This window comes from Astatotilapia calliptera, chromosome 8, assembly GCF_900246225.1.
Source record: "Astatotilapia calliptera chromosome 8, fAstCal1.2, whole genome shotgun sequence".
Classification (NCBI taxonomy): Eukaryota; Metazoa; Chordata; class Actinopteri; order Cichliformes; family Cichlidae; genus Astatotilapia; species Astatotilapia calliptera.
The window spans coordinates 52,705-124,793 of record NC_039309.1 but is presented as its reverse complement, the minus strand read 5'-3'; the positions used below and the strand labels follow the sequence as shown (position 1 = coordinate 124,793).

At 39.7% G+C, this 72,089-nt stretch overlaps 1 protein-coding gene and 1 long non-coding RNA gene across 3 annotated transcripts; one reads left to right on the top strand and one right to left on the bottom strand.

The window, feature by feature from the left end:
* Window positions 1-24,398: 24,398 nt before the first annotated feature.
* Window positions 24,399-30,479, bottom strand: LOC113027905 (uncharacterized). Of its 2 annotated transcripts, none has more exons than XR_003273167.1 (4): window positions 30,390-30,479; window positions 27,905-27,978; window positions 27,599-27,661; window positions 24,399-25,522 (listed from the first exon to the last, which is right to left on the bottom strand). It is a non-coding gene; the product is annotated as an uncharacterized LOC113027905 (long non-coding RNA). The 2 variants fall into 2 exon arrangements; XR_003273168.1 differs by having other exon boundaries at window positions 27,599-27,658.
* Window positions 30,480-32,385: 1,906 nt separating this feature from the next.
* LOC113027904 (NACHT, LRR and PYD domains-containing protein 3-like) lies at window positions 32,386-64,984 on the top strand. The gene is made up of 11 exons (XM_026177728.1): window positions 32,386-32,474; window positions 32,559-32,588; window positions 40,478-40,603; window positions 44,149-44,224; window positions 45,546-45,774; window positions 45,939-47,733; window positions 49,865-50,038; window positions 50,283-50,456; window positions 54,592-54,765; window positions 63,244-63,290; window positions 63,466-64,984. Exons 1-11 carry the CDS (start codon window positions 32,386-32,388, stop codon window positions 63,990-63,992), a joined length of 3,441 nt encoding a protein of 1,146 aa, XP_026033513.1. The 3' UTR covers window positions 63,993-64,984.
* Window positions 64,985-72,089: the final 7,105 nt, after the last annotated feature.

The following is a 72,089-nucleotide window of genomic DNA, read 5'->3' as shown; positions in this document are numbered from 1 at the left end:
ACGGAGGCCTATCTCCCCTCACCACACTCCCTGCCGGTGGTTGATGCCCTCAGACGTTGGTGTGTTGGTGGTCCTTGTCGTCTGGGGCTGGGCGCTCATGTATGTACCGGCTCACCCCTGGTGGCCGATTGGCGGGGCCAGGCGCCTGTAGCCCGGCTGGGCTCCTTCCAGGGGGTGGGATGCCCTCAGGCCTCTGGCCTCTGGGCCTGAAGCTCGGTCCTCTCTGGCACAACTGGCTGCCGGCAGAGCCCGCGGGCACGCCACTGCAACCCCCTCTGGTCTCTGCTCCGTAGCTGCAGGGTGACCTCTCCTTTGGGGCTCTACTCAGCTCTTCCCAGGAGGGTGGCACGGTTCCCCCCCCTTTGGTGGTCTTCCTCGGGTCCATGTACTCTGGGGCCTCTGGATATCTGGGGCCTGGATCTCCTCCATACCTGCTTCATGCCCTGGGGGACGAGGCTATGGCTCCCCACACTCCCTAGCAGATCGTTACATGGAGAAACCTTTGGAATACAAGCATGCTGATCCACACAGGTATGCACAAAGGCGTACACAGAGGTGTTCACAGACGCGGACTACACCTTTCTTGGCTGCTGGCTCAAAGCACATTGTGCGCTGTCTATCTTGCGTGCTGCACAATAGCATTTAATATTTAGTATCTACTGTTATCTACTGCTAGCTAGTTTATTGTGATGGTGCTGTTTTTTTTATTATGTTGCTCATACCTTTCTCTTCTGTTTTTTTTCTCCAAACAGGTGGTCCAAGTGTTTTGTTTGTTTGTTTGTTTGTTTTTCTTCCCCCCTTTCTCACCGTCTCTTCTCCCCTTTGGTTTTCTTTCTCTCCCTCTCTTTCTTTCATTCTTTCTCCCTGTCCTATCCCCCAGTCATGTCTGTCCCGTTTGTAGCAACCGAAAATAAAATAAATTCATAATTATAATAAAGGTCAATCAAATGGACCAATATGGCAAGGCCATGATGATCCACTTGGTAAAATAAATCCGCTTGGCATCTTTCTTGGCCTTAAGACAACAATTCTGATGGCTAAAGATCCAAACGGGACACAAAATAAATAAATAAATAAATTTTAAAAAAAGGCCAATTATACCCTGGACCCCAGAGGGTTACACATTTTTTTAAAGTAACGCAATAGTTACTTTTCAAGTAATTAGTTACTTTTAGAATATTGTAATTCAGTTACTAACTCATTTACTTTTTTGAAGAAGTAACTAGTAACTCTAATTAATTACTTTTTCAAAGTAACTTGCCCAACACTGGTGGCCTAGGATTAAATAAGCTTATGCTTCTTCCTTCCTTTTTTCAACTGAATAACTTGCTGCTCAAACAAATCCTTTTCAGCTCTTGGTGCATCTTCTCCCTCCTTGTGACCTGCTGCCATTATATAACATGAAATTCTCAAATATTATCAGAGACGCACCTGAAGACAGGATAAACAATAATATTGTGTTACTAGTTGATAACAGGAGTTTTAATACTATTCTAATGATTGTATTAAGACATCACAATGTATGTGATTTATCTAATAAATACAAGAGGCTGCATTAAAAAAATTAACTAGTCTTGTGTTTTTCACAGAGAGATATGGTATGGTCGTTGTGTCCTTGGGCAAGACACTTCACCTACCGCCTACTGGTGATGGCCAGAGGGGCCGATGGTGATATGGCAGCCTCGCTTCTGTCAGTCTGCCCCAGGGCAGCTGTGGCTACAACTGTAGCTGCCTTCACCAGTGTGTGAATGTGAGAGTGAATGAATAGTGGAATTTTAAAGCACTTTGAGGGTCTCGAAAAGCGCTATATAAATGCAATCCATTATTATAACAGTTTGGTTATAATGTTCTCATAAATGCCTGTACATGGTAGTGTTTTAGTTTTTAGTTTAAATCATCACAAAGGGCCCTGGTGAAGAATTTTGTGGAATTTGACATTAGAACATGTTTAATTGTTTGATTTCAGGACCAAATCCTGTTTTGATGGAAAATTTTAGATTTACAGATGTGAGTAAAACTTCCTGTTCAATAATTTCTAAGGTGAGCTACAGTACAGTTTCATAGTGTACATGATGTGATCAACTGACCTGTTACTTGTGCTCTGAGGTTTACTGCTCTTTGTGTGGAATTACACAACTGATTTCAACAAGATGTAAACAGATTTTTCAAGAGCTGCCTTGGCTGATTTCCAACCCTTATACTGACAGTATACTATTATCTTTATACTAGACCCGTGGCTTTCAAACTGTGGTACATGCTCCTTGGTGGTTTGTGGCCTACCTCTAGTGGTACACGGGAAGTCTCAAAAAAACTTTTAAGATTAAATAGTATACCATGTTCTGATTGAGATATTTCTGAAAAATTAAAATGCACAGCTCTGCTATCACTTCCAACATAAATGAAGACAGAAAACTAGACAGCAGTGACGTTTGTAGGGTTACTGAAGTTGGGCTGGCTGGTATATAATAGGGGTGGGGGAAAAAATCGATACTGTGTAGTATTGTGATATTTTGTTTGCTAATAATGTATCGATACAGGGACAGCAGAAATCGATATTTTGTTACAAAAAAAGTTTTTGTGCTCTGACTTCAGAGCATGTTGATCAGCTCCTTTTTCTGAGCAAGAATCCTGACATTGCTTCACTGTCCAAATGTGTTTAACTTTTTTTTTGGCCAGCAATAAACATGACAGTTTAATTATTTTAATTTAAGACATGTTTTATTTTAATTAAGTTTAAAACTTTTTTATTTAATGTAAAATTATATTTTGTTTTAATTTACTTTCAAGCTCTTCTGTTGCTGAAGGGGCTGCATAGTTTTTACAAATTGCATAGTTCAGAATAGCTATAATTGTACCAGATGGTTGCATTCAGTTAAGTTGGACTAGACTGTAATACAAACCGTTCAGTTTGTCAACAATAAAACTGACTGAAATGAGAGAAAGACTGAGTGCGAGACTTTGATATTAGATAAAATGAATATTGATAAAGTTTACCTTTATGTACAGAATCTGAATATCGCAAAATATTTTTAAAAATTGCAATAATATCGTATCGTGTGTTAAGTATTGTGATAATATCGTATCGTGGAATGTATGGTGATTCCCACCTCTAGTATATAATGATGTCAAAAAAATCAAATTTATTTATAAGCCCATTTAAAAACAACAAAGGTTGAACCAATGTGCTGTACATAATAAAAATAGTAAACATCCATAGGAAAAAAAACCCTACGTGGTGGCTAACTACACAGCTATGTTAGCATAATATCAACGCAGTGAAGCTGGAGGATGAACGCTAACTTTTTTCCACTTGTCAAGAAATTAATATATTGTTAGTGCTTATTTAGTGCTTATTGTTTCTACGCCAGAAGTACTAACAGGAAACTGCATGCTTTTGCAGAGAACGGGAAGTGTGCAGACAGAAAGTGAAACTAAGCAGAGTGTTTTGATTGAAACTGTGTGTGTGACATATATCAGAGATATATACGCATGTAGCTTGTAACACTCTCAGACCAGACCTGAGAGAGGCCGACAGTGATCACTGACTTTTTTAGGGGCTTGTTCAGATTAATTAGCACAAGATACAAAGCATTAAACCATGTTAAAAACACAACAGCCTTAATAAAAGCAGTTTTGACCCTGAAGCAGGGTCCGGGTCATCACTTAAAGGTCGGATATCCGGCCTAGTGAATGTTTTAATGCAGCACAGTTGTTATTATTATCACTTGGGGCGATCGTGGCTCAAGAGTTGGGCGTTCATCTTGCAATCGGAAGGTTGCCGGTTCGAGTCCCGGCTCCGACAGTCTCGGTCGTTGTGTCCTTGGGCACCTGTTGTTTACTGGTGGTGGTCACAGGCCTCTGTCAGTGCACTGTAGCTTGCCATCACCAGTGTGTGACTGTGTGTGTGAATGGGTAAATGATTGTGTATAGTGTAAAGCGCTTTGGGGTCCTTAGGACCAAGTAAAGCGCTATACAAATACAGACTATTTACCACTATTATGACAGTTAAAATAAATAACATTCATATAAGAAATGAAATGGTCTTGTGTAAACTGAATATGGTGTTAAATAGGCGTATACTACTGTACTTAATAGTCGGTCATAAGGGTGATACTTCAAAAGCCACACATTTTATGAGGTGGTACTCACTGAAAAGTTTGAGAGCCACTGTGCGAGGCAGTATAGAGTTGGTATAGGTTGAATCCGATGACTTAATCTAAATGCAAGACTCACAACACACGGGAATGAACTCAAAATGCAGCTTTATTTGCTGACTCAAGGAAATGATACATTACTAAACTAGACTGGGCAAATACAACATAGCGTTTTCAGTGGGAGAAACATTTTGTCACTCATCCAAGTGAGTTCTTCAGTCTCGGCTGACTGCAGGTTTCCCCAATCTTATAAACAGTATATTTTAATAATGACTGAAACTCGCACCAATGAAGGAACAATGGGCTGGGAGGTCAGTTCCTTGATCATTAATATACAAATTCTCATGACCATTGATCAACAACCACTAAACTTACACCTACAGGCCAGTGGACACTCTTTCAGTGATGAGTATATCATTGAGTACACATCCTGGGAGAAATGCTGGTTTGAGCGGGGAGTCAAAACAAAAGGAAGGGTAAGACCATCTCTGAATCGGGGAGGGGGCCTATGGGTACATGTTTCACCATCTTACAATGCTGTGATTGCAGCCATTCCCCAACTATCTGTCAATGGTACTCATAGCCATTGATTAGTGGTCTTTGATCAATGAGCTCTGATCAGTGGTTGACCAGGGAGGGAGGATAGGCAAGAATAGGAAGTAAAAAAGGAGAAAGGGGGGGGGGGGGGGGGGGGAGACAAAGGAGACAACAAAGGAGTAAAGGAAAGAGAAAAGTAAAGGTGTAAGGAGGTAGGAAGAAGATGCCTCTCTTGGAAAGAATATCGAGGGCATTTAGACTTTATTGTCCTGCATCTCACAGAAGATGAGAGACAATTGTTTCTGTCATCTATTTCTCTTTCCACAGAGAAATAGACTGATGCTGTGGCAGACTAATTACTGACTAGATTAATGTCATATTAGGGTGCAACAGCTGATTTTTGACCCGCTAATTTCGGAGAGATGATTGACCCAGAGCAACACATAGATGTGTGCCTGTAGTAAAATAGGATTATTTTATTATCTGCATATTTATTACTGGTGCACATTTTTACCTATAGCACACTTGTTGCCAAATGGAGTGATCTGGTTGGTCAAATGCCTTTTCACACATACATGATGATTAAAAATAATAAATGACTCTGTGGTGGGGCATGGCCTGCGGCGCCATGCAGGGAAGGCGGACACATCTACACGGCATCCGCAGACATGCCCCACCGACTTAAGTTTTACACTGGGTCCTGTGATTGTTGTTGTTGGTTTTGTTGAGTTTGAGATCCGCAGCTCTCTGTGTGTATGCACATCAACCCTGAGTATTAATAAAGAATGCTGAAAAGCATAAATGTGTCACCGGGTCTGCCGTGGTCATTCACAGTGGTGCCGAAACCCAGGACAGGAGGCACAGCAGACCCCGGACTGGGCCACAAGAGAGAGGAGCTGGGGCAAATGATAGCTGAGGTGGCAACCATGCAGCGGGAGCAGGTGGCAGTGTGGCACCGCCAACAGAAAGAGCTGCAGGACCAGACAGAGCACCACCTGCAGAGAATGAAAGATCTGGCAGCGCTGATCCGGACCTGCCCGACACCGCCGCCACCAATTCATTGAATTCAGTGAATAACAGTATGTTGTGTTTCTCTGAAGCTCAGTTCACAACCAGCTCCTCTGCATTTTAAGCAAGTCTGAGCTCATTAAAATGAATCTAAATGTTTGATTTCTCTTTCTTAATGTGATTTTATCACGTTCTTACTGTTTCACTCATTTTTGGAAGCTAATCATTTGAAAATGTTTCAAATGATTTTCTCCAGCTGAAAATATTGGATCATATTGGCTTTGATTTGTTTGATGTACAGGAAGTGCAGAATTATTAGGCAAGTTGTATTTTTGAAGAATAATTTTATTATTGAACAACAACCATGTTCTCAATGAACCCAAAAAACTCATTAATATCAAAGCTGAATGTTTTTGGAAGTAGTTTTCAGTTTGTTTTTAGTTTTAGCTATTTTAGGGGGATATCTGTGTTTGCAGGTGACTATTACTGTGCTGGCAAATTAACAAAAAACAAATATATACCCATTTCAATTATTTATTTTTACCAGTGAAACCAATATAACATCTCCACATTCACAAATATGCATTTCTGACATTCAAAAACAAATCAGCGACCAATATAGCCACCTTTCTTTGCAAGGACACTCAAAAGCCTGCCATCCATGGATTCTATCAGTGTTTTGATCTGTTCACCATCAACATTGCGTGCAGCAGCAACCACAGCCTCCCAGACACTGTTCAGAGAGGTGTACTGTTTTCCCTCCTTGTAAATCTCACATTTGATGATGCACCACAGGTTCTCAATGGGGTTCAGATCAGGTGAACAAGGTGGCCATGTTATTAGTTTTTCTTCTTTTATACCCTTTCTTGCCAGCCAGGCTGTGGAGTACTTGGACGCGTGTGATGGAGCATTGTCTTGCATGAAAATCATGTTTTTCTTGAAGGATGCAGACTTCTTCCTGTACCACTGCTTGAAGAAGGTGTCTTCCAGAAACTGGCAGTAGGACTGGGAGTTGAGCTTGACTCCATCCTCAACTCGAAAAGGCCCCACAAGCTCATCTTTGATGATCCCAGCCCAAACCAGTACTCCACCTCCACCTTGCTGGCGTCTGAGTCGGACTGGAGCTCTCTGCCCTTTACCAATCCAGCCACGGGCCCATCCATCTGGCCCATCAAGACTCACTCTCATTTCATCAGTCCATAAAACCTTAGAAAAATCAGTCTTGAGATATTTCTTGGCCCAGTCTTGACGTTTCAGCTTGTGTGTCTTGTTCAGTGGTGGTCGTCTTTCAGCCTTTCTTACCTTGGCCATGTCTCTGAGTATTGCACACCTTGTGCTTTTGGGCACTCCAGTGATGTTGCAGCTCTGAAACATGGCCAAACTGGTGGCAAGTGGCATCTTGGCAGCTGCACGCTTGACTTTTCTCAGTTCATGGGCAGTTATTTTGCGCCTCGGTTTTTCCACACGCTTCTTGAGACCCTGTTGACTATTTTGAATGAAACGCTTGATTGTTCGATGATCACGCTTCAGAAGCTTTGCAATTTTGAGACTGCTGCATCCCTCTGCAAGATATCTCACTATTTTTGACTTTTCTGAGCCTGTCAAGTCCTTCTTTTGACCCATTTTGCCAAAGGAAAGGACGTTGCCTAATAATTATGCACACCTGATATAGGGTGTTGATGTCATTAGACCACACCCCTTCTCATTACAGAGATGCACATCACCTAATATGCTTAATCGGTAGTAGGCTTTCGAGCCTATACAGCTTTGAGTAAGACAACATGCATGAAGAGGATGTGGACAAAATACTAATTTGCCTAATAATTCTGCACTCCCTTTAGAATTATAGAAGCTTTTTGACTGTTATGATTTCAGTTCTGAATTGTATAAAATACTGCATTAAATACAAAGAGAAAGTGATGACAGATTAGTTTATGTCCACAAAGGAAACTTAGCCCCCAAAAAAGCATTTTTACCAACCTTTTGTCTTTTGACATATAGATCGCTGAGTTTACAAGGCACAACTGAAGTCAACACGAATTGCCCCACATATTGAACCATACATAACAAGATGTGCAAATTATTTTCAAGAGTAGACAGATGGCATAATGCGTCGACTCCCTGCTTTCATTTGAGTGTATCCATATTAATGAATCATTTCAATGACGAAAAGAAACCGCTTCACAACAGCCAATGAATTGAACGTCACTCTTTAGGAGGTAGGCGTATTGATATCCAAGTCTACTGTAAAGAGAAGACTGCATGAAAGTAAATACAGAGGGTTCACTGAAACTCAAGCCTCAAGAATAAAAAGGCTAGATTGGAAAAAACAAAAACACAAAAAACAAAACAAAAAACAAAAACAAAAACATGTAAAACAGCCAGCACAGTTCTGGAAAAATATTCTTTGGACAGATGAAACCAGGGGTTCCATTACCTGGTTGGTATTGTTAATAATAAATTGTTGGATTGGGAATTTAAAATAGGGTAATAAAGAAAACACATTAGTTCTTATGGAGTCTTTTATTAGGTTATTTGACATACGATTAAATTGACAGCTTGTAACAGAAAACAGACAGTGGGACTGGCCATCCTACCTGTGTCGGAGAAGAGCCAAAGTTAGAGCTGCTTGCAGTTAATCATTTATCAATAACCTAAACATATGTGAAATGAGAACTTGTAAAGGTACTCACCTGTCCTGGTTGCTTCTTGCAGGATGTGGAGCAAAAGAGTGAAAGCGGCTCAATCACCTGTTTAAGAGCTCTTGGAGCAGACCAGTGTGCCGGGTTAGGGAATATGGTTAAAGAAGGTTTTAATTTAGATAGAAATGGGTGAAGCTTATGTTATTGGTTTGTTTATAGTATGTGTTGGAAATATGTATATGTTTGCGATGTGCTTTAATGTTATTGTATGTTTGTTTGTGTGGAGGGTTATGTGTTCATTTTGATTAGTTAACCCCCATACTTGGGCTATTCCAGATGCTCACCTGAAAAGGTAGAGTATAAAAGGAAGCCATTTTGTTTAGTTGTAGTTAGTATTTGTGCTGTTATCATGCTCCTTCTTTAATAAAGTGCCAATCCATGGATGTCTTTTACTCCAGTCTCGCGTCATATTATTGGACAGAACCTATGACTGCCGGCCAAAACTGACAATCAACCTCTACAAGAATGATGGCAAGGAAAACGTGTGGAGAAAGTGTGGAACAGCTTATGATCTGAAGCATAATCTGTCATCTGTAAAACACGGCGGAGGCAGTGTAATGGCTTGGCCGTGCATGGCTGCCAGTGGCCCTGGGAAACTAGTGTTTATTGACGATGTGACACAGAATAGAAGCAGCCGAGTCATAGACCTTGTTGTAGTTAATCCAGGAAGTGCACAGGTTGGCCAGCCTAGTCTTGCAGTCTTAGGTGACTGCTTGGTCTACCAGTAGGTGGTGTTTTGGGCCTCTGGTATTCTTGCCAGTTCCTTTATGTGCCATGCTCATGTACTGAGCCATGTGCCTGTTCATTTTGCCCACTATGATGCTGGACAGGATCTTCCATGTGGTACTGAGGCAGGTTATTGGCCAGTAGTTGGATGGGGGGGGATCAGGACCGCCTGGCCCTCAGTTAGCCATTCTGGTGGTATCTTGTTGACTAGCAGCTGGTTCGTTTGTACTGCTAGACACTTGTGGAGTGCAGTCAGCTGAACAGACCGTGTGAACCATGTCAGGGCCTGGTTCAATTCAATTCAATTTTATTTATATAGCGCCAAATCACAACAAAAGTCGCCTCAAGGCGCTTCATAGATACAGAGGAAAAACCCAACAGTCATATGACCCCCTATGAGCAAGCACTTTGGCAACAGTGGGAAGGAAAAACTCCCTTTTAACAGGAAGAAACCTCCGGCAGAACTAGGCTCAGGGAGGGGCGGCCATCTGCTGCGACCGGTTGGAGTGAGAGAAGGAAGACAGGATAAAAGACATGCTGTGGAAGAGAGACAGAGGTTAATAACAGATATGATTCAATGCAGAGAGGTCTGTTAATACATAGTGAGTGAGAAAGGTGACTGGAAAGGAAAAACTCAATGCATCATGGGAATCCCCCGGCAGCCTACGTCTATTGCAGCATAACTAAGGGAGGATTCAGGATCACCTGGTGCAGCCCTAACTATATGCTTTAGCAAAAAGGAAAGTTTTAAGCCTAATCTTGAAAGTAGAGATAGTGTCTGTCTCCCGAATCCAAACTGGAAGCTGGTTCCACAGAAGAGGGGCCTGAAAACTGAAGGCTCTGCCTCCCATTCTACTTTTAAATACTCTAGGAACAACAAGTAGGCCTGCAGAGCGAGAGCGAAGTGCTCTAATAGGGTGATATGGTACTACAAGGTCATTAAGATAAGATGGGGCCTGATTATTTAAGACCTTGTATGTGAGGAGCAGGATTTTGAATTCAATTCTGGATTTAACAGGAAGCCAATGAAGGGAAGCCAAAACAGGAGAAATATGCTCTCTCTTTCTAGTCCCTGTAAGTACTCTTGCTGCAGCATTTTGGATTAGCTGAAGGCTTTTCAGTGAGTTTTTTGGACATCCTGATAATAATGAATTACAGTAGTCCAGCCTGGAAGTAATAAATGCATGAACTAGTTTTTCAGCGTCACTCTGAGACAGGATATTTCTAATTTTAGAGATGTTGCGCAAATGGAAGAAAGCAGTCTTACATATTTGTTTGATATGTGCTTTGAAGGACATGTCCTGGTCAAAAATGACTCCAAGGTTCCTCACAGTGTTACTGGAGGCCAAGGTAATGCCATCCAGAGTAAGAATCTGGTTAGATACCATATTTCTAAGATTTTCAGGGCTGAGTACAATAACCTCAGTTTTACCTGGTGCTGTCCAACTCTTCATACTGGAGAACTTTTCTTCGATATCTGCCACTGCGATGGTTACTGGACCCTGTTCAGGGAGGTTTCTGTTTTTAGAGTAGACCACTGAGCATTAAAGTTATGGGTTGCATCCTTCTCCCATATGCTCTTCCAGTAGTGCTCAGTCTCCAGTCTTTGTCATGGTCCGGGTGGGTACAGGGTTTTTCCACTCCGCTGGGCTCCACCTTCAGGCAGAGACTCCAATCAGCTTCCACACCTGGTTCCAATCAAGTCACCAGCATATAGGGCTTTGGAGTTGACGTCACGCCGCAGTGCATTGTGGGATCGCGGCGCCATGTCAGTAGGCTAGAAAGCAAAACAAGTGCACAGTGTTGGAATCGGGACTGCCAGAACCATGCTCAAAATCAGCGCAAAAGCCAAAGGGCTGTATCGCGACCGATTGCGCCCAGACGCCAAGAGACGGTACTTTGAAAAAGTTCCGTGCATCGGCTGCGAGTATGTTGTTGATAAGACATAGGTAAGTCGGTTTGAACTTGATAACTTTATAAACAACTTCCTTGTTACAGTTTTTGATTTGCACGTACAGCCAACCCATCTATATTAGCCTTGGTTCATTACAGACCTTTTATCAAAAGTGTTTATGTGTTTCAGGTACTGCACTCACAACGACTGAATGAAACTGCATTACAGCCATGGGTCGTGAGCACCAATGGGAGGGTTGAGGCTGCTCACTGCACATGTATGGCTGCAGAGACCTGCACCTATGTCGCTGCTCTTTTGTTTAAAGTCGAGGCTACAGTGCGTTTCAGAGGCACCAGAACTGTAACAGATGAGCCAGCATATTGGGTATTGCCCGGAAATATGACAAAGATACAGCCCAAGGTTGCACATAACATTGACTTCTCCTCAGCAGCTGCCCAAAAACGTGGTCTTGATTAAAATATAAACACACCCTCCTTTTGCCTTTGAGAGGCAAAAGGAAGCGATCGCAAAAAAGGCAGATTCCTATTGCAAAGCTGGAGGATTTGTCACCATTACTGGATACACTACTGTCAGGTACAAATACAAATCTTTGTTACCGGCGCCAACCACTGTGACCTTGTTGTGCGGACAGAGAGACCTTGCTGTGATACGCATCTTCCCTGATGTGGATTTCTGGGAACCACGTTTAAAGCCAGCACAAGATTTCTTTCTTTAAGTGTGTCTTCCTGAACTTGTTGGGAAATACTTCTCCAAACAACGTGCTGCTCTAAATAGCCTGTAATGTTTAATTTTGTGGTTCAAGATTGATGCCAGCTGTGTGTTGCCATGTAAATAGTTTGCATTTCATTTTTATGTACTTGCTAAGTACATGTGAACAGATCAAGAATAAAAAACAAACAAATATACTTTTCTTTTCTGTTTTATTGAAACTACTTCACATAAAGTACAATTATTTACAATGAACTACACATGCAACACAACAGCTTTATGAATACTCAACAAGAGAAAGTTTCATTTGGCGCTGGTTTGACAACCACACTTAACAATCTTATCAAGCAGTGTTGTTTATTTCTGCTCTGCCCTGTTCATTGCACACAATACTTCGTCTGCCCTTTAGCTTCCGTGATGCTGTCTGTCCGATCGCCACTGTCCACATTTGCAGCTGGTACCTCATATCTTCCACTTGTCCAACACAACTGCTGTCCACTGCCTCCATGACATGGTGATTTTGTTGTTGGTCTTCTGTCAGATCTTCATCGATCACTTCTGCACGGGGCACACCTTCAGACTCTGCAGCTGCATAACAAAAGCCTGTAAGATAAAATTAGTGACAGGTGTGCAATTCAACTGGAAGTTATGTGCGGATTAGTGTACAATGAGAGCAATTTGGTATGTTTTTAGAGGCCCATGTGCAGTGTTGGTGCTGTTGTAATTAGAGATGGCACGATACCACTTTTTTATGTCCGATACCGATACCGATATCATAAATTTGGATATCTGCCGATACCGATATGAATCCGATATAGTGTTTTTTAATCAACAAAACTGTTTTTTAAAATATCTTGCTGCATTTTGCAAGTCTGCAAGTTCATACTCAAGTTTAAAACAACAACTACACTAAAGCTATTCTGTTATACCTGTATACAAAAAAAATATTTCATAGTTCAGCAATACTGATCAATCTAATAAACTTAAACCTACACCATCCTCCCTATTCTGGTATTTTAAAGAGTACTTAGCGTAAATATTAAGCAACCTAACTAATAGGGTTCCAACTCCCAGCAACAACAAAAATAAATAAATAAAAAATAGGGAACCACCCCTCACGCGCCACCTCATGATGCTTAATCGACGTAATCAACCTTAATTTGATGCAGTGTGAAAAAAAATGCACAGAAATCAATTATTTTTCAAGAAATATTAAATAGATTCAACATCTTTCTTCAACAAAATTGCAGACTGCACAGATGGTACCTTCCCAAAGGAAAAAGTACTATAGCTTACTAGGGTATATATATTAGACTTAATAGTCACTATATACAGTAATTGACTTCTATTCATTTTACATCAAATTAAAACTTTGTGTGTCAGATAATTATTTATTAAAAGCTAGACATTTTAAATGAGAATAAGAAAGAAAAGTATGTCTTTGTGCCCCCTTTTCCCAGTTAATGCCCTATCGGCCCCCCTGGCTAAACTTTGCTAGATCCGCCCCTGCACAGTTACCAGCCGTCAGCTACTAGAAAAAGATCCTGGTGTAGAAAGTAATATTAAATAAATTCTAACAACAGCTTATCAAGCTTAAACGTGCTGCTGTTGTTCAGCCGCTGGTTTCCTCTTTCTGGTGCAAAGTGGACCAAAAACAAACAAGAGAGACGGACTCGCGACAGAAAAGCCGATCAGCTGATCATTTAAGCAGTTTCACGATTGAAGTAGCAGCCGAGAGGCAGTCGCTCGTTAAGCTTAACGCAGGAATGCTTTACAAACATTCAGAGATGGACTTACACACTTGCTTTACTTCTCTCGGGGATAACTCTGTCGGAGATGAAATGCCAGGTTGCTAGCGAAGCTCCAAATGCTATCCAGACCACAGGTCCCGCATGCCACAGCTGCTCTATCACGTGATGCATACTGCTCCGACATGCTAACGTTCTGAGGTGAGTTACGGCGTGTTGCAAGTTTTGTGAGGTGCTTTCGTGATATTTAATGGATCGGATTACATTTTTTATTTTTCTCCGATATCCGATCCAGTCATTTAGGTCAGTATCGGACCGATACCGATACGTAATATCGGATCGGTCCATCTCTAGTTGTAATCTCCCAATTCTTTGAATCTTTGGGCTGAAGGAAGGACAATACTCGGTGTATAAATGCTCAATCAACAATCATTTATTTCCATACAATTCAACACAAAGAGCATTTAGAATCATCATGATGGGGAGACATGCCTGAAGAGGCTCGCAGCAGTCTCGAAATGGTGATGTGTTACTCAGCTTCTTATAGCCGCTAGTGGCCCCCACCTAGTCGTAAAAGCCTAAACATTCACATTCTTTCTCTGTTACGGCGCCCAAGTTACGACCTCGGCTCCCTGTCTTTCTCTGCTCTCTGTAAAGGTGGGGGTATGGAATGTGGTCTATCTCCCCTGTCTTAGACACAGAGTCTCCTGCTTACAACCTTCTTTTTATGATTCAACAATAGAGCATGTCAAGAAAACAGTGTAACACATTCCCAGCAGATCAAGGATACAGAGTGATGCACATTTATCTAATGAACTAATATGTGAATATGTTCTGTTAACTCAAAAGTATAATGAGAACTAAACTACATACAGATCACACCCTCTATATTAAAGGGTATAATATGATCTACAGCAGTATTCTAATTCAACTACTTTGATTACATATATAAGGTAACATATAATAACAGAATAATCTAATAGTGCCCAGTCTGGATTTGTTACATCCATGCTGCTTTGCCTGCAATAATGCTAAATCATAAGCTACTCAGTCGACATGACATGGTTCTGCAGCATCAGACATTAGCATGTTTTATCTCATTATCTATGACCTCAGCACATTGAAAATAACACTAAAAGCCTTTTAAGAGTGATATGAATTAATTTAGAACTCACCGGAAAGAAAATGCGGAGAGCAAACCAACAAAAAGCTGGGGACTGCACAGAACTCGATCCGCTCGTCTCACCGCTGCAATGCAAGCCTGACGTCTTTGTTTAGTAATATCGGATACATGGGATCCCTCACGTTGCCTCCAGGATGGAAAACGATGAAAAGAGAGCCCGTTATCCAGTTTCTTGCCTTCACGATCGTGAGATCTCAACACAACACATACGAACCACAGCTGAAGCTGTATCCTGTGTCTGGCCTACTGTCATGGCGAAAGGGAGGGTGGCCCACCTCCCGTGACATCACGCTCCAAAGCCCTATAAGACCAGCATTCACAACAGACCTCTGCCAGATCTTCTGCTAACTCATGTTAGTGCTAGGCCGCCAAGCCCTTGTGAGAGCCCTTAACTACTGCTTTTCTCCTCACCGTGTTTTCTTTGTCATAGGACCCACCTGGCAGTCGCTCTTCCCAAGCTAAACTACTCACATCTCTGCCTGGACGCTGGTTCTGTCATCTGGTTGCTTCCTTTCCATCATTGGACTACATTTGCCTGCCTCCCAGCCAAGTACCTCACTCCAAGTATATTCTGGATCCTCTCTGGACACTCCTCACCCAGAACCCCTTGGACACCCCCTCCTCGCATGACACTTTAACCTGCAACACGTAAGCCCTAACCACCATAGTCTAATCCTTCAGCTGTGATTCACTAGACTGCCACTAACTACTTGTCTCCTCTCATTATAGTGACTGCGTACCTCCATCCAAGCCGCTGCCCCTTTTTCCATTCCCAGGATCTATCCATGAAATCTAGGCACCTAGTCATAGCACTCAGACTTTCATGTTCATAGTTTGGCCCATAGTTCTCAGTTCATAGCTTCCACAGTTCATAGCATTCTCCATTCATAGCATTCATAGTTTCCTGCTTTGTAAGTTAACTAGGCACTGTAAATAAAGCACTGTGTTCACGCCCGTTTTGCCTCCCTCTGTGTCTGCATTTGAGTCCACACCCACAGCCTGGCCCTCTCGGCCGTAACAGTCTTGGTGGTTCTGTTCTCATGTTGTTCGCCTGCCACTTAGAGTACACCTAGTACACCATGGCTGGTTCTGTGGAGAACAGCTGGTTTATTCCCCCCCCCCACCTTCTAGCTTTCTGGTGTGTCTGTTCAAAGGGCTGGTCAAGGCTGTGAGTCTTTGCTTGCAATTTCCAAAGCCTCAGGTATGGAGAGCTTGCTGTACTTCTTCATCACACCATTCTGCAGCTCTAATAGTTTGCTAAACCTCTGTGCTATCTTGATCAAGCCCTCTGGTCTCCTTCTCCATACTGGTACTGCTTCTTGTGGCTCTTCATCTTCTGAGGGTATTTCATGTAGTTTTGGTAACTGACAACGGATGATCCAGGTTTCAAGCTTCTCCATGATCCTTTCTCTCAGGTCAGTCATCTCGCACTCAACGATTCTTCTTCCATCATGCTTGCCCTGTTAACACCTGTTAAATCTTGTTAATCTGGGCGATGTCCGAGCCGGTATGGCTTCATCTTTATGTCTGTGTCTGTGTCTGTGTGTGTGTGTCTGTGTGTGTGTGTGTGTGTGTGTGTGTGTGTGTGTGTGTGTGTGTGTGTGTGTGTGTTAAAGAAATCAAAAAGCTTTCACCACCAGAGGGTGACAAATGACTTTCAACACACTGTAAAAAAAAATTGTTGCGAAAACTTAAAAACTCAAGGCAACCTACTGCATTTACATTTTTAGGTTCTAATGGATAACTTTCAAGTTTAGGAGAAAAGTTGCTTCAACTAATGTTTTTGTGTTTACAAGATTAATAACTGTGCTTTTTCTTAATTCATATTTTATTGTTTCAGCAATTATTATTGTTTTAACAACACACACTGGCACACAAATTATTTGTGCCAGTCAAAAAAAATTGCTTGTGTTCAATATAAGACAGAAGAGAACAGCACAATCCTAAACCCTGCAGGTCTGACAACAGGAGGTGTATCAGTCCTGTTTGCATGTGGGAACAGCGTTTACACTGGAATCTGCCTTTGATGGCTTTTTTAGAGCATATGTGACATTCAGCAGTATAACTGACACACAATACAAAACAATAACTACACAAGCACAGCACACTAACTCTTGCCTCCAAACACACTAAACGTCACTAATGTCTTACATATGAAAACTCACGCTCTCTTTCTTTTGCTCGCCCGCTTTCCATCGCGGGTGTCACTCCTAAAATTTCCCCTTCTCCCTAAACAACCAAGTGCCACATGTTGCCATATCATTTTTGATAGGCTGACATGGGAAACTTTAACACCAATAGGGAAGGGGTGTTTTTTGTTTTTCTTTTTCTTTTTTACTCGCAAGTGGAGAGTGTTTGCTAGCGTGGTCCGCTAGCAAAACTACGGAGCCCCGCAAGGGACATGGGAGAAAAAAAAATTAAGATGAACTTTTGCGAGATCTCGCAAAACTAATTAAAAACCGATAATTACTAGTAGAGCTAGGATCTAGATTCTGTTTTTTTGAGAGTGGAGTTACCTCAGAATGTTTAAAATAAGATGGAACACAACCTTGCCTCAGTGAACTGTTGATGATGGATAACAATGTGGGACCAATGATGATGAGTGTAACAGACAGTACATGATGCTATATATCTAAAGAACACAATGAGAATTTCATTTTACCTATTACTGTAATTAAGTCATACAGTGTGATTGGAGAAAAAGAAGTAAATGACCCATGCCCAAAGATTTCTTACTTTTTTTGACAATATTTGCTGTTTGTGTGACACACTACTAAAAATATGAAAAGCATACAGTACTTGGTTGAGACATAATATTTTAACAACAAAAGTATAGATATCCCCCCCCCCCCCCCCCCAAAAAATGGCTTGTTCCAGCTCCCCCTCTGGCTCTAGCGCTCTTTCTGGCAGAACGATGGTGGCTGAGACGCAGCGGAGCGGAGGTGTGCGTTTCTGGCAGAGGTGGGACCAAGTCATTGTTTTGCAAGTCTCAAGTAAGTCTCAAGTCTTTATCCTCAAGTCTCAAGTCAAGTCTCAAGTAATGTCAGGCAAGTCAGAGTCGAGTCTCAAGTCACTGGTGTAAAAGTCCGAGTAAAGTCACAAGTCTGAAATTTTGAATTTCAAGTCCTTTCGAGTCTTTAAAAAAAAAACGAAAAAAGAATGTTGCAGTTATATGCTAAATGTAAATATTAGACCATGTAATTTTTAAATCTGTGTTTTTCTCAACACATGACAAAATAGTGAACTTAGAAAATATACACAAATTGTGAAATTGCACCTCTTTAAAATGCAGCTCAATTAAACCTAGCTCCAAGAATAATTTTCACCGACAGTTCTGAGATAAGCTGCATGTTATTCTTGGATGCGGTTGTAGGACCGGCTTTAAAATCGCATGACAAAAATATCATACATATTAAAAAAAACTGCATCACCAACGTAGCCTGGAAAACATTTGCTAGTTAGATGAAGTCAGCTATCTCATTGTAGCATATTTATATGCATATTTATAATCATATGGTTCTTGGAGTGAGTGCATACACTCATGAAGTTTAGTAACTTCAGGTCACTGCAACAAGCCCAGGTACAGTTTACCGACGGATGGGTGCACGACCTTGAAATGCACCGTGTAGAACGAAAGACCATCGTACGTATCATAAGTTTACCAGTCTCACAAATTGTCTTCATAAATACACATTCGTTAACCGTTTATTAATAGGACCTTTGAGCTCAACGGTAATTAATTAGTAGTGGAAATAATTTCTGGTACGCGTTACAGAAATGTAGCAGTGACAATAATACTGTATGCTGTAATCGTACTGGGCAATTAGTGATACAAAACAACTGTTTTATCCTGTGAATAAAAGTATATGTTTTTGTCAATGTACCATAATAACAGAGGCGAAACGCAATATTGTGTCAGGACAATTCACTATTTATGCACAATAAACAAAGGAGCATAGCGCGACAATTTCTGTTCAGCGCCAGACTTGCTTGTAACCTATATCACCAATTATGTTAAGAAAAATGACGCATTAACTACAACAGCAGACTGACCTTTGTGTAAATGCTTGAGCAGACTAACCTGTGAGCTGGAGTGTTCTGGGACGTTATATTTGGTCTTTGAATGGCTGCAATCCAGGCCATCCGTCGCGTCTTTGTTACTTCGGAAACATGGCTTGAACAATTTCTCTTCAACGACGTAATCCGATAACAACCGATCTCTTTACCCGTCGGCTTCCCGTGGCTGTCATGCGACCAGCTATTGCAGTTAATAATACAACGGCTTCTTGACATTTTTGTGTTTCTTTTTATCACTGTGTGACTGATTTCAATTGAAAGCCTGCGTGCGCTAGTACCTCTTGCCACGAGTTCCCAGAATCCTTTGCGGTTTTACCCCTGAATGACGTCACATTTTCAATCTCTATATAATATGCATGTTAAATTTTATATTTGGGGTGAAATATCAAGTCTTTTCAAGTAAACCGGTTCAAGTCCAATTCAAGTCCCAGGTCATTGGTGTAAAAGTCCAAGTCAAGTCACAAGTCTTAGAACATTTTTTCAAGTCAAGTCTAAAGTCATAAAATTAATGACTCGAGTCTGACTCGAGTCCAAGTCATGTGACTTGAGTCCACACCTCTGGTTTCTGGCTTAAAACAGGACATGTTAGCTGCATTTAACCTTCAGTTACTCTTTATATAGTTAGGTAGGAGTCAGACCATGTTTCTTTTTAGCTGAAAAACATTACACCCAGGTAACCTGCAGCGTTGAAAATGTGTTTTCCGACGATGTTTGCTACCCAACAATCCATCCTACTCTGTAGTAAAATCAACAGCCATTGAGTAAAAGCAGCAACATCTGACTGTCCTGTTGCTCCCGTTTAAATTTTTATAGCCTATTTAAAATCTAAAACTTAAAATTGTCCATAGCCTACTGTTGTTACCACTGTCCTGTTTGAAATGGAATGAGAGAAGTTGCTTATTTTGTCATATATACAGTGGGGCAAAAAAGTATTTAGTCAGCCACCGATTGTGCAAGTTCCCCCACTTAAAATGATGACAGAGGTCAGTAATTTGCACCAGAGGTACACTTCAACTGTGAGAGACAGAATGTGAAAAAAAAAATCCATGAATCCACATGGTAGGATTTGTAAAGAATTTATTTGTAAATCAGGGTGGAAAATAAGTATTTGGTCACCTCAAACAAGGAAAATCTCTGGCTCTCACAGACCTGTAACGTCTTATGTAAGAAGCTTTTCTGTCCCCCACTCGTTACCTGTATGAATGGCACCTGTTTGAACTCATCATCTGTATAAAAGACACCTGTCCACAGCCTCAAACAGTCAGACTCCAAACTCCGCCATGGCCAAGACCAAAGAGCTTTCGAAGGACACCAGGAAAAGTATTGTAGACCTGCACCAGACTGGGAAGAGTGAATCTACAATAGGCAAGCAGCTTGGTGTGAAAAAATCAACTGTGGGAGCAATCATCAGAAAATGGAAGACATACAAGACCACTGATAATCTCCCTCGATCTGGGGCTCCACGCAAGATCTCATCCCGTGGGGTCAAAATGATCATGAGAACGGTGAGCAAAGATCCCAGAACCACACGGGGGGACCTGGTGAATGACCTGCAGAGAGCTGGGACCAAAGTAACAAAGGTCACCATCAGTAGCACACTACAACGGCAGGAATCAAATCCCGCAGTGCCAGACGTGTTCCGCTGCTGAAGCCAGTGCATGTCCAGGCCCGTCTGAAGTTTGCCAGAGAGCACATGGATGATACAGCAGAGGATTGGGAGAATGTCATGTGGTCAGATGAAACCAAAGTAGAACTTTTTGGTATAAACTCAACTCGTCGTGTTTGGAGGAAGACGAATACTGAGTTGCATCCCAAGAACACCATACCTACTGTGAAGCATGGGGGTGGAAACATCATGCTATGGGGCTGTTTTTCTGCCAAGGGGACAGGACGACTGATCCGTGTTAAGGACAGAATGAATGGGGCCATGTATCGTGAGATTCTGAGCCAAAACCTCCTTCCATCAGTGAGAACTTTGAAGATGAAACGAGGCTGGGTCTTCCAACATGACAATGATCCAAAACACACCGCCCGGGCAACAAAGGAGTGGCTCCGTAAGAAGCATTTGAAAGTCCTGGAGTGGCCTAGCCAGTCTCCAGACCTCAACCCCATAGAAAATCTGTGGCGGGAGTTGAAAGTCCGTGTTGCTCGGCGACAGCCCCAAAACATCACTGCTCTCGAGAAGATCTGCATGGAGGAATGGGCCAAAATACCAGCTACTGTGTGTGCAAACCTGGTAAAGACCTATAGTAAACGTTTGACCTCTGTTATTGCCAACAAAGGTTATGTTACAAAGTATTGAGTTGTATTTTTGTTATTGACCAAATACTTATTTTCCACCCTGATTTACGAATAAAGTCTTTACAAATCCTACCATGTGGATTCATGGATTTTTTTTTCACATTCTGTCTCTCACAGTTGAAGTGTACCTCTGGTGCAAATTACTGACCTCTGTCATCATTTTAGGTGGGGGAACTTGCACAATCGGTGGCTGACTAAATACTTTTTTGCCCCACTGTACATGTGCCGATATTAAACCCAAGGTACTAACTAGCTAACTGACTGGATGCCCATTAACCTTATAACTCCTGTTGTGTGTGTGTGTGTGTGTGTGTGTGTGTGTGTGTGTGTGTGTGTGTGTGTGTGTGTGTGTGTGTGTGCGCGCGTGCGTGCGTGTGTGTGTGTGTGTACAGAGAGACAGCCAGGTTCATAATGGATTTAAGGAGGTTTTTTCAAAAAAAGGAGCCACATTCAGGTAAAAGTGTAAGATCAAATGATCCATCAGTCAAGAATAATGTTGGATCAGTGTTTCAATATTTATATATTTTATTAGATGTACATGTGGTTTGGTTATTTGCCTTTTGGTTGAAAGTACACTGAGAGAGGACTTTTTCATTAGTGATCTTAATAGTATTTTTTTTCATATTAATGTAATTTTTTCATCTAATTGAATACAATCTATTTGTGTATGATTGTCAGTCCAAAGAGGGAGAGAGGAAAGAGGGGAACGTGAGTAGAAAGTACAAGGTCAGGAAGAATCAGGTAAGAAAACAGACAGGGAACAGTGACAGCCAAAAAAGAAACTGTTAAACTGCTTGAGAGAGTTGACCACCAAAAAGTGATAGACAGATTTGCCAACCTCAAGGTGAGGCGACATAAGTTAAAATAAAATAAAAAATCTGCAGAGCCATAGTAGTATCTGCAGTAAAGATCTTGTCATATATAGTATAAATTGTACCATAGGCAAATTTGCCTCCATTTGAATTGTTTTTTAATTAATACATTATACATTTGTACTTTTCAAGGGCTCTTCTATTTTTAGAGTGTATTTTTTATGTATCTGTATTATATTATACATACACATTAAAAATTAATCTCTGTCCAAAAAATACACTGTTTACTTTTTACTCACTATGAGCATAATTTAGTAATTTCCCCTATTAATTAAGGTTAAGATAGGTATTTTTTTTATTCCAATCCATTCTTCTTTTTCAGTAGTAGTCTTTTGCGGCATTTAAATAACTTTTATCAGATTTGATGGTTTTGTTACAGACTTTAAAAAAAAGTGTTTTGCTTTTCTTTCACAAATGTGGGGATTAAATTGTGTTAAAATGTACAAAACAGTGATGTCATGTTTTGGGACGAGGACCCAGGCACAGATAGACTTGATGAATTTAAGAATCTTATGATTTAATGAAGAAATTTGCAGACTTGCACAGAGATGGTAAAGTTATGATGACTGATAATGGAAACGAAGACAACAGACGACGAGGACAGCCAGGAACAGGGATTTAAATGCACCAAGGAGACAGAGAGAATGGAAATGGAGACATTTAGGGATGCAAGGACTCACAGAGACAAGGAAGAAGTCCAATCGTGACGAGTAAAGTTTATCTTGCCTGGCTGGGAAGCTCTCTGGGTGCTCAGCACCCCCAAAGCTCTGATGCTAGAATCACCCCTGGACACATGACACTGAGGGGAGGCACTTGAAGAGATTTTGGATCTCAGGTACATCACCTTATTTACAACGTGATTGAGGAGAGTATTACAGTCTTCATCAGAAAGCAACACAGCATGCTGTGTTGGGGGTGAAACAATACTGTTAATGGTATCAAATGGAATTCTTGGGTTATTTTTATGACAGTTTATAAGATTATTGAAAAAAGAGGATTTAGCCTCTTTCACTGACTCATTGTATAAGTGAAGTAGTTCTTTGAAGTGTTCAAAATGGACAACCAGACCAGTGGACTTCCAGAGACGCTCTGCTTTTTGACAAGAGCATCGGAGGCTACACATATGATTGTTTAACCAGGGTATGCAGGAACTAACAGAGCAATGCCTAGTTTTGAAAGGAGCAACCTGTTTAAGAATGGCAAGACAGTGTTCATTGAAAGAATTAGTAAGGAGGTCAACATTGTCAGAGGTTGTGGGGATTAATCCAGTAATGACAAGTCTCAGGCATATCCTACCGGCAGCATCCCAGGAATAAAACCCCCAAAGATCCACTTCTCTCCAAAGCCAGCGAAGCCACTCAAGAAAGCCTGCTCTCTTGCCCGCTTCCTCCGATGAGGCCTCTGAAGCAAAAGTGAACTGATAGGCAAGAAAGAAGGTAAACCAGGGGCAGCGAAAAGACCGCAGGGGGGTTCAAAACGATCCACTGTTCTTGCCGGCTCTAGTGATCCTCGACCTCGCTGTCTGCTATGGAGCTGGCGGGTCACAGATGTCTCCAAAAACATCAAAGCACGTTTGGAAATATATGATATCTTGATAAATTGAGCAGATATTTGAAGCTTACACAGCTACATTCTCCCTTGAAAATAACTTAAGTTTCTTTTGTGACCCAGAAAGAGTAATATTTAAAAGTTTTTAGCCGCGCTTGTCCACCATTGCCGCGTTTGAGTTTTGGACGAAATGTATTCTGGGATATTTAGCTGTACCAAGTCAACACAAGTCATCGCCGCTGCATGCTCGATAAAACAGGTGGAGCAAGAACACATCCAGGAATTTTTTGTGTTTTTTTTTTTTTATTTTACCTATGAGAAAACAGTATGTTCCATTACTGCTGTTGTTGTAGGAGGGGGTCAAAGTGAATGTGTTTCGATGGAGTTTTGAATTTTGGTGGTTCTGGTATTAAAGTCCTATACACCATGAGGGCAGCTACACAAACACTCCTGTACACAACTTTCTGCACAGAGCCTCATCACTAAATCCAGTAGGTTTATAACATTTAAAGGTGACTTTGTGCTGCTGCAGACATTAGTATATCTGACCTTAAATGTTTTCTTTTCTTTAAAATTCAAACTTCATGTTCACAGGCTGTTCTCATTTAAATTGCCTGCATAAAACAACAGGTTTAAAACATGCTGTGGTAAATTAAAATATGCATTCTGCACTCCATTTTCTGCACATTATACTTTCAAAATGGCAGAAATCTGGCGTCACATCGCTAAGGAGAGACGAGTGTGAGGTTGTTCAGATTCTCAGAGCTCAGATGTTTTCCCAAGTCCTTACCAACTCTCCTACCCACCTCTCCTTGACATTGGTGATGTAAGAAAATAGTTTAGGAAAAGGAGATAGGAGGGACTTTTGAACCCATGTCAAAGCAGAAGAGCCGCTGCAAATGTCACATGATTTCTTTTGGATGATGGGACTGGCTGCTGCTGCTCTGAGTGGATTTAGTAGACTATAATCAAAGAAACAGACTGAGGAACATTTGCTGCAGGTTAATTATTGATATAAAGTCATATGAGGATGCAGCAGCTTACCTTTGATCCATGTGCTGCAGATTAAGTCTCGTTTATGGTCTGAATTGTTTAATGTTTATAGTGTTTAAGATTACAGACACACCCGTAGTGACACTATTGTTGAAAATTATTTGCGTGTTGCTATCTACAGTGTGGATTTTATATGAGTGTGTTAGCTGATCTTTGACCCGCGAGCCACATCTTAAGACTCTTTTATGGTGTGGAGTGCTTAATGTGAGAGCAGCCTGCAGATACAGAGGAGTGACGACGGCGAAGAAGCAGAGGATTTTCTGTTTCTACACAGACCTGGTGCAGACAGCAGAGCTACAGAGTGAAGAAGTTCATGGAAAGAAGCTGAGTAAGTGAAACTTTAATTCATTCCAGTCTCTGAGGTTACCTCCTCATCACAAAGCAGCTGCTCTTTGTTAGAGTGTTTCTGCGGAGAAGACTCGTTTCATCTCTGATGTCTGGTGCTGGATAAAGACTCCAAAGCAACAACAAAGTCTCCAACATCCAGCTTAGAGCCTTTCAATCAGAGTGTGCCGGTAGAGATTTGTTTTCCTCACATCACATCAGACTTACAGTCTGTGTGGGCATCTTCATGAGGAACGTTGTTGGATCAAACATATCTGCCACTGTTTGATCCTCTTTAACAGGGGAAGTGTGACTGTGCTGTGATGTTTAGTCACACTCAGTGTTCATGTGGACTCTGAACAGGCTCACAGTCAAACTATCAAACTGGAGTCCTGATATGAGAACCTGCTTCAGATGCTGGACTCCAGCTTGACTATGATGTTCAAGTTTTTTTGTTTTTGTTTAACGAAGGATCAGAGTTCACGTTTATCTGTTAAATATGCTCCAGAATTCATGGAGAATATTTAAAAGCACTAAGTGAGTGCCCCCTGCTGGTTCCTTCTGAGTGCTGCTGTTATTCTCCAATGATCCTGTAGGACAGATTTATGGATGCTTTGAGGGATTCGCTGCAGTCCTGCTGTAGTTACCCCGCCCCCACAGCTACACCTAAATGAAAATGGAAGCCATCAACAGTAATGACATCACAGCAATAAAATTATTTAAAACTCACAAACCTCTGAAAATCTGTATCTGCTGTTGAAGTGTTGCTGACTGTGTGTAGAGTGAATAGAGGACTCAAATACAGACCAAAGATGAAATGTGAACATAACTTGAATAATAAATTTCTTTTTTAAAAAAAACAAGAAAAAAGCGACACTTTTGACACCCTTTTAAGAAGCTCTCTTCTTCTGTTATCTGATCATGAACATCCTGTACAAAAAAAACTGTTGCTCTGCAAGTGCAAAGTTTCCAAGCAAACTGTGTCTTAACTTCCTGTTATCTGTCTCTGCAAGCATTTTTTTTTACATTGACCTTTTACTACCCTCTGTCACCTTTCACAACAGATCATCTCTTCATGTAAGAAAATCATTTTAAAAGATCAAAGAGAAAACAAATATTTTCAATCAATTACGTTTAAGCATAGAAGCAATTACTTATGAGTAAGTTTTATTAGAGCTAAATTATCAAACACCCAGAAAATCATAACATGATCACAAAGCCCCTTATTTCAAATTAAACCCAAAATCCCCCCTTTTTGACACATTTTATGTGTCAAATAAGCTAAAGACCAGCTACTGAAACTGAAAATACTTCACCACATCTTAAGAAACTTAACCCTTGTATGGTGTTCGGGTCTGTGAGACCCGTGTTCAGTTTTTTTCAAAAGAAAAATTAAACAATTAATTATTTTTTCACGTGTAAATGTGTTGTGTCTTTCCACTCACTCCACTTGATTATAACTGATTTATTTATAACATTTTATATAAAAGAAAAACGAGAAGCACATTAATTCATAAATGTGATCTAACAAAGGTAAAGGGAAAAAATTAACCATGTTTGCTGTTCATATGTCTTGTAATTGGGATGAAGTAAACATCTGTTGAGTAATTTAACATAAAATTGTTTGATAGTGTTAATTTGGAAAGCCAAAACTCTAGCGGGTCCACCAGACCCATGAACACTGGCTGAGTAACAAAAATACGAACACCACACAAGGGTTAAAAGAAAAAGTCTTGATGCATTCTCAATCATCCAGGAAAATAAATCTCCAAATGTTGATTCTGTTCATCTGGATGTAGCGTTTTCTGGGAGAAACGTTTCGTCACTCATCCAAGTGACTTCTTCAGTCTCAGCTGACTGCAGGTTTCCCCAATCTTATAAACAGTACACTTGCATAATGACTTGCCCATATGGAAAAGAAATAGTAAAAACTTATATGACTTAACTCATGAAAGTGGCCACTTTCATGAGTAAATCGTATAAGGCTTACATGATTTACTCATGATAGTGGCCACTTTCTCATTACTTTCATATATTGTTTTAGTAAGTATCCAAAACATACAAGTTTCATTATATAATTTTTCAAGGGATCTTATATCTGTTTTCACTCTTGTATGCTTTTCATACAAGTTTCACACAAGACAGATACAAACTTTATAAGATTTATATATATATCTTTTCCATATGGGTGAAACCAGTCCACTGAAGGAACTGACCTCACAGCCCATTGTTCCTTCAGTGGGCTGGTTTCAGTCATTATGCAAATGTATAACTGCATTTTATATGAAAAGTCTAGCGATCCCCTATGTGACTCATAAATATTGCTTCTCCCCCTTTAGCATTTGGCATTTTCCCCACAATATAATGTACTACCATAATCTACACCCAGTCAATAACACAAAATTTGCTTAAAGGAAACATCAGCAACCCAAAAAAGTCTGCAGCTCCAAACTTATGTAAACCTCCAGTCTCCCTTTCTCCCCCTTACGTGGTGAATTGTTTGTTAACCTTTATTCATCCTAACCTTGGTCCAGTCTTTGTTTCAGTGTCAAGTCAGTCAAACCTTTAGTCCATATCGTCAGTCCAGTCACACACATTCACTTACTCACACGCATTCACTCAAAAGAAAAAACTATTGTTCATCATTTTTGGTCTGGATTGACACATGGCAATCCTTTTAGACAGGAACCGGGTTCCCACAGATGGCTTCTCCCCAGCCCATTGTAATCTGGAAAAGCTCACCTTATATTTGCTCTCCCGAAATTTTTTTCTTTACAGCGCTGTTAATTCAATCGTGCAGGCCTGCTTTGAACAAAAATGAGAAAAAGAGAGCTGATTAGTAGCTCATCAAAACACAAAACATAATCACCTGACAGGATTTCTCTAAGTGCACTGTCACAATTTTAAAGGGCCAAGTTCTAACCATGTCCATGATTAGTAAAACTCCCTCTATTAAAATAAGAAAACAACCCTAACCTAACCGACAGAATCGACTCATCACTAAAACAACAACCCCAAAAATCTTAATCACAGAAAAGTTTTGCTTACTCATCTAACAACATGTTGGCCTCAGGTTCTTCAGCATCCTGACAATCTGAGGTCAACTGACATAATTTCACCTGCTAAATACAAAGAAAATCTTGTTAAAAGCAGCACCATTTGCACAACAGTAATATTCCCCATTAAGCACTCTAAACACGTTATAACAATGTGTCCTCACTAAATTATACATTTCCTGTCCAAATCTGCACTTCTGGACAGACCTGACCACCTTATTTAATTATTTTACCATTATATATTATACCAAGTAATTCTTCTCAGTCACTGCTATGTTTCCTTCATTGAAAGCCTCAGACACATAGCCAGACAGGAAGCTTCTTTGACACCACTAATTTCAGCTAATTTCCATATTGAGTCACATCTTAAGAAGTTGCCTTGACAACAGAAATGCATATTTAAACATTACCACATGAAATTATTTTTATTTTTACCGTAGTCATTTCTTTTGCTCAATCGGCACAAGAGCACTACCAATTCACTATTTTTAAAACTACTGTAAGCTTTTAATCACTGGTTTATCCTTTTTCCTTTTCACAAAAATCACTTTATTGTCATGGGACTTTCGTGAGTTATTCCTCCAGCTCTAGCTTTAAGTATGTTAAATCTAGCATTTATGTCATGTAGTCACATTCATTCACATTCACATTCTCCAAAAATAATTTCACATGTAACAATTTGCACGTGTCTTTTCTATTCATTCAGGTACTTGTTAGTTTATTTCTCTCTTTAGCTCTCTCTCTTTTTTCTTTTTTTACCTTTCTGTTATGATGCTCTGGACATTTCTAAACCTCCATGAGTTCAGTCTCAATCTTCAATCCAATTTTCCCATGTGCTTTCACTGTATCACATCTAGGTTCACCTCTCACTACTGATCCTCGTCCCTGTTCCCACAGTTTCCGGTGTGGGCTCTCAGATCAACACAGGCCCAAATCAGCTGTTTCTTCTCTCCATTGCTTCTCTCTTGATCTTTTCAGTGTTTTCTTGGAGGTTCACTCCCAGCATGGCAAATCTGAAACTCAGTGTCCAGTGCTGTCCAGTGCTTTCACACAGTCAACCCACTGTTCAACTTCCCACCTTGTAATTCAGAGTGCATGTTCCATCAAGTGTTTTCTTACATGCTGCTGCTGGAGTCTTCAGTGCTATAGTTCAGTTGCACTGTCTTTTTGCCTGCTGTTAATTCTTCAAGTACACGGTGTTCTGTCTGTCTTCTGTCTTCATCAGGAGATTTACTGTCTTTTAAGCTTCTTCTCAGGATAAGGACAGAATGAGAGGTGAAGCTGTCAAATTTTAAGCCAAAGCCTGGCCTGTTTTCATCCCAATTCTGTTAATCTATCATTTTGCTGCTGTACTCATGTTTTCAATATGAGAAGAGTCCACCTGTATTGACACACTAAAACATTTAATTAATATAATTTTCATTGCTATGTCTTAATACATTCAGTCTCTAATTCCTCTGTTTTCACATATCACACCAACGTCACAAGCTCAGTTTTCTGCTTCACTTCCTGCCAGACACACACTCCCACAGCCACACAAACTCATGTTTTCATCTGTTTCTACAGCCTAATTGAACTCTTATTTTATATTTACAGTCTATAAACCCTCTGTAACTCTACTAAATGTTGATATAAAAGAATGCTCTCAGTACACACACACTTAAATATACTAAGCTCTTTGCATTTGCAAGCATTCACATCAAAATCTTCAGCGTGCTTAGCAGAGCTCTTTCAGACCTCAGGACAATTAATAGTTTTGGGGTTTTTTCCCCACACATATCACCATTCTTTAGCTCAGCTTTGTAGCCTCATTCACACAATACTTTCATCAGCATTTTACACACTTCCCTGGACTTCGTTGTCTCTCTCACACACACACACACACACACACACACACACACACACACACACACACACACACACACACACACACACACACACACACACACACACACTTTTCTCTCAAAACAATGTGCACCTTTAATCATTCATCCAAATAACAATTTCACACATTTATATATATAACAAAAACTGCCACTGACTGCCAATAAATTATTTCCATTACCATGTCACATCTTCACTTCATCTTCCAAACGTTAGTACTGGTACACCTAACTTTACGACTAATTTAAAAGCCTCTAAGCCCAGCTTCGCCCACCTTGCTGGTCAATTGTAGCTGTTATCTGTCCAGGATAGCGGCCCGATTTCTAAGCCCTATGATAATTTATAAGCGCTTCCCGCAGCTCGACAGAAGGTAGTGTGCGTTAAAATGATTTAGGAACCAACAGCTGAGGTTTGGCCAGCTTATAAAATAAATGAAAAACAAAAAGCAAAACAAAAAAGTTCTTCCTGCTCTGGTAATTAGACTGTAGCCAGTAGACCGAGAAAGGCTCTTAAAAATCAAAGCTTATAAATAGCAGTTTTTCCAGGAGCCCTCCACAGAGTGGATTCTTCAATTAATGGTGAATAACTCTAACCTGGAGATGATTTATCAAACGGCCTCTTGATACACTGTCTTCAACTGCTGGACTTGAATTGAGCTCTCAGCAAACTGCTAAGCGTGGAGAGAGAGAGGGGTTAACATGTTCCATCCATCCATCCATTTATTCGCTTCCGCTTATCCTTTTCAGGGTCGCGGGGGGCGCTGGAGCCTATCCCAGCTGTCATAGGGCGAGAGGCGGGGTACACCCTGGACAGGTCGCCAATCTGTCGCAGGGCCAACACACAGGGACAAACAACCATTTGCACTCACATTCACTCGCACATTCACACCTAGTGACAATTTGGATTATCCAATTAACCTATCCCCTCAAGCTGCATGTCTTTGGACGGTGGGAGGAAGCCGGAGTACCCGGAGGGAACCCACGCAAACACGAGGAGAACATGCAAACTCCACACAGAAAGACCCCGGCCTGATGTTGGAATTGAACTCAGGACCTTCTTGCTGTGCGGCAACAGTGCTAACCACCGTGCCACCGTGCTGCCGTTAACATGTTCCATGCAGTGTAAACGCACACATTCATATTTTAAACAGTCAAAAAAAAAAAAAGACAGGTTCGGGCCACAAGAAAATGTGAAGATGGTGGTAGGATGGCAGTCAAAACTTATCAAAAAAGATCAAAGCTTATTACAAATCATTTTGAAAGATTAAAGCCAACCTCATTCAATAAAATAATTAGGTCACAAAGGTCACAAATAATCACATTTTGATACTTAATCCCACTTTGCAGACAGGTTTGGCCCAATTTCTGGTGTCAAGCCAGCACTGCTGGCTGACTTCTGGCATGGTAAGTGGTATGTCATCCAGATATGGGCCAGGCCTGGAGTTGATGGCACTGTTTATATGATGGCATGCCACATCTGACCCGATTGTGGTTTGGTTTATGTGGCCCAGGCTCATAGAAAAGAGGCCCAGATCCGGCATCAAGCTGGCACTTCTAACTGACTGGTGTCATGGCAGAGTGTATGTCAACCAGATGTGGGCCAGGTCTAGCAATTATAGTACTATTTATGTTCGTATTTTCCTATTTTAGTTAGAAGACCCAAATGCCTTGTTGCAATACTATACTGCTGTGGTAGCCAACGTTTCAAATGCAGGTTTGACAGGTTTGTCAGTGTACACTTTATCTAAAACCTAGTGAGGGTTTGCACATCTTTTCTGCTGGGTAGCTGTAGCTCAGGAGGTAGAGCAGGTCACTTACTGACCGGAAGGTTAGTGGTTCGATCCCTGGCTCTTCCAGTCTGTATGTCAAGAGAATTAATGTAGTTAGGAAGCAGCTTAGACAAAGTGTGTAATTGGGTAAATGTGGTATGTTGTATAGAGCACTGTGAGTAATCCAGTGCTATATATCAGTCCATTCATTGTCTGAACAGAGTTTTGTCATGTTACTTTTGTACTATTATGTTCCAGCACATGTTGTTATTGCGTGGCTTGATTAATGTATATATTAGGCTGAAAACTGGGGCCAGAGTTGAAACTGTTCTGGGCCACCACAGGGCCCGCAGTGTGTCTGCAACTGGCCCGTGGCTGCATAGAACTTACACATGGCCCACATATCGCAAAGAATGATGGCCTTTTGGTGGCCCAGACCAGGTTTGCCAGAGGTAATCCACACATGGGCCAGCACAGGATATCTAGTGTGTCTGCAACTGGGCTTGTTCTGGCCCATGTGTGGGACACCTCGGGCAAACCAGATCTGGGCCACCAGAGGGCCGTCATTCTTTGCGGTATATGGACCATGTTTAAGCACACTGTGTGGGCCAGATCCAGGCCATGCCAATTTTGCTATCTGGGATGTGTCTCTTATTTTCTCTTCTGACACTGAGATGAAGCAGAAAAGAACAGCTGATATTTGGACAGCACACATGATGGAAAGGAGGATTTGAGTTGATGTGCACATGAATGATTTGTGTTTCCTCTGCAGGTGAAGGTAGAAAGTGTGTGTGAGCTGATGTGGATGTGAATTCAGCAGCATGGATCAGTGTGAGGAAAGAGAGGAGGGAGTCCCTCCCTCTAAAACCACTCTGTGTGGGGAACATGAGAGCCAGACCAAAGCTCAGAGGTGAGATGACCATCTCTAACTGTCCATGACTCTTTAACATGTCGCAGCTCAGCTCTCACATCACTGCTCCATTATTATTCACAGGAACCAACCTGAACCTCAACCCAGCTGTGTGTCCTTAAAGAGTGACCAGTCTAAAAAACGCTTGATTGAATTTAAGGAACAACCCTCTGCTGCAGAGAGGTGAGCTGATGGGAACATTAACTTTTTGATTGCTGATAATTTGTGTCTGATTTAAATGAACTACTTGATGGTGTTTAATGGTTGCCAAAGTGCTTCCTCATAGGGGGCCATATGATATGTTGGGGTTTCTTTGTGTTATTTGACACTATATAAATAAAACTGAATGGTCTCCTCTTCAGCAGATACAAGTTCATAAAGTATTTCTGGTCTGTATATGAAGTATAATTAATTTGATGTTGCTGTAATTGCATAATGAGAGGGGGGGTAATTGGGGGTTGTTTCCTATTTTCTTTTTCCTCCTTTAGCTGATGATACAGTGGGGCAAAAAAGTATTTAGTCAGCCACCGATTGTGCAAGTTCCCCCACTTAAAATGATGACAGAGGTCAGTAATTTGCACCAGAGGTACACTTCAACTGTGAGAGACAGAATGTGAAAAAAAAATCCATGAATTCACATGGTAGGATTTGTAAAGAATTTATCCGTAAATTAGGGTGGAAAATAAGTATTTGGTCACCTCAAACATGGAAAATCTCTGGCTCTCACAGACCTGTAACGTCTTCTGTAAGAAGCTTTTCTGTCCCCCACTCGTTACCTGTATGAATGGCACCTGTTTGAACTCATCATCTGTATAAAAGACACCTGTCCACAGCCTCAAACAGTCAGACTCCAAACTCCGCCATGGCCAAGACCAAAGAGCTTTCGAGGGACACCAGGAAAAGTATTGTAGACCTGCACCAGATTGGGAAGCGTGAATCTACAATAGGCAAGGAGCTTGGTGTGAAAAAATCAACTGTGGGAGCAATCATCAGAAAATGGATGACATACAAGACCACTGATAATCTCCCACGATCTGGGGCTCCACGCAAGATCCCATCCCGTGGGGTCAAAATGATCATGAGAACAGTGAGCAAAGATCCCAGAACCACACGGGGGGACCTGGTGAATACCTGCAGAGAGCTGGGACCAAAGTAACAAAGGTCACCATCAGTAACACACTACAACGATCCCGCAGTGCCAGACGTGTTCCGCTGCTGAAGCCAGTGCATGTCCAGGCCACTCTGAAGCTTGCCAGAGAGCACATGGATGATACAGCAGAGGATTGGGAGAATGTCATGTGGTCAGATGAAACCAAAGTAGAACTTTTTGGTATAAACTCAACTCGTCGTGTTTGGAGGAAGAAGAATACTGAGTTGCATCCCAAGAACACCATACCTACTGTGAAGCATGGGGGTGGAAACATCATGCTATGGGGCTGTTTTTCTGCCAAGGGGACAGGACGACTGATCCGTGTTAAGGACAGAATGAATGGGGCCATGTATCGTGAGATTTTGAGCCAAAACCTCCTTCCATCAGTGAGAACTTTGAAGATGAAACGAGGCTGGGTCTTCCAACATGACAATGATCCAAAACACACCGCCCGGGCAACAAAGGAGTGGCTCCGTAAGAAGCATTTGAAAGTTCTGGAGTGGCCTAGCCAGTCTCCAGACCTCAACCCCATAGAAAATCTGTGGCGGGAGTTGAAAGTCCGTGTTGCTCGGCGACAGCCCCAAAACATCACTGCTCTCGAGAAGATCTGCATGGAGGAATGGGCCAAAATACCAGCTACTGTGTGTGCAAACCTGGTAAAGACCTATAGTAAACGTTTGACCTCTGTTATTGCCAACAAAGGTTATGTTACAAAGTATTGAGTTGTATTTTTGTTATTGACCAAATACTTATTTTCCACCCTGATTTATGAATAAATTCTTTACAAATCCTACCATGTGGATTCATGGATTTTTTTTTTTTTCACATTCTGTCTCTCACAGTTGAAGTGTACCTCTGGTGCAAATTACTGACCTCTGTCATCATTTTAGGTGGGGGAACTTGCACAATCGGTGGCTGACTAAATACTTTTTTGCCCCACTGTAAGTTCCCTAGTTCTTTTTTTTTTTTTTTAATTTGCTGGAAATACTTGCATTGATTTATTTAAACATGTAAAAATAATGTAAATACAGTATGCAAGGCAAAACAGAGTTTGTACACAGCAAAATCTCCAGTGTTAAATTTACACTAGAGAGTGTCTATATGGGTCAACACTTCTGAGTGTTAAATACAACACTGAGTGTTAAATTAACACTTTTGACAGTGTTATATGTTTAAAAGTAACCTAGTCAGTTTTGAAAATTAACAATGGCTAACACTGAGCAGTGCTGATTTTCTAACACTGGAATATTTCTAACATTTTGAGTTATTTTCCAATGTTAGAAAATCAGCACTGCTCAGTGTTAGCCATTGTTAATTTTCAAAACTGACTAGGTTACTTTTAAACATATAACACTGTCAAAAGTGTTAATTTAACACTCAGTGTTGTATTTAACACTCAGAAGTGTTGACCCATATAGACACTCTCCAGTGTTAAATTAACACTGGAGATTTTGCTGTGTAGAATTGTTCTGACCATTTCCATGATGTGCTCACACAACTCTTGGTGGCGCTGTCACTTGGTGTTCACTCGCTCTGCGGTAGAGTATCACTTCCTGTTCCTGCTCAAACACAGTGGTGTTTCTGAGTAGCTTATTTGCTTAGCAATTTAATTAACAACTTTTAAATACATTCTTCTTTCATAGTATAATCTTCACGTGCTTCATCCGAAGCACACTTTCTCTGTACTCACTACCTAATTTATAGCCAAAGTATTCACTCACTGTCTCTGTACTGTTTCGCTAGCTTAGCTCGTAGCCGACTCATTAGCACCATGGCTACTTCACCTGTCCCTCCAGCACTTTCTTGCTCATTGTGTCAGATGTTTAGTTACTCCTCGGCCTCCTTTAGCAGTAATGATATCTGTAACAAATGTAGCATATTTGCAGCTCTGGAGGCCAGGATTACTGAATTGGAGACTCGGCTTCGCACCCTTCATTCACCCATAGCTAGCCAGGCCGCTGTAGCTGGTGCAGCCGAAGACAGCGTAGGCCCCGCTAGCTGTTCCCCGGCAGATCCCAAGCAGCTGGGGAAGAGAGGGCGGCTGGGTGACGGTGAGGAGGAAGCATAGTCCTAAACAGAAGCCCCAGGTACACCACCAACCCGTTCATGTGTCTAACCGTTTTTCCCCACTCGGCGACACACCCGCCGGGGGTCAAACTCTGTTAATTGGTGATTCTGTTCTCAGACATGTGAAGCTAGAGACACCGGCAACCATAGTCAATTGTCTTCCAGGGGCCAGAGCAGGCGACATTGAAGGAATGACAGACTTTTAATTCATTTGAAAGCCTGATGCTTGAAGGATTGAAGGACATTTAAAACTGCTGGCTAAGGGTAAACGTAAATTCAGTAAAATCATAATTCACGTCGGCAGTAATGACACCCGGTTACGCCAATTGGAGGTCACTAAAATCAATATTGAATCGGTGTGCAACTTTGCCAAAACAATGTCGGACTCTGTAGTTTTCTCTGGTCCCCTCCCCAATCAGACCAGGAGTGACATGTTTAGCCGCATGTTCTCCTTAAATTGCTGGCTGTCTGAGTGGTGTCCCAGAAACGATGCGGGCTTCATAGATAATTGGCAAACCTTCTGGAGGAAACCTGGTCTTGTTAAGAGAGATGGCATCCATCCCACTTTGGATGGAGAAGCTGTCATTTCTAGAAATATGGACAAATTTAGTAAACCCCCCAAAATATGACTATCCAGAGTTGGGACCAGGAAGCAGAGTTGCAGTCTTACACGCTTCTCTGCAGCTTCTCTCCTTCTGCTACCCCCCCAAAAACCCATCTCCATAGAGACTGTGTCAGCTTCCAAAAAGACAAAAAACAAACTAAAAACCAGCAACAAACAACTTAAACATAAACAATTACAAAGAAAGAACAATACAGTATCCACATCTGAACCAAAGAGTAAAACAGTGAAATGTGGATTATTAAATATTAGGTCTCTCTCCTCCAAGTCTCTGTTAGTACATGACTTAATAATTGATCAACAAACTGATTTACTCTGCCTTACAGAAACCTGGTTGCAGCAGGATGATTGTTAGTTTAAATGAATCAACACCCCCGAGTCATTCTAACTACCAGAAATCTCGAAGCACAGGCCGGGGGGGGGGCGCGGTGTGGCAGCAATTTTTCACACCAGCCTATTAATTAATGAAAGACCAAGACAGACTTTTAATTCATTTGAAAGCCTGATGCTTAGCCTCGTCCACCCCAGCTGTAAAACTCAGAAACCAGTCTTACTTGTTATCATCTATCGTCCACCTGGGCCTTACACAGAGTTTCTGTCTGATTTCTCATACTTTTTATCTGATCTAGTTCTCAGCTCAGATAAAATAATTATTGTGGGTGATTTTAACATCCATGTAGATGCTAAAAATGACAGCCTCAACATGGCATTTAATCTGTTATTAGACTCAATTGGTTTCTCTCAAAATGTAAAAGAACCCACCCACCACTTTAATCACACTCTAGATCTTGTTTTAACATATGGCATAGAAACTGAACATTTAACAGTGTTTCCTGAAAACCCTCTCCTGTCTGATCATTTCCTGATAACATTTACATTTACAATAATTGATTACACAGCGGTGGAGAGTAGACTTTATCACAGTAGATGTCTTTCTGAAAGCGCTGTAACTAAGTTTAAGAATATAATCCACCCACTGTTATCATCTTCAATGCCCTGTACCAACATAGAGCAGAGCAGCTATCTGAACGCTACCCCAACAGAAGTCGATTATCTTGTTAATAATTTCACCTCCTCACTACGTACGACTCTGGATACTGTAGCTCCTGTGAAAACTAAGGTCTCTAATCAGAAGTACCTGACTCCGTGGTATAATTCTCAAACACGTACCCTAAAGCAGATGACTCGTAATCTGGAGAGGAAATGGCGTGTCACAAATTTAGAGGATCATCATTTAGCCTGGAGAAATAGTTTGCTGCTTTATAAGAAAGCCCTCCGCAAAGCCAGAACATCTTACTATTCATCACTGATTGAAGTAAATAAGAACAACCCCAGGTTTCTCTTCAGCACTGTAGCCAGGCTGAAAAAAAGTCAGAGCTCTTTTGAGCCAACAATCCCTTTAACGTTAACTAGTAATGACTTCATGAACTTCTTCACAAATAAAATTTTTATCATTAGAGAAAAAATTACCAGTAATCATCCCACAGATGTAATATTATCTACAGCTACTCTTGGTACCATTGATGTTAAGTTAGACTCTTTTTCTCTAATTGATCTTTCTGAGTTAACTTCAATAATTATTTCCTCCAAACCATCAACGTGTCTTTTAGACCCCATTCCTACAAAACTGCTCAAAGAAGTCCTTTGAGCAGTTTAATTAATTCTTCGATCTTAAATATGATTAACCTATCTCTAATGATCGGCTATGTACCACAGGCCTTCAAGCTAGCTGTAGTTAAACCTTTACTCAAAAAGCCATCTCTAGACCCAGCAGTCTTAGCTAATTATAGGCCAATCTCCAACCTTCCTTTCATATCAAAAATCCTTGAAAGAGTAGTTGTCAAACAGCTAACAGATCATCTGCAGAGGAATGGGTTATTTGAAGAGTTTCAGTCAGGTTTCAGAGCTCAGCACAGCACAGAAACAGCTTTAGTGAAGGTTACAAATGATCTTCTTATGGCCTCTGACAGTGGACTCATCTCTGTGCTTGTCTTGTTAGACCTTAGTGCAGCATTTGATACTGTCGACCATAATATCCTATTAGAGCGATTAGAACATTCTGTAGGTATTACAGGTACTGCACTGCAGTGGTTTGTATCATATCTATCTAATAGACTCCAGTTTGTTCATGTAAATGGAGAGTCCTCTTCACACACTGAGGTTAATTATGGAGTTCCACAGGGTTCGGTGCTAGGACCAATTCTGTTTACATTATACATGCTTCCCTTAGGCAGCATCATTAGAAGACATAGCATACATTTTCACTGCTATGCAGATGACACCCAGCTCTATCTGTCCATGAAGCCAGACAACACACACCAATTAGTTAAACTGCAGGAATGTCTTAAAGACATAAAGACCTGGATGGCCGCTAACTTTCTGCTTCTTAATTCAGATAAAACTGAGGTTATTGTACTCTGCCCTGAAAAGCCTAGAAATATGGTATCTAACCAGATTCTTACTCTGGATGGCATTACCTTGGCCTCCAGTAACACTGTGAGGAACCTTGGAGTCATTTTTGACCAGGACATGTCCTTCAATGCACATATTAAACAAATATGTAAGACTGCATTCTTCCATTTGCACAACATCTCTAAAATTAGAAATATCCTGTCTCAGAGTGACGCTGAAAAACTAGTTCATGCATTTATTACTTCCAGGCTGGACTACTGTAATTCATTATTATCAGTATGTCCAAAAAACTCACTGAAAAGCCTTCAGCTAATCCAAAATGCTGCAGCAAGAGTACTGACAGGGACTAGAAAGAGAGAGCATATTTCTCCTGTTTTGGCTTCCCTTCATTGGCTTCCTGTTAAATCCAGAATTGAATTCAAAATCCTGCTCCTCACATACAAGGTCTTAAATAATTAGGCCCCATCTTATCTCAATGACCTTGTAGTACCATATCACCCTATTAGAGCACTTCGCTCTCGCTCTGCAGGCCTACTTGTTGTTCCTAGAGTATTTAAAAGTAGAATGGGAGGCAGAGCCTTCAGTTTTCAGGCCCCTCTTCTGTGGAACCAGCTTCCAGTTTGGATTCAGGAGACAGACACTATCTCTACTTTTAAGATTAGGCTTAAAACTTTCCTTTTTGCTAAAGCATATAGTTAGGGCTGGACCAGGTGACCCTGAATCCTCCCTTAGTTATCAAATCAAATCAAATCAAATCAAATCACTTTTATTGTCACATCACATGTGCAGGTACATTGGTACAGCACATGTGAGTGAAATTCTTGTGTGCGAGCTTCACAAGCAACAGAGTTGTGCAAATACAATAATGTAAACAAGCAAAATACAAGAATGGCTACATCTGAAACTAATAAATATATGTACAGTATATAATAGTATATGCATTATGCTGCAATAGACATAGGCTGCCGGGGGATTCCCATGATGCATTGAGTTTTTCCTTTCCAGTCACCTTTCTCACTCACTATGTATTAACAGACCTCTCTGCATTGAATCATATCTGTTATTAACCTCTGTCTCTCTTCCACAGCATGTCTTTTATCCTGTCTTCCTTCTCTCACCCCAACCGGTCGCAGCAGATGGCCGCCCCTCCGTGAGCCTAGTTCTGCCGGAGGTTTCTTTCTGTTAAAAGGGAGTTTTTCCTTCCCACTGTTGCCAAAGTGCTTGCTCATAGGGGGTCATATGATTGTTGGTTTTTTTTCTCTGTATCTATGAAGCGCCTTGAGGCGACTTTTGTTGTGATTTGGCGCTATATAAATAAAATTGAATTGAATTGAATTGAATTTCTAATGAGACTTCGGCAAAACTAGTTGTATCAACTGAAACGCCAGTGACATCTCTCTGGTTCTTACTCAGATCTATGTTGGAGTTTTTGCTATTAAGAACACGACTTTCAGATTCTGATAATTTGCTGTAGATTGTGTTTAGACCTGTTGCTTATTGGTTTGTTTTCCATTTTTCAGCTAATAGCTCTTCGAGAATCACTTCGTTGGTACATAAATGCTATTTTATGGCTGTCAAACTGTGTTATCTCTGACATTTCCATAGATTCAACTAAAGAAATGGGAACAAATGTGTTCTTACACCAGGTCACTATGTGTAAACAGAACCCATGCAAACTCCACACAGAAACTCTGCAGCCAGAATGCTACTACTACTAATATACTCAAATCACTGCTCGATCATTATTCACAGGAAAAAACACGGAATTAAACGCAAACATCATCCTGGATCTGAACCCAGCTTAGTGTCCGTTAAGAGTGACCAGTCTAAAAAACGCTTGATTGAATTTAAGGAGCAACAACCCTCTGCTGCGGAGAGGTAAGCTGATAGTAACATGAACTCTTTGATACCTGTCAGTTTGGTGTCTGATTTAAATTAACTACTTGATGGTGTATTATGGTTACCAAAGTGCTTGCTCATAAGGGGCCATATGATTGTAAAGATTTCTCTGCATTAATGTGGGGTCTTTATCTTATAATACAAAGTGCCTTGAGGCGGCAGTTGTTGTGTTTTGGTGCTTTATAAATTAAACTGATCTCTCTTTAGAAGATCAAAGTTCTTCAAAGTTCTTTCTGGTCTGTATATGAAGTATAATTAATTTGACGTTAAGCTAAAGCTTAATGTTAAGCCTGCTTAATCCATTCCCAAATCATGTTTAATGTGTACTTGTTCCTGGGTTATTTCCAGACATCCTAACCAATTTCCTTCCATCTAAAGTTGACCATCTGGGACTTCTTCCAGACCTTGGCACAGGGCTGACACATCATGATAACTTGTACTTATTTACAATTGCAAGAACTGATGATTTTGGAATCTGCAGTGTTTTGAAATTGTTCCAGGAGACCATCCCAGCTTGTATAAATCTATAGTTCCTCTTAGATCTTCACTGAGTTCTTTGGACATTCCTATTGTGCAAAGTATTGGTTAAAACAAATGCTTTTTATGCTGCCAAAGACAAACTATCACAATTTTTCAGTTGTCCCTGGCTGCAACAATGTGTTTCCTGTTTTAAAATCAAGGATATACTGTTCAGTTTCATACCTGTCTGTTCGGTAGTAAGTGGTTCCTTCTTGTTTGGCTAGATGCACTCTTACAGGAAAATCCAGCTGTTAGCTGTGATATTCCGGTTTGTGAAGCACTTTAAAAATTAGGCCTTGCATTCACTTTGCTTATCCTCACTTCTGATCCAACCTAATATCATGAAAAAGCATGTAATAGCCATGCACTATGTCCATTTCATGCTTTGCCTCTCAAAACATGAAATGTACAGGCACATAGAAGTTGCAATAAATTGCAGTAATAGCAGAATGAGATATTTTATCTCAAGCCAACATGAAAATTAAATCCAGGAAAGTTTTTAAACAGATATTATTAACACATTTACATATATATATACATAATAGCCCGCTAGCTTAATTGATTCTGATGATTAAGGACCCTGCAATGTACTTAATATGTTTTTTGCTGACTACCAACTTCGTTGGTTTAAATATATTATCTCACCATGCTTCTTCATGCATGTCTATTTTACATTTTGGAGAGGCAAAGCCAGAAATGGACATGTTTATAACATGTTTGATACAGTGATACTGGGTTGTCTAATATGAAGTAATCCAGTCAGTGAGATGACATGAAGAAAAAAAAAAGGTCTCCAAAAAGTTTAGCACCTTTCATTCTTCTTGTCTTTAATAGTAAGTGGCTAGCTGGACTCAGTCGGAAAAATCCAGCTGTTAGCAGTAATGTTCAGGTTTGTAAAGCACTTTATAAATGAGGACAGTGTGGAGGAGAACCTATTTAAGTCAGGTAAGAGGTGTTTCACCGGAGTCAAAAAGTTGTTTGTTTCTTCCTCTAGTCGGTTGCAGTGCAGTCAGCAGCAATCAGTAGTCTCCCTTTTCCGAAGCACATCCAAACTACAAAACTAGGTTTCTTAGCAAAGCACGAATGGGAATCCCATCAGTAGTATGTCTGCGAAAAAGCTAAAACAATGCAGAGGCTCAGAGGAAGAGATGCCACACTTTTTGGAGACCTTACTTTTCTCCTGTCATCTCACTGGCTGAATTCCGTAATATTATTTCATATTATTTCCAAATGTAAGTGAAGGAGATTTTAATGTGGAGATTTTTTTTTTCTTTTTGGCTGCAGATGTGCTGATCAATGATAGAATTTCCAATTGTCTTCAGTAACAACAGTTATGTTTTTGGTGTGACATGCATGTAGTAACCTCTTATGTAGTAAACTGTTTCATTGTGCTTGGGAAAGGTGAGAATATTTTATTGCATAAAGTAGTGCTGATCGCATCGCAAACGTCTGCTTTGTCAAGTGATTGCATGGCCCAGTACAACTGGCCTGGCAGTCTGATGACTTAAACAGGCCATCCTCCACACAGTCCTCATTTATAAAGTGCTTTATTAATGAGTCAATTTAGCTAAACAACAAAGAAAGATTTACTGCTAAAGAGACAGACAGTGAAAGTGGACTGTATATCCTAGATCTCTTAACATAAAACTCTTGGGAAAGACTGTTGCAGCCAGGAACAGGTCAAAATTGATCTCTTTAAATGTTCTTAAAAATTAAACTTTACTTATCATTTGTTTCTTAAATTGAAAAAAAAAAATCAAATAGATGTAACAATGTTACATCTATTTGATTTTTTTTTTTTAAAGCTGTGCTCCATCATGTAAATGAGCTTTTGTATGTGCATTGTTTTACATCCTCTTTAATTACTAAGCTAATATATTTCAACAAAGTTACCTTGGCACATTTTGCTCAGTGGTTATTAATCCAGCATGGCAGACAGAGAAAAGGAGGGAGAGGCAGGATTTGATCTTCTGCTTTCTGATTGGTTGAGCTCTACCCCTAGTCCCTCCATGCCTCCTCCAACTCTCCTGTCTCACATCATAGCTACAAGTGTACACGTTTTAGTTTTGTAACACATTTGCAACAAGCAAAGCATACAAATTAACAAACTTGTGATTAGAGTGGCTGTAATTGAGCAGTTGTATTAACTGACTTGAGAGTTTGTAATCACAGAATTGTGGTTGTACGAAGTACCAAAATAAAGTAAAATTTGACTTACTAGGTTTTTCTATGTATTCTAATCCTTATTCTATAAGTTCTCACTTATCTAAAAGCTGTCACATTTTGCAACATGTGAATTTGAAGATTCCCAAATGGATTCTAACATCGTGTTCTTACAGTGACAGAGATCATTATAAGGCTCTGGTGGATCTTGAGAATTTGGCTGATAATTCATTCATTTTAATTGTCTCACAGAAACCACTTCAATTGTTCTCAATATGTAAGACATATACACAGGAATGAGCCTATCAAATCATGCTTTAAAAATCAGCAAAATTATTTTAACATTCAAAAAGACCAGTAAAGGGACTGTAAAACGGGCATAATGTATTCTTTCCTTCTGCTCCTAGTTAGCACTCTGAATGCACAGTTATGGATCAGTTGTTGATTCATCACATACTGTAGGCCACATAGCAAAACATTGCTGCAGTCAAGTCTGTACATTAGTTTCTCAGAGAGAAAAGATTTAAGGTGATTACAAATCATATGTAATGACAGACAACAAATTAACCCTGGGCTTAAAATATGAGTCAAGGACCACTCTCAGGTTTGTTGCTTGATGACTTGGGTTCAAAATAGCTGAGCAATGTGATGATATCTCTCTTGTCTGAGCAGCTTTTTTTGTCCAGATTTTAATATCTAAACTTGCACTGTGCACCGATTGTTTAGCTGTGCACACATTTTTATTTATAGTATGTTGTTAAAGGTATTTTCATAGACAACAAAAACCTGGCCAAAATGTTTTGTCTATATTATTTTTACTCTTCTTCATGATTCCTCCACAGAGTGGACAAGAGCTCAGAGGTTCCCAGCGGTCAGTCTGTCCAGCAGCAACAAACACATCTGGACTCCATATTTATGGTCTGTACACATACAATATTAGTTTTATATTCATTCTGTTCACAGTCATGTTCATGATGGGTATGGGGGTATGGGAATTGGTTGTCTCTCATGTAGAAGGTTGATGGTCACATCTCCACCTCCTTCCATCTACATGCCATAGTGTGATACATGTAGTTATTCTTATATCCCTTTCTCCCAGTGACAAGGAGGGAGTTCATGCAAGACGTTTACCTAAATAAAACGTAACCTAAACAAGATGCAAAGACCACCAATAAGTTGATGTTCTATTCGATTGCATGAAAGACCTGGGCCACCTTTAATGAGGCTATACTCCAACTCAGTTCAACTTAGATAAGCATTTAGCAAACCACAAGCCAACTTGTAAATCATTAGTGACTTAAAGTTTAATCTTACCAGTGGATCTAAAGATCTCAAACAAGCACCTAAACTCCCTCCTTGTCACCTCAAAGTAGGTGACAAGGAGGGAGTTTACACAAAAAGTTTACATAAATATAAAATCATTTATTAAACATAACCTAACCAAGACACCAGGTGCAGTGGAAGACCTAGGCCAGCTTTTATAGGCCATTGCTTTCATGAGTGTGAGAAGGTCACAACAGAGACGAGCTGTTATATAGAAATATATCTCAATTCTTTTAAATAAGCGATGCTTTGAATTTCAAGGAGGGACCTAGTTCTTACTGCAAACAGTTAGAGTGATTTAATAATATTCAACCCAGTGTTGAACATGAACATGGTTGTAGTAAAGAAATACTGCAGTGATGAACCAACATACAAGCTCAACAAAACCTGGATTTTCTGTCATATTTTAAAGAGATCGCGGTATCTTATTTCTTCTTATCTCAAAAAAAGCGTGCTTCTCTCAGACTGCAGGCTTACTTCTGGTTCTTAGAGCTTTTAAAAGTGGAATGGCAGGAAGAACCTTCAACTGCAAAGCCCATCTTGGGTAGAACCAGCTCCCAGTTTGGTTTCAGAAAACAGAGATGCTCTCTGGTTTTAGGATTAGACATTTAGTGTTACTTTGTGGTTAAAGTTTTGAGTTAGGGCTTGATTATGTGAGCCTGAACCATCCCATAGTTATTTTGCTATAAGCTCAGGTTTCTGGGGGAATTTCATGATGACTGAGTACTTTTCGACTCCCTGTTTTTACTGCCTTGGTATACATTACTGTATGTCATTAAACGTTGTCTTGTCTCACCTTGGGGTATTGTTCTGTTTGTTGCTTCTGGGTGTGTCTTTTCCTTCTGCTTTCCTCTTTACCCAGCACCCTATAGAGATTGAGGGGTGGTTAGATCATTAATGCAGTAATGTTTTCCAGATGCTGGAAGACGACATCATTACTTTTGTGAAGAATGAATTGAAGACGATCCACAAGGTTTTGCGTCAAGATTACCCAGAATGGGCAGAGAGACAAATGGAAGATGAGGAAGTATTAGCAGGTGAGGATGAAGAGCGGAGGAGAAGCAGCAGAAATGCAGTTTTGAAGATCACATTAGACTTCCTCAGGGGAATGAAGCAGGAGGAGCTGGCTGACCGACTGCAGAGCAGTAAGAGGATTTTTCTAAAGATTTATGCTAGATGAAAAAAAAACATTTACTAATGTGTCAAGAGATCTACAAAAATGCATTCAAAAACCTGTTTGTTGTAGAAATAAGTGGCATCTCTAGTTTATAAATACTTAATTGATATTTTTGCCCTTTTGTGCCTTTAGGAACTCCCATTGTAGTTTGTCAGAAACAAAAATCTGCTTTAAAAAAGAAGTTCCAGTGTGTGTTTGAGGGGATTGCTAAAGCAGGAAATCCAGCACTTCTGAATCAGATCTACACAGAGCTCTACATCACAGAGGGAGGGACTGCAGAGGTCAATGATGAACATGAGGTCAGACAGATTGAAACAGCATCCAGGAAACCAGACAGACCAGAAAAAACAATCAGACAAGAAGACATCTTTAAAGCATCACCTGGAAGAGAACAACCAATCAGAACAGTGCTGACAAAGGGAGTGGCTGGCATTGGGAAAACAGTCTTAACACAGAAATACACGCTCGACTGGGCTGAAGACAAAGCCAACCAGGACATCCAGTTCATATTTCCATTCACTTTCAGAGAGCTGAATGTGCTGAAAGAGGAAAAGTTCAGCTTGGTGGAACTTGTTCATCACTTCTTTACTGAAACCAAAGAAGCAGGAATCGGCAGCTTTGATGACTTCGAGGTTGTGTTCATCTTTGATGGTCTAGATGAGTGTCGACTTCCTCTGGACTTCAACAAAACTGAGAAACTGACTGATGTTACGGTGTCCGCATCAGTGGATGTGCTGCTGATAAACCTCATCAGAGGGAAACTGCTTCCCTCTGCTCACCTCTGGATAACCACACGACCTGCAGCTGCCAATCAGATCCCTGCGGAATGCATTGACAGGGTAACAGAAATTAGAGGGTTCCCTGATACACAGAAGGAGGAGTACTTCAGAAAGAGATTCAGAAGTTGGTGGAAGGCACACAATATCATATCCCACATCAGGACATCACGAAGCCTCCACATCATGTGCCACATCCCAGTCTTCTGCTGGATCACTGCTACAGTTCTGGAGCATGTGCTGAAAACAAGAAAGTGGAATACGATGCCCAAGACCCTGACTGAGATGTACATCCACTTCCTGGTGGTTCAAGCCAAAGTCAAGAAGGTCAAGTATGATGGAGGAGCTGAGACAGATCCACACTGGTGTCCAGAGAGCAGGACGATGATTGAGTCACTGGGAAAACTGGCTTTTGATCAGCTGCAGAAAGGAAACCTGATCTTCTATGAATCAGACCTGACAGAGTGTGGCATCGATATCAAAACAGCCTCAGTCTACTCAGGAGTGCTCACACAGATCTTTAAAGAGGAGAGAGGACTGTACCAGGACAAGGTGTTCTGCTTCATCCATCTGAGTGTTCAGGAGTTTCTGGCTGCTCTTCATGTCCACCTGACCTTCATCGACTCTGGAGTCAATCTGCTGGAAGAAAACCACACAACCTCCAGGAAGTTTGAAAGAAGAGAATCTAACGAGAAATACTTCTATCAGACTGCTGTGGACAAGGCCTTAAATAGTCCAAACGGACACCTGGACTTGTTCCTCCGCTTCCTCGTGGGTCTTTCACTGCAGACCAATCAGAATCTACTACAAGGTCTGCTGACACAGACAGGAAGTAGCTCACAGACCAACCAAGAAACAGTCCAGTACATTAAAGTGAAAATTAGCGAGAGTCTGTCTGCAGAGAAAAGCATCAACCTGTTCCACTGTCTGAATGAACTGAATGATCGTTCTCTAGTGGAGGAGATCCAACAGTTCCTGAGTTCAGGAAGTCTCTTGACAAATAATCTGTCTCCTGCACAGTGGTCAGCTCTGGTCTTCATCTTATTGGCATCGGAAGAAGATCTGGATGTGTTTGACTTGAAGAAATTCTCAGCTTCAGAGGAGGCTCTTCTGAGACTGCTACCAGTGATCAAAGCCTCCAACAAAGCTCTGTATGTAAATGTGTGCTCGCTTCTTTAATTTTAAAATGCTGATTATAGTTAACAAAATAGCAAATGCTCAATTGAAAGAACCCCCCCCCCCCCACAATATTTTAATAGGTTCTAGCCTCTAATAGAAACTCTTATAGAAACTCTAAAGCTATTGAATATAATTTTCATCAGCATTCAGCATCCACGGTTAAGTATAATATACTTTCAATATATCACAGCATTAGAAAGTGTCAGAGTCTCTGAAACATTTGTGGTTGTAACCCTTATCAGATGGAAGAAAAATGTCAGAATCAATATAAATTCTTGGCTGTTGTGATTTTCAGTGGTCTTCCCCCTGGTTTACTAGTCTCGGTGGTCTGTGCTCTCCATTTCTAATTCATGTTTTTTTGTCACCAGACTTTAACTACATCATTTTCTTTTGTCAGTAATCATAGCTGAGTTTTTACCTCACCTTCAGTACAGAAACTGTAGCAGAGAAGTATAAATCAAGTCTTATCGGACAAGAGCTCCTGAGCTCCTATAAATTACATTTTACTCATACCTTTGCATCCAGAGCCCAAAAAATTTCATTTGAAGCCAGCATTTCAGTTCATTTCCATGGCAACGTTTTAACAGGGATACGGTTTTATACTGCACTCTCTGAAAGATAAAATCCAGCGTTATGTTCCACAGGTAAAAGCATATAATAAGAAACCTTCCCCTTCTGTAATCTTTGTGCAGTATGTGATAAAGGTCATTTTAAACTGAAACACAGACTTAAAATGCTATATATTTATTTCTGATATAACTTTTTTAGTTATCCATAAATTTTTGTCAAACACCTAGAAATTTCCTTTGTTTTTTGTCTGTTCCAACAAGTAAAATAATTTCTTGTGTGAACTCCATCCTAGTCACTGGGAGAAAGGGATATAAGAATAACTACATGTATCACACTATGGCATGTAGATGGAAGGAGGTGGAGATGTGACCATCAACCTTCTACATGAGAGACAACCAATTCCCATACCCCCATACCCATCATGAACATGACTGTGAACAGAATGAATATAAAACTAATATTGTATGTGTACAGACCATAAATATGGAGTCCAGATGTGTTTGTTGCTGCTGGGCAGACTGACCGCTGGGAACCTCTGAGCTCTTGTCCACTCTGTGGCGGAATCATGAAAAAGAGTAAAAATAATATAGACAAAACATTTTGGCCAGGTTTTTGTTGTCTGTCATTACATATGATTTGTAATCACTTTAAATCTTTTCTCTCTGAGAAACTAATGTACAGACTTGACTGCAGCAATGTTTTGCTATGTGGACTACAGTATGTGATGAATCAACAACTGATCCATAACTGTGCATTCAGAGTGCTAACTAGGAGCAGAAGGAAAGAACACATTATGCTTCTCCAAAAGTTGATTCTGTTCATCTGGATGTAGAGTTTTCAGTGGGAGAAACGTTTCATCACTCATCCAAGTAACTTCTTCAGTCTCAGCTGACTGCAGGTTTCCCCAATCTTATAAACAGTACACTTGCATAATGACTGAAACCAGCCCACTGAAGGAACAATGGGCTGGGAGATTTACTTACTTGGATGATTGAGCATGCATCAACACATTATGCTTCTTATACAGTCCCTGTACTGGTGTTTTGAATGTTAAAATAATTTTGATGATTTTTAAAGCATGATTTGATCATTCTGGTTCTTTTTCAGTAGAACCAACCACAAAGCAAACAAACAAAAACCTAGCTCTAAGCTGGAAAATCTAAACACAAAACACTACATGAAACAAGAAACTTAAAACATGGGAAAAGAAACCTGAAACCTGGAAACAACAGGAAGAGAAGCAGACAAACTGAAAATAGACACATGTTAATGGGAGGAAGCAAAGCAGAATAGACTAACACAGGACACAGAGATATCAAAGTAAAACAAGAAATAGACAAACATGGAAAAAATGATGACTAGATGTAACACAAGGAACACATGGGAAGCACAGCAACAAAACCTAAAGGCTAGAAACTATCAAATATATAACCAGAAATGAACTACATCAAAGGATATTAATAATCAAAAACATAAACACTGAGTCACTAGACCTGGGACCTTGACAAATAGAACTTGTTTTTTCTTTCCTAGACTAAGTGTCTGTAACCTTTCGGAGAGAAGCTGTCAAGCTCTGTCGTCAGTTCTCACATCGCAGGCCTCTAGTTTGAAAGAGTTGGACCTAAGTAACAACAACCTGGGGGATTCAGGAGTGATACTTCTGTCTGCTGCACTGAAGAGTCCACAATGTGAACTGGATACTCTCAGGTCAGCTCAAACAATACTGAGTTTCTCTTAAGTGACAGAATAAATTGGTTTAAAATTTTAAGAATAAAAGTCAACTTTTTCCATATGTTACTGTATAATAATGTTTTTCAGTATTTGAGAGTCACATTAAACATTAAGGATTTATTCAAGGCTAAATATTGCTAAATCTAGTATATCTAGTAATTCCATAATGACACATTAATATCAGTATTGTTATTGTCTGTGTTTGTTTCTAATTTTTCAGACTGAGTGTCTGTAACCTCTCAGAGGCGAGCTGTGAAGCTTTATCCTCAGTTCTTGGCTCACAGTCCTCTAGTTTGAAAGAGCTGGACCTGAGTGACAATGATCTAAAGGATTCAGGAGTGAAGCATTTGTCTGTTTGCGTGAAGAGTTCCTATTGTAAACTGGAAACACTCAGGTCAGGATTAAGACTTTTCGCTGACTGCTATTTAAATGTGTAATTATAGTATTGCAGAAACACTTAATCCCAACATTTACCCTTTATTTACATTTGTCCAAAAAAGTATTCAAATCATAATTTATATATAAAATTTATTTTATATTTTTATGTTATATGTTTGTTTGTTGTTGTTTTTTTAACACACTGGTCAGTTTAGAGTTTTACAATTTCAACAATAATAATTTCCTGCTGAAAAGAAAATGCCCAAAACACAAGTTTAATATAATTTAATGTATTTAATTAGGTATGGTATCAAGTTATGGTATGGTATCACTTCCATTAAAACCCTTGCAAAACATCTTATTTCATCATGTAATCTGCAGCTCTCTTTTGGATCACCTGCTGATAGTGTTTATTCATTTGTCTTTAGGGATTTGCTAGCTTAGCTTAGCTCATAGCCGACTATCTAGCAAACTAGCATGGACTTCACCTATCTCTCCTGAACTTTCCTGCTCAGTATGTCAGATGTTTAGTTATACCTCAGCCTCCTGGCTAATACAATTATTAGTAATAATTGTAGTTATAATAAATGTAGCCCCTTTGCAGCTATAGAAGCTGTGTGTAAGGAGAAGGATTTTAAATTCAATTCTAAATTTTTTCTAGAGCATGTGCACCAAAAAAAAAAAACAACCTATTTCTGACAGTGCAATTTAAGTTCCCATGAACTACACAGAAAGTCATAAAGTCAAACCTGACTTTTAATAGCACCAGCAAACCTTTGCAAGTGCCTGTAGGAAAAAAGATCTACATTTCCCACTTCTGATTCTCGGAGGTAATGGTAGACATGTGGTAGTTCTTGCTGACAACATGATGACTTGTATTCCAACGTAGGAAGTGCTATGAACAGCTATGATCAGATTGGCAAAGTATGTTCCTGGATTATAATGTTTTGTTGTTGTGTGCGCTTTTTTATGCAGTTTTTGCAAAGTCATTAGTGGAAGGAAACTGCAGCATAGAACAGGCTGAATGCATGATGTATGCAAGTATGAATCCTCCAGTTTCATAGTCAGAAAAAAAAAATATTGCTGTAGTTTATTTGGTTGCAATTATTCTGGGATTTAAAAAATAATTACGTAAATGGGATAGCAGACACTCCCGTGGGTTTAGAAGGGAGAAAGCCCACACTGACCTTTGGATTCCAGTCAAAAACCTACAATTTCAAGAGAACGTGCAGCTAAACGTATCACTCTTGGTCCAGAGAAAACTACAGGGAGTGCAGAATTATTAGGCAAGTTGTATTTTTGAGGAATAATTTTATTATCGAACAACAACCATGTTCTCAATGAACCCAAAATACTCATTAATATCAAAGCTGAATGTTTTTGGAAGTAGTTTTTAGTTTGTTTTTAGTTTTAGCTATTTTAGGGGGATATCTGTCTGTGCAGGTGACTATTACTGTGCATAATTATTAGGCAACTTAACAAAAAACAAATATATACCCATTTCAATTATTTATTTTTACCAGTGAAACCAATATCAGAATCAGAATACTTTATTGATCCCTGGGGGAAATTATTTTTTGTTACAGTGCTCCATTTTAAACCAACATTAAGACAAGACAGACAATACGCTAACTAAGAATAGTACAATATATACATATATATATACATACATACATACATAAGTCACTTATAAATAAATATTTGGAAAAGAAACATGTGTAGTTGTAGCAGCAAACAGTGTGTTAAGTGGATGCGTTGTACAGGGAGATGGCCACAGGCAGGAATGATTTCCTGTGTCGTTCAGTGGTGCTTTTCGGTAATCTCAGTCTCTCACTGAACGAGCTCCTGTGACTGACCAACATGTCATGGAGTGGGTGGGAGGTGTTATCCAACATTGTCTTTATCTTGGACAGCATCCGCCTCTCTGACACCACCTTGAGGGAGTCCAGCTCCATCCCCACAACATTACTGGCCTTACGGATCAGTTTATTAAGTCTGTTGGCATCTGCGACCCTCAGCCTGCTCCCCCAGCATGCAACAGCATAGAGGATCGCACTGGCCACCACAGACTCATAGAAAATCCTCAGCATTTTCTGGCAGATGTTGAAGGACCTCAGTCGCCTCAAAAAATAGAGACGACTCTGGCCCTTCCTGTAAAGTGCTGTGGTGTTTTTAGCCCAGTCCAGTTTATTGTCAATGTGTACTCCAAGGTATTTATAGTCCTCCACAATGTCAACACTGACCCCCTGGATTGAAACATCTCCACATTCACAAATATACATTTCTGACATTCAAAAACAAAAACAAAAACAAATCAGCGACCAATATAGCCACCTTTCTTTGCAAGGACACTCAAAAGCCTGCCATCCATGGATTCTGTCAGTGTTTTGATCTGTTCACCATCAACATTGCGTGCAGCAGCAACCACAGCCTCCCAGACACTGTTCAGAGAGGTGTACTGTTTTCCCTCCTTGTAAATCTCACATTTGATGATGGACCACAGGTTCTCAATGGGGTTCAGATCAGGTGAACAAGGTGGCCATGTCATTAGTTTTTCTTCTTTTATACCCTTTCTTGCCAGCCACGCTGTGGAGTACTTGGACGCGTGTGATGGAGCATTGTCCTGCATGAAAATCATGTTTTTCTTGAAGGATGCAGACTTCTTCCTGTACCACTGCTTGAAGAAGGTGTCTTCCAGAAACTGGCAGTAGGACTGGGAGTTGAGCTTGATGATACCAACCCAAACCAGTACTCCACCTCCACCTTGCTGGCATCTGAGTCGGACTAGAGCTCTCTGCCCTTTACCAATCCAGCCACGGGCCCATCCATCTGGCCCATCAAGACTCACTCTCATTTCATCAGTCCATAAAACCTTAGAAAAACCAGTCTTGAGATATTTCTTGGCCCAGTCTTGACGTTTCAGCTTGTGTGTCTTGTTCAGTGGTGGTCGTCTTTCAGCCTTTCTTACCTTGGCCATGTCTCTGAGTATTGCACACCTTGTGCTTTTGGGCACTCCAGTGATGTTGCAGCTCTGAAACATGGCCAAACTGGTGGCAAGTGGCATCTTGGCAGCTGCACGCTTGACTTTTCTCAGTTCATGAGCAGTTATTTTGCGCCTCGGTTTTTCCACACACTTCTTGCGACCCTGTTGACTATTTTGGATGAAACGCTTGATTGTTCGATGATCACGCTTCAGAAGCTTTGCAATTTTGAGACTGCTGCATCCCCCTGCAAGATATCTCACTATTTTTGACTTTTCTGTGCCTGTCAAGTCCTTCTTTTGACCCATTTTGCCAAAGGAAAGGACGTTGCCTAATAATTATGCACACCTGATATAGGGTGTTGATGTCATTAGACCACACCCCTTCTCATTACAGAGATGCACATCACCTAATATGCTTATTTGGTAGTAGGCTTTCGAGCCTATACAGCTTGGAGTAGGACAACATGCATGAAGAGGATGATGTGGACAAAATACTCATTTGCCTTATAATTCTGCACTCTCTGTATAGAATCTGACATTGTTTTGGGAAATGTAAAGACTGATTCGATATTAATTTTAGCCATCTCCAATCTACATAACCTGTTGTCTTTACTGATGATATGAATTATAATTTTACCAAATCTAAATGTATCCTTAGCCGGTAGTTTCAGGTTTCCTTCAATATTGCCTGCTCTGACAATAAAAGACAATTGACGATGGATGCTGGTGTGTCTACCTGAAAATGTTTAAAAACATAATCATCAGTAACCAGAGTTGGTTCCTTGACAGTTGTTGTTTGAGTAGGGAGAATGTTCTTTTCCTTCCGTGCATCCCCCAATCAGCTGTCTTGGATGGCCCTGCTTTAAGCAGTTTCCATTGGAAGTATCTTTTTGGGATAAAGTAATTGTTCATAGGACATAATCTGATTTCTGGGGTATTTGAGGAGGTCTTGTGTTACTGGAGGTCCTTTTGTCTGTTTGAAATAATCTCTTTATGAATAAAAAGGAAACTGAATTTAATAGATGAAAAGTATAGATGTAATTGTATCTGAAATAAGAAAAAAAAAGAAAGAACGAAAGAAAGAAAGAAAGAAAGAAAGAAAGAAAGAAAGAAAGAAAGAAAGAAAGACCTCCAGTAACGTATGAATTGTTGTTTTGTGTGTCTGCAGTCTGTCAGGCTGTCTGATCACACAGGAAGGCTGTACTTCTCTTGCCTCAGCTCTGAGTTTCAACTCCTCCCATCTGAGAGAGCTGGACATCAGCTACAACCATCCAGGAGACTCAGGAATAAAGCTGCTTTCAGCTGGAGTGAAGGATGAAGGTTGGAAATTGGACACTCTCAGGTATGGAGAAAATGTCTTATAGAAAATATATTAAAAGTGGACCAAATATCCATTTCACCTTAATCAAAATAGATGTGTCATTAACAGACTAAAAGCACCAAATAATCTACATATTAAAATTTGCTATAAATTAGATGTAAAACTATATCTTTAGTACACTGTAAAAACTGTGACTAGAGGTTACTTAAAAAAGTTATGGCAACAAAGTGACACTTGAAATAATTAAGTAGATTTTAATTTCAAAAGATTTATGTAAAATGTAGAGAAAATGTTAATTAAATCCAAATAGAAAACAAAAGTAGATATTAATAGAATTAAACTGTAAATATGTGTTGGATTTAGGGTCAAAATCTCAAACTGAAGGTTGAAATTGCCCAACTTTACCAAAAAAAATAATTGATATGAAATAAGTCTCTGAGAAAAATTACTTTGAATTTACTAACTATCTGGCAAAGGTTTAGTAAAAACTTCCTAAAATATCCATTACAAAGAAATGAAATCTTCTTGTTTTTTCAGTAAAACTCAAATTGGATTCAATAATTTTCCAAATAAACCTTAAAAATAATGACTGAATAATAAGAGAAAATGAAATGGATTTTACTTATTTTCTGAGTAAAATGAATCAATTTCACAAAGAAAACATCAAAACAGTAATTTGTTTTATTGTGGAAAATAAAACACAGTAATTTATAATATAACATTTTTCTGCTCGTATACACTGAATTCTCATCAACAATCTCCTGATCTCCTAAATACATTCCTCTGCTGTAAATTTGTTTTAGTGTCATAAACAGTTTATCACACAGCTTTGTGTACAGAGCAACAGCAACATAAACTGCATGAATGTAAACCAGTTTTGTAAAAAAGAAATTAATCTTTAGACTGTAATATCAACATGAACCTGAAATTTGAATATCTTTTACCGTTTCCTTTATCTCTGTTACTTATTTATGATTGACAAACAAAAACTTTAGTTTGTCAATCTTTTGTTAAATTGAATCACTCAATATAACTGTAGAACAAAGGTTTTTCACTCATGTACATGGAATATCAATAATGTAAATCAACCTTTTATCCCAATTTGGATGTTTAACCTGAGAAAATCTAAGACACATGTAAGAGCAAGTAACATTTCTACAGCTACAGGACTGCACTTCTGTTAAATTTTAAAGTTGTTTTAAACCAATGTTTTATAGTAACATACACTATAAACAAAGAAAAGCTTCACTAGTGATTCCTCCAATTTGCTGCCTTTCAAACAGAATATTCCTAAGAAACTTGTAGGTAATAAAAAACAAAATTAAAATGAAGAGCACAAATACAGCCTGACACATTGCAGGTCATTTGGGTAAGATATGAATAAGATGAAATTAACTTAAAAACTGAAAAGATAGCTGCATCTAACAAAGACAAACCAAAGGTTTTCAGTGAGCTTACTTCCCTTTCATTCTTTCAGAGTCCTCGTTTAAGCCAATAACTTGTTCTTGAGGCTGTTCACTTTTGGTGAGAGCTTAGCACAATCCAGTTCAAGGAAAAGTTTCTGGAATACTTCCAAGGTGTATTTTAGCTCTTTGGGATAGGCAAGATCGACTGCATATGTCAATCCAACCAGCATTGCGCATGCTCTTGGAAAATTGCCCAGAGCAGGGGCCCGTTCTTCGTACGTCGCTTACTACATCCAAGATCAAATGACACATCCAAGATCAAATCATCGCGCTAACCGTGAGCTCGCTAATCCGGTTCCCCGAACACACCTGCTGTTGACGATTACTACAGCTGGACGCAGGAATGTGACATCACTGGGTGTCGTAAAAGGGGCTACGCATCGATAGTAGAAACATTGATCGGCAACCCGCTGATTGGTCGGCGAAAATGTCGAAGGGGCGTGCTCGGTATTTTCCGGCAGCAGAGCAAGAACTCTTGATTGAGGGATTTCAGGAGTTTCAGAGTTTAATCAGAACGCAAGGGAACACTGCAAAGGCTGCAAAAGCAAGGAGAGAGGGCTGGCAGAAAGTTGCTGACAAATTAAACTCGTAAGTTATTTAATAATAACAATAATAATGGAGTGGATTGATATAGCGCTTTTCAAGGCACCCAAAGCGCTTTACAATGCCACTATTCAATCACTCTCACATTCACACACTGGTGGAGGCAGCTACAGTTGTAGCCACAGCTGCCCTGGGGCAGACTGACAGAAGCCAGGCTGCCATATCGCGCCATCGGCCCCTCTGGCCAACACCAGTAGGCGGTAGGGTAAATTTATTGTATTACACTATATTATCCAATATTATATTACATTATATTATGTTATATTATATCCCCTTACACATTAGAGCCACAACAGGACCCACTAGAACATGGGAACAAGTAAAAGTGAAATATAAGAATATTCTACAGAATGGTAATATTTATCACTTATATTGCTTTTCGTCTCTAGGAAAGAGACCCTGAAATAATCTGTTTGTTTATAACAGCAACCAAGAAAAGGGCAGAGCAAAAAAAAGACAGGTGGTGGTCCTGCACCCCCTCGTCAACAAGTTGGTTAAGTAAATAATACCCTCACGGGAATATCGATATCTCTCTATGAGCACACTGTCGCGCTGAGCTAAAGGATCCTGTCTATCCCGCAATATACGCTGAATTCTGAAAACTCTCCTTATCAATCTTGCACCTTCCGCAATGGGTTGGTCGCGTATACGGACAGGACATGGCTGCGACAGGCTTCCCAAATCCACCTTCGCTTTTATAGCCGTGGTCTCTCATCTTGATTACACAAAGTAATTTGCAATTACTACTCTGAAATATGAATTACATCTGTAATAATCACATACATGTAATAGAATGTTAATAGTACATTTCCCTTTTTTAGGAAATGACCTGTATGTATCTGTGTGACATCAATAAAAGGATCAAGTGCTGCATTATCTTTAGTTACATTGATAATATTTATTTATGGTGAAACAGTGGTGGAATATCGCTGTTGCTTTCGTATAAATGAAGCGGACATACCTGCGTGGCCGCGATCTAATCCTGTTTACATAAAGTAAGCCTGCTCCCGAGCAGGTTTACGCTTACGGCTCTGTTGCTATGACAGCAAGTCCCGGATGAGCTTCGGGGAACCGACTGATCCAGGATCACGCGAAATCGTCAACAATCTAATCCGGCTAACCTACTTAGCGAGGTACGAAGAACGGGCCCCAGGCATAACTCTCACACCCTCCAGCACAATGCCAATGTCATCCTCCTCAGATCCAACAGCCTTGATTTTGTAGATTTTCATCCTCTGTTCAGAAAGATCTTGTGACACACCATCCTCATCAGCATCCTGAAACAACAAACACATGGGTTTTCTGACTGTAGTTGCACACATGAAATATTTCCTGGACACATCCTGTAGCTGAATGACAAATAAAACATGATAATGCCTCAAATTATTTGAAACTTGACAAACACATATGAATAACAAAAACAGAATAATGTTTCTACTTCAACACTTACACTGTACTCTTTGATCAGTTGATCAATGGACTCCCCAAGGTACACCATCAAGCACTGAATAACCAGATTTCTGGTTATGTTATTGCTAGGATTGCTTGGTGACTGAAAATGAGCAAGAATTCCAAAAATTACCATCAGATAAGTGACCATTTATTAAGACAAAACTGTGAGAATTGGCAGTATTAAAAAAAACTGTTGAATATCAAATTATCATCACATGGAGCATTATGTGCGATAATTAGCTGATGTTAATGCACATGCCTGGGTGCTGACAGTCAACACAAAGGTATTGTCAACATGCTTGACAGGTTCAATCTTTAAATGTGTCGTTTTAGTAAATTACATTAATTTAGTCATTTAGTTTTTTTATCTAATTTAGTTTATGTTCGTCAGAAAGGGTTTTTCCTTCTTGGGACAAAACAAAAACCCAGCAATACCTGTACTTGTGTTTTTTTGTTTGTTTTTTGTTTTTTGTTTTTTACTAAGAATAGACATGTATTTAAAATACAATTAAAACATGAAACCCATAATTGTGTTGTTAATTATATCAGTGACGTCCTGGCGTCCTCTTGCACTGACAAAAACATGCAAACAAATTAGTGGAGCTGTGCACCATGCAAATGAAATTTGACAAAAAAATTCTTTAAATAAAATTCCAAGCTGAAATGTCTGTGGAAAATACCTTGGCTATGATAGCCTGCAACTTCAATCCCATGCTGATCAGGTGAATTTAAGTTGAGGGATCTTCCATTACCTGAAAGGAAAGCAACATTATCATTTTTGACGTTTAGTCAGCTGTGTAAAAACCAAGGAGGAACCCACCCGGGGGATTAATAAAGTTTTATTTTATCTAATCTAATCTAATAACTTTAATCTCAGCTAAACCGATTTACTCACGAACAAATAAAACACTGAAAAAAACCAAACAATAACATTTTTAGGTTGTCTAAGTGACTTATACATTACGTTTAAACTGAGTAGCGAAACCCCGCGGTGATCTGAAAATGATGTGCCGGGAGTTGTGCCGTTCTCAGCGGCTTCAGTGACCCTCGAGCTCCCGGCTAGCTATCGAGCTGGTGGGTAGCAGATGCTCCGAAAACGTCGAAGCACTTTTGCAAACATGCGATATCTTGATAAACCGAGCAGATATTTGATGTTTACACAGCTACTTTCGCGCCTGAAAATATGTTAAAAGTTTATTTTGTGACCCAGAAAGATTACTAAGAGTAATTTTAAAACTTAGTAGCGGCCGCCATTATTGGAAACTGGAGTTCGAAAAACTGACTGTGGCTGACAAAATCACTCACAACTGACTGCAAAACCTTTTCATGAACTTTTAAACGTGGATGAAAGGCGTTAAAACTCATCGGAATATACCGTTGATATTTTTTAATACGGTAAAACATGTGGTTAGTTAAAGCTGTTCAGTAACACAGTCGTGAAGGCTTGGAAAGTGACCTTGTGCTAGCAGTCCACTAACTGCCATTTGTGTAAAAATACGATACTATCATTACAGTGATGATTATTAATAAAATTTCGACGTATCATACTGTTTAAAACCTTTACTCAAAACCGATATACGTTATTGTTTAAACCGTGTCTTATATTTGAACAAATTAAGAAGTCTTACCTCTGACAAAATGGAGACGTCCACTCATGAAGCGCGTGTGTCCTGCCCGTGGCACAAAGGATTATGGGCGGAAGTGTACAATGATTAAAATGAAAATGCTTTCATCAGTTAAATCTATTAGATTTCTTAAATTTTTTTACTACTCAAACATTTTTTTTAAATCTACTCAACAAACCATTGCTGAATTTACCCCAAACAAAACTGTGTAAATTTAAATAACTGAACATCTCAAAATTGTTGAATTTTGCTTAGATTTGATTAAAACTACTCATACACGTTTTTACTGAGTAATAATTACTATTACTCTCCTATTAGATTCTAATTAACCCCAATCACAGTTTTTACAGTGTACTGTTACATCTGGGATAATAAAATCCAGCTCTAGTTGGGTTGTAAAACATTTAAAGTTCCAGAATAAGGATTTCTGATTTTGTTAAACACTTTAGAACAAAAATAATTTATTTTATAAAACTAAAAACAGAATTTAATTATGTGCAAATCTCATAATCCCACATTTTATTCACAGTGGAACATAGAAAACAGAGGTGAGAGAAGTAACAAAGAACAAATACTTTGTTGTACCTAAGTAGAATTTTCAGGTATCTGTACTTTACTTCGAATCTTTTACTTTTACTCCCTACATTTTTAAGCAAATATTGCACTTTCTACTCCTCGCATTTTTAAAACTGACTTGTTACTTTTGGTTTAACTTTTTTTTTGAGGAATTATTGTTTCGTCATTGCAAGACTCCAAACATCAAATGGGTTTGAGCCTAAACAGAAACACATGAAAGGCAATCCTGTCCTATTAATCACCAGCAGATGTCACATGTGGCAGAGTCTGGGGTTAAAGTGGGTGGGTGGTTTTTTGGCACAACACCAGAATTGTATTGAGGTGCATAAACAATCTGAAACTCATCTCCAAAGTGACATCTGCTGGCCAATTTGGCTATCACCGCATCTTGATAATTCTTTTCTTTGAAACAATGATGGAGACAAGCCCTGCACAATTCCAAATAAAACTACTTATTATACCAGACCGTTTGTAATAGGGATCAGCACATCTTTTAGCGAAATCTCTATTCAAACAAGAAAAGAAAGTATTGAGACTGTACTGTAATAACTACACAGGTTTATTGCTCTTTTGGGGCTTAGTCAACTTTTTTTTTTTTGAGGTTTGGATGTGTTTGGTTGTTTTTTGGGAGCTTCTGTAATCAGGTTTGCTTTATGCACTGTTCAGCAATGCTAGAAGCTGGTATAGCATTAGCTTTGATTTTTAATCAGTTTAAAAATATATATTCAAATGAAAAAAAGACTAAAGGTGTTTTCCTTGTTTATTAAAAAAAAAGGGTAACATTTATTATATTTATATGGACTAATTTTGACCAATCGTAACAGTCAGTTTCACGCACTTTGACCTGTACACTTTATAATCATCATCTGAACCATAAAGAAACTTTCCTGAACTTTAAACTGCTGTAAATGGTTTATCATGTAACATGTTGTTTTACTGAGTTTGGAGTTTTGGTTTTGGTTTTGAACTTTCAGATATTTTAATGAGTTTGAAACAAGAGAGTGAGGATAGACAGGACACAACCTTTTACCTCAAAAAGAAATGGGAAGCTGAACTGGCCATAACTATAACAGAAGGAATGGGTCAGTATGTGTGAAATACAACACAGCACAACAAATTCGCTGTTGTGGAGGGAATTTTGATGGAAAAAATTGACACGTTTTTTTCATTACACCCAATATTAAAAGTAAACAGATCTCAAGTCCACAGGAATGTTGGAGACTATGTGGAGAAACAGAAGCAGACCATTCACATGTATTCTGGAAGTGCATAAAAATTAAAAAGTATTGGGAAGACCTTAAAATGACCATGGATAATATTCTGGGATATGCACTCCGAAACACCTGCCAAGTGATGTATCTTGGAAACATAAAGGAACAGATACAAAAGGAGGACTTATATTTAGTAAAAATTATTCTAGCCGCAACTAAAAAAGCAATTACAAAGAAGTGGTTACATCCAGACCCTCCCACTCAACGAGATTGGATTAGTATTGTAGAGGGTATCTCAGAGATGGAAAAAATAACATTCAATATCAGATTGATGGGATGTAAATACAATGGACAATGGAGGAAGTGGAAAGCATTCCGAAGTGGCACCAAGAAAACAACACAACAAGAAATGCGAATGGAATAGATGGAAAATAAATGTAAACTCCAGCCTGTTTGTATGTTTGTTGGTTTGTAATTTTCTTTACTGTGTTTTTTTTTTCTTTTAATGTTACCTAAAATTAATTTTAAAAAAATTAAAGTTGAAAAAGAAACAAGAGAGTGAATGGAGCTCACAGAGCAGTATCTCTCTTATCTATATGGCAGTAATCATTCGAATACGATATTTATACATTTATACAATATTGATTTGATTACACTTTTGAGTCCAGTTTTAAGTGGTTGCATAGTCTATGTTGGTTACACATGCACATGTAATTATCTCAGTAGTGTTTGATAAACACCACCTTTTTATTGTGGTACCACTTACTTTTTGAGGTCATTTTTATTCCTAACCCAGCTTTTTTGAGGTATGTTGCTATCAAAGTAAAAATGAGCTAAATTTATTTTTCCTAAATTAGAGCACTTTTTTAGACTATAAATTTGATATGTTTTCTATGTTCCATTGTGATTAAAATATAGATCTGTGAAAGTTAATAATTATTGCATCACTTTATTTATGTTTTAAAAAATTTTAAAACTTTTTGGACAATCCAGTGTTTACTGCCAACTTACCATATAATTTCACACTGGCCTGTTATAAGCACACATCTATCCCACGTGAATGTTTACATTTTCTATCGGTAAGCTTTTTTTTTTTTTTTTAGAGGAACCCAGTAAATATGTTTACTATTTGCCATTTCCATTGTAAATCCCAGTTAAAATAAAGGGGGGGGGGGCAGGTAGTAATGTGCAGATTGGAATTAAGTCGTAACATCATCAAGTACTTTTTCTTCCTCATTTTGTGTTGTCCAGTCAGGGGAAAGAATCATGATGATGACACAATATTTTCCCAATTTAAAGTGTTCTTCTATGAATGCACCAGTTATTACAACGGTGGACCAATGATTTGACTTTATAGATTTATCCAACAGCTGCTTCAAAAGACTGACAGATCCAGGATCAGTCCAAATCATCACCACTTTGATCCACATATGGATTGAAGTGTATTTGAGAAAATGTTGGACTGTTCCTTTATCAGTGTTTAACAGTATGTGCATGAGGGGGATGTAATGTCCATGTGTACATGCTGAAAGAGACTGTGCTGGTCTGACCCCCTCTTCTTTTCAGGGTGGAGCCTGCTGGAGTCCAATGGTTGACACCAGGTCTGAGGAAGTGTAAGTGTGTTTTTAATGTGATTCAAGTAAAAAAAGCCGTACACATTCAACTATCTTCAAATTGTCAAATCATTCATTCACATCTCTCATGTCAGGAGTCATCATCAAAGTGTCAATCAATGAACAGATGATGGATCAATAACTGCAGCTGGATTGTGTTTGTTCTCTCCATCAGATTCCTGTCAACTCACAATCGACATGAACACCGTAAACAGAAAACTCCAACTGTCTGACAACAACAGGAAGGTGGCACATGTGGAGCAGGTTCAGTCATATCCTGATCATCCAGACAGATTTGATGTTTGGTTTCAGCTGCTGTGTAGAGATGGTCTGACTGGTCGCTGTTACTGGGAGGTCGAGTGGAGTGGAGAGGTTTGGGTAACAGTGAGTTACAGACAAATCAGCAGGAAAGGAGGCAGTTATGACTCTGCATTTGGACACAACACTCAGTCCTGGAGTCTGCAGTGCACTAACAACGGTCCTCATTTTGCCTGGCACAATGACAAAACAATATCCTCCTACTCAACCTCATCTGTCTCTAACAGAGTAGCAGTGTATGTGGACTGTCCTGCTGGCACTCTGTCCTTCTACAGAGTCTCCTCTGATACTCTGATCCACCTCCACACCTTCAACACCACATTCACTGACCGTCTCTATCCTGGATTTGGAATCTGTGCTGCTTCCTCAGTCTCCCTGTGTTGATTTTAGCATTGAGGTTTTACAGACACAACATTAACCAAAAGATCTAAGGAAAAGGTCGATAAGGCCCCAGTCACAAGGCTTAGAAATTGGTTTGTGACCATCTGGCAGCTACCAATCAAGAACAAATTATTATTTGAGTTAGGAGTAGTTTCTGGAGGTTTACAGTTGCTGGGAAAATTATTGCTTGTGCCCCAGTCACACGAGCTTAGAGACCAGTCTTTGATCCCCCTGTCAGTAGGCAAAAACGTGTATTGCCTAACCGGTTGCTTTAATAACACATTGCTGTGGTTGTGGTTTTGAATGTGTCAGGTGTGGTGAATCTGTACACAATTATTTTCTGAGTTATACTTAGAGTACTAATGTGGGAACTTCAACATTTTGTGCTATTTGGATTAGACTGCCTACTGACATTTGTGTTTTTGTGGTGCATCCTGTCATATTTGTGCATTCCAACGTGAAAGTTGAATGAAAATGGCATTTTAATAATTTTTGTGACTAAAACTGTTTGTTAAAAAGCATTCTATGTAACAGGAGTGCTCTGCTTTTTTAAAATTCTTTTTAAATTGTATTTTTAACTAGCTGATATTTAGACCATTTTTGATGCGTTTGTTCCAAATTTCAGATTCAGATTCATCTTGATTGTAAGAAAAAAAACAGGTTGTTTTTTTTAAATATATATATTAATGTTCAAACATTGCTTCATGTTTCAATGTGTGGGAAAAAAGGCCTTACTATGGCTAGTTGACCATTTTAAAAATATGTATAAATCTTCAAAGAAATCTTCAAAAGTACTTGATATATGTAGCTGAAAATGTAAGCAATGACTGTAAATGTTAAAACCCTGCAGAATAAAATTTGTATACAAATAAGATAGTTGAGCAGGATATGTTGTAAAAATTGGCTGATTTCAGATGAAGTTACACTAAAAGATTCTACAACAGGACACCTAAACTGCTGACGTGTCAAATCTGCATATAGACTAAGCCTTTAAATTCTTTTTGTACATTTAATAGTTACTAACAGTCACCGCTGTGGCTGTAGCTAAGAGAAGAAGAGATAAAACCTGCACTTTATGCATTAACGAAGTACTCAATTGTAATCCATAGATTATCTCTTGTTGCAATGATAGTTATGTCTAACTGACTAAAGACCTTAAATCACACACTTCTAACACTATATTACTCTACAGTGCTTTACCTTTCACACACACTCATACCTCTGCTTCACCTGTAGGAGATGTGTTGATGAAGCTTGCATGTAAGTTCAGTGAGGAAGCTCTGTACTCACACATCTGGTCCCCTTGTGTTTGGTGGCTAATCTAAGATTTATATAATTTCCCCTTTCCCATGCTGTCAAACTCATTGTCACGATGGGCTAGTGACTAGCCTCGAGGGCCGATGTCCTGCAGGTTTTAGATCTCACCTTGGATCAACACACCTGAATCACATGATTAGTTCGTTACCAGGCCTCTGGAGAACTTCAGGACATGTTGAGGAGCTAATTTAGCCATTTAAATCAGCTGTGTTGGTTCAAGGACACATCTAAAACCTGCAGGGACACCGGCCCTCAAGGCCTGGAGTTGCCCACCCCCTGGGCTAGTCCAATCATCTTTATGCCGGCTTTCTTCAGTTAACCTAAATTGCTCTCTGATGCATCCATCAGAATATGAATATGTGTGAATGTTAGTAAGTACTTAAAAATCACTTAAAGCACTTAACTGATTGGATCAGTTAAGTGCTTTAAGTTCTCTGGGAGAATAGAAAAGCACTATAAAAGAATCAGTCCATTTAGTTGGTGCTCCCTTCCTTGGCCTAAGAAAAAGCATGGGATTAGTATGAATTATATTTATCTGGCAGTTTCCAATTTGGTTAAAAGCCTTCAGGTATCAGGCTGTTCTCCTTTGTCACCACTTCCCAGTTAATGAGGCGAGCCTGAACCATCCCTTAGATAGGCTGTCATTGATTTGGGCTTTCTCATGCCCTGAGCATTTTTTTTTACTTCACTTACTTCTTCTCACTTTCCATGCATTTACACACTACTACTGCATATCACTCCTGATCTTCATTCATCTTTCTCTGTATTCGTCTCACTTTTCTCCCATTTGTTGTTCCTGCACAGCAAATTCAAAAGTGTTAAATGTTTTGGTGTTAATAGTCTTCTTGCAAAAGTAGAGTTAATTTTACTCTAAGTAGAGTCACATTCTTTTAATGTAACTCTGAGGTGTAAAGTGATAGTAGTTAAAATCAAGTGTTAAAAATGAGTGTTTCTATGTCAAATCTGGAGGTGTTACAATGGAAACATTAACTCTTGACCTCTTAACTCTGAACTCCTAGAGGGGCTATGACACCAACAGAGTAAATTCACAGACTCCGCCCCCAGCACCATAGGCTCCAATCGAAGCTGAAGTGAAGCCGTTTCAGAACATTTTGCTCTACATATTTGAGTTGTTTGCCATGCTTGGTAAGTCATTTTTTTCAAAGATTGTTTCAATTATTATTAATAGCTTTTACTTCTGTGGCTCTTTGGAGTTGAGACAAAGCTGTGTGAAAGCCATTAGCCATGCTGCTCGGCGATAGCATAATATTCTGTTTTAGCTAGCTGAAAGGTATTGTTTGCAGCCTTGAAAAAAAGCTTGCATGTGAATTTTCAGTCAAACTTTTGGTCAAATACACCTAAAACAATGTCTAGAATGTGAAATGTTGGTATAATGGTTCTACTTGAAGCCTGAAAATGATCTCCTATAAAACAAAACGAGCAAACAGCAGTAGCAGGCGTACTGACTGGATTCGACGTTAGCATAGATCCCTCCAGAGTTTTGTGCACACGGTTTAGGTAAAAATTAAAAAGGTTGAGGTTTTACATTTAGTTCAGTATTACCTGTTGCCTGTGTTCTTGTCTTTTGGGAAAATACTTTACACAAGTAATGGCTCAAAGAGGATTCCTTTTTTTTTTCTGTGCTGCAATTGTTTACTGGATTATTTGTGCCATTAATTAGTGTCAACTAAGTTGTTTTCAATCTCCACATAGGATATGCTTGTGAAGATGGAATATGGGGGAGAGCAGAAGTGCGTTGAAGTTCCACAAAGTGATGAATAAAGGACATGCATATTGTATTGAAGAAATAAGTGATGAGAATGCTGTTATTTGCATTTACCAGCTCACCTATGTCAGACCTTTTGATAAACAAAATTCTAATGAAAGTGAGAACATGTACACTGTTACATCTTTCAGAAAATGTTTTGAAATTGTGCTGCACAGTTCAGAATAAATGTTTTTCAAAAACCATTGCGTCTTTTTAGTAAATGTTTATTTCCAAAAGAAATTTCTAGAAGTTCAGAACAGTAAAATTCCCGCTTTTTAGAATGAATTAGAAGATAACTCTTACGCAGTTAAACTAAAATACTCTTTGAGAGTTAATATATAAACTCTTAACACCAAGTGTTAAATTATCAACTCCAGACAGATTTGGTGTTTAACACTAAATCAGAGTTAACGTACCAACTCTCCAACAAGAGTTAAATTAACACTCTCTGGTGTGGACCCATATAGACACTTTAATAGTGTTGAAATCAAATCCGACAGTGTTAATTTGGACGTGCTGGATTTGCTGTGTGGTCTCCCCACTTTTGTCTCTTCTTTTTTCTCACCCTTTAACCATTCAAGGCAGATGTCTGCCCTTCCTTTAGCTTCTTTCTGTTGGAGATGTCTTGCTGTTCATAGTATAGTGCTTTGTCTTAAGAACTTTAAAAAAGAAGGGGACGTCTGCCGGAGCTCACAGTGAGCATTCACTGTGAGTAACAGGGTAAAGATGGCGCCAATGTGTATGGCTTGCCGTCTGTTCCTCCACGTTTCTGTTTTAATGTTTTTATTTTGTTATGATGTCGACTCCCTGCTGGTCTATGATCGCCAAGTTTTACTTGATCTCCAACTATCTCCCAATACGCCGGTGTGTAGACTGGGAAATGCACACAAAATACCGCCTCCACTCCTGTCGTTGGTTCCTACTCACCTGCTCCGTGTACCTGTGCCGTCTCCGCGGAAGCGGGGCCGCCGTCGCGGCAAAAGGAGTGGGAGATTGGTGAAACTGAAGGCCTGTCTGGCGTTTGGTTGTGCTGTCCCTGGCGTTGCCTGTCGTGCCCCTTTTCCCTGGCATCTTCGTAGGCCGTCCTATGCGTGTCTGGTGCCGCTCGCTGGCTCTGGGCTGTTCCCGCCCGGCCGCTCCCTGCCTCCCTGTCCACGGCGGCGCGGAGTGAGTATGCAAAACCTGCGTTATGTTGCGCGAGCTTCAAAGTCTAGTGACTATTCAACTCCGGCCAAATTTGGCCTGGTAAACGCCAGATCGGTATCGAATAAGACTTTTATCCTTAAGGAATATTTTTTGTCACACTACTTGGACTTTCTCTGCTTAACTGAGACGTGGATAACTGCTGGTGATTCCAGAGCGTTTGCAGAACTTTTGCCTTCGGACTGCTGCTATTTTAATGTCCCACGCAGATCTGGTTGAGGTGGAGGAGTAGCTACTATCTTCAGAGATCGCTACAAGTGCAAGCAGGTTTCATTGGAATTTTATTTTTCCAGTTTTGAACTGTTACTGTTTGAAATAGCCTGTTCTCCCCCTGTACTGTGCACAATAATATACAGGGCCCCAAAATACAGTAAAGACTTTATAAAGGAATTTGCTGCATTTCTAACTGAAGTCACGATAAAATATGACTCCTTTCTTATTGTTGGGGATTTTAATATTCATGTGTGCTGTCCAGATAAGCCCATGGTTAAAGACTTTTTGAATCTTACTGATTCTTTTAATTTAGTTCGATGTGTGTCTGCACCCACGCAACAGTGTGGCCACACTCTCGATCTGGTTTTAGCCCACTTATTGCCTGTTTTTAATCTGAAAGTCTCCGATCCTGTTTTCTCCGATCATATGCCGGTTCTGTTTGACATCTCTTTATCTAGAAATGAATTCAGAGGGCTTGTCCCTGCATAGACATCTCGTTTGTTAAATTCTTCCACGGCAGCACGGTTCTCCACCTACTATAATCAGTTCTCCATTCCTGAGACACTCCAATATGTAGAGGAACTCAGTTTTTGGTTTCATACCACTTGTCAGACTGTCTTGGATATTGTTGCCCCTCTAAAAATTAAGCATCCTAAGACAAAGCTTGAACCCTGGTTGAACGATGAAACCCGTGCTGCGAGGCGTGAATGTCGTAGGGCTGAGCGGAGATGGAAAAAAGATAACTTACAGGTCTCTTTACAAAGTTTAAGAGAGTGCTGGGCCTTATATCAGCTTACAATAAAAGAAGCAAAGCGGAAACACTTTGCAAACATTATTATGGTGAATTATCAGAAACCACACATATTGTTTAAGTCAATTGAGACTATTTTAAGCCCTCCCTCTGCTCTTAGTTTTGAGCCTTCACTTGAAATGTGTGAAAGGTTTCTGCACTTCTTTATAAACAAGGTAGCCTCGGCTAGGGCGCAGATTATTTTGCCCACATTTGACCCCTCTGATCTTCCAATTTGCTCAGCTGTCTTTCAACAGTTTGAGTCGGTTACTCTTGCTCAGCTACAGGAGGTGGTGGATCATTTAAAGCCTTTAGGCTCACCATATGATCCTATCCCTCCCCTTTTTCTGAAAGAAGTTTTTTCTACCATATGTCCAACTATTTTAACCATTTTAAATAGCAGCCTTACTTCAGGTGTGGTTCCAAAGAATTTCAAAGATGCAATTGTGCAACCACTTCTTAAGAAACCTGGGCTAGATACAAACGCTGTTGAGAACTTTAGACCAATATCTAAGCTGCCCTTTTTATCTAAAGTCTTGGAAAAAATTGTACATGACCAATTGATCTCATACTTGAATGCACAAGATGTTCAGGAAATTTTTCAATCTGGTTTTAAAGCAATGCATAGCACTGAATCAGCACTTTTAAGAATTTTTAATGATATATTTTTATCATGTGATTCTGGTGAAAGTGTCATTCTTATTTTACTCGATTTAACTGCTGCATTTGACACTGTAAACCATGAAATTTTAATCTCACGTTTGGAGCAGTGTGTCGGTATAACAGGTGTGGCTCTGAAATGGTTCAGGTCTTACTTAACAAACTGAACCTTTTCAGTTCGCTTAGGAAACTGTGAGTCCTCCTGTGCTCCATTGTCTCATGGAGTACCACAGGGTTCCATTCTGGGTCCTATCCTGTTTTCACTTTATTTACTTCAGTTGGGCTCAATTTTTAGAAAACACAGACTCTCGTTTCACTGTTATGCAGATGACTGCCAGATTTATGTTCCTCTTAAAAAGAAAGATGGGTCATCTGTAAATCGTTTACAAACATGTCTGGAGGACGTCAAGTCGTGGTTGGCGCTAAACTTTCTTTGTTTTAATGATTCTAAAACTGAAGTAATGGTGTTCAGACTTGCCTCCACTGCTGTTCCGTGTGTTGATTTGCAATCCCTGAAATCATTCTGTAAACCAGAGATTGTTAATCTGGGTTTTAAAATGGATCCTGAGCTTAAGCTTGAAAGCCAGATCGGGTTGGTTGTAAGGTCTAGTTTCTTTCATCTGAGGCAACTGGCCAAAATTAAGCACTTTCTTACGAGACAGCAATTTGAAACAGTAATCCACGCTTTTGTAACCGTTCGGCTGGATTACTGTAATTCTCTTTATTTTGGGGTGAGTCGATCTTCTGTTTTTCGACTGCAGTTAGTCCAGAATGCTACTGCACACCTTTTAACTGGCACTCATAGATACGAGCATATCATCCCAGTTTTATATTCACTTCATTGGCTGTCCGTGCATTTTAGGATCCATTTTAAGCTGCTTTTATTTGTTTTTAAATGTTTGTCCAATGCTGCCCCTGTGTACCTCTCTGAGCTTCTTCATCCATACATACCTTCCCGGTCCCTCGGGTCGGCAGACCAGCTCCTCCTGAGCGTGCCCAGGACTAATCATAAGCTCAGAGGGGATCGGGCGTTTGCTTTGGCAGCACCAAAATTGTGGAATGAGTTGCCTTTACATGTTAGACAGGCACCTTCCTTATCTGTTTTTAAATCACGTCTTAAAACATATTTATTTACCTTGGCTTTTAGCACAGCAGGACTTGTTGATGTCTCTTAATACGTTTATTATTAATTATATTATTTTTAATTTTAAGATATTTTATAAGTAATTTAAACTGTTTCCTCTCTGTTTTATATTTGTAGCACTTTGGTCAACATTGTTGGATGTAAAGTGCATTATAAATAAAGATGCTATGCTATGCTATGCCTTGTGGATGAGAGGTGAAACGTCATTACAAACTTAAAGTCCAGCTCTTAAGATTGTTATGACCTTTATAATTGAGAACCTGAACAGATCTAATGCTACATATTTAAATTTGTATTGCACCAAGCATGCCTGTTTACATGCACTAGGCTATTTGCATCAAGGTGCAAGAGTTTTCTGTTATATTAGGGGTTTATTTAAAATCAATCTAAAGGTAAAACATCAAAGAAATTAAAATTAAAACTTGGTGAACAAAGGCAGAACAGAATCTCAGCAGTGACAGGATTTAGGACAGGACCCTCCGGAGTCTGGACACTGGTGGTGGTGAACATGAAGACTGAACCTTGAATATAGCTCTGGCTGAGTTGGAGATGGGGAGGAGGTGGGATGCATAAAGAAGAGTCTTTGTGATGGCATGCCACACATGGTAAGCTCCACACCTCACCACCTGTTGATTCACTTTAGTTTAATTTACAGTCACTACTTTAAAATATTCTATTTATTGTTCAATATCGTTTCTTTATTAAATGTATTCATTTTTCCATCACACCTTCCAATGTTTATATGGCGTGCACACATATTAACCTTGCAAGGTCAAAGTTCTGTTTTATATTAATACATCTTTCTTTGTTTGAGTTACCTGGGGGTTGGTGTCTCCTCCTGTCTGGCAAAAGGTGTGGCAAAGGGCTGGGAGACCGGAAGTACTACTGACAGCCTAATTGGATTGCACCACATGCTTCATTGCCTGGGGGGTGTTTCATGTTTGTTTAAATGTTTTTGGATTAGTTGGTTATATGGCAGCCATCTTGTTTTCCCCCGTGTGTGTC

Excerpts from the sequence above, each read along its gene's own strand:
- LOC113027904 (XM_026177728.1), top strand. The coding sequence starts at position 32,386 with ATGGATCAGTGTGAGGAAAGAGAGGAGGGAGTCCCTCCCTCTAAAACC. Across the intron at positions 40,604-44,148 it reads CAACCCTCTGCTGCGGAGAG|AGTGGACAAGAGCTCAGAGG; the intron begins GTAAGCTGATAG and ends ATTCCTCCACAG. Across the intron at positions 45,775-45,938 it reads GGCTGACCGACTGCAGAGCA|GAACTCCCATTGTAGTTTGT; the intron begins GTAAGAGGATTT and ends TTGTGCCTTTAG.